Here is a 72,089-nt window from a genome sequence, read left to right as displayed (position 1 = left end):
CAACCAGCGATTGAGTTGTGAGACTCTGCTGTAGAGCTCATCACTCCCCCTAACTGGGAGGGGGCCAGAGACAATTACTCGATGCCGACACATCTTTCTAGCTGATTTACACGCTGAAGCTATGTTGTGCTTGGTGACCTCTGACTGTTTCATCCTAACATCGTTGGTGCCGACGTGGATAACAATATCTCTATACTCTCTACACTCGCCAGTTTTAGCTTTAGCCAGCACCATCTTCAGATTAGCCTTAACGTCTGTAGCCCTGCCCCCTGGTAAACAGTGTATGATCGCTGGGTGATTCGTTTTAAGTCTAATACTGCGGGTAATGGAGTCGCCAATGACTAGGGTTTTCAGACTCCGACTCGCTGCTTAATGGGGAAAACCGGTTGAACGTTTCTGTCGGCTGAATGAGCGACACCGGTTGAGCATTCCTACAGCATTTCCCTCCAGAAGCCATGAGAAAGTTGTCCGGCTGCGGGGACTGTGCGAGGGGATTTATACTACTATCTGTACTTACTGGTGGCACAGACGCTGTTTCATCTTCTCCTACACTGAAATTACCCTTGCCTAATGATTGCGTCTGAAGCTGGGCTTGCAGCACAGCTATCCTCGCCGTAAGGCGATCGTTCTCCTGTATATTATGAGTACAGCGACTGCAATTAGAAGGCATCATGTTAATGTTACTACTTAGCTTCGGCTGTTGAAGGTGCTGACGAACCATGTCCAGATAAAGCGTCCGGAGTGAAAAAGTTGAATGGAAAAAAAAGTTGAGGGAAAAACAAAAAAATATAAACGGTAATTAAAAAGTAAAAACCGTAAAGTTGTCAGGTAGCAAAGTAAGGTTGGCAACAAAACGCACAGCAACACGTCTGCAAGTTCAAGAGGAAGTGACGACAAGTATCCAATGACTCCTTGCTGTCCCCAGTCCACCTGGCCGTGCTGCTGCTCCAGTTTCAACTGTTCTGCCTGCGGCTATGGAACCCTGACCTGTTCACCAGACGTGCTACCTGTCCCAGACCTGCTGTTTTCAACTCTCTAGAGACAGCAGGAGCGGTAGAGATGCTCTTAATGATCGGCTATGAAAAGCCAACTGACATTTACTCCTGAGGTGCTGACTTGTTGCACCCTCGACAACTACTGTGATTATTATTATTTGACCATGCTGGTCATTTATGAACATTTGAACATCTTGTCCATGTTCTGTTATAATCTCCACCCGGCACAGCCAGAAGAGGACTGGCCACCCCTCATAGCCTGGTTCCTCTCTAGGTTTCTTCCTAGGTTTTGGCCTTTCATGGGAGTTTTTCCTAGCCACCGTGCTTCTACACCTGCATTGCTTGCTGTTTGGGGTTTTAGGCTGGGTTTCTGTACAGCACTTTGAGATATCAGCTGATGTAAGAAGGGCTATATAAATACATTTGATTTGATTTGCTAGCTACTGTAGCTACAGAGGTTAGCTGGGTAGTTAGCTCCAGTAGTTAGCTACTGCCATCAGGTGTTGTTGTGTTATTATCTATTTAGCCTATTCCACCGTTTGTAGAATGCATACTGGCATTTGAATACAGTGCGGGAAAACGGAATCCGGACACATTGTGGATACTGTAGACACATTTATATGTAGGTAAAGATGTGGGCTCCCGAGTGGCGCAATGGTCTAAGGCACTGCATCTCAGTGCTAGAGGTGTCACTACAAACTCTGGTTCGAAAACCGGCTGTGATTGGGAGTCCCATAGGGTGGTGTACAATTGGCCCAGTGTTGTTAGGGTTTGGCTGGGGTAGGCTGTCATTGTACATAAGAATTTGTTCTTAACTGACTTGCCTGGTTAAATAAATAAAAAGATGCATGATGCATTTGTAATTCCATGAGCAGAATACTAAAGCTGCATGAGTTGTCTAGACATGGCCTGAGTGTGTGTTGCAAGCTTCAAGTCCAATAATCATGCCAATATCTAAATATCCCACATGATATTTGTATCATATGCCCTAATATTACAATTCCTTCCCTAGTTAAACTGTACCATCAAAACCCTCTAAGAAGGTATGTTTCTCTATAATAACCAAATTCCTTTTTGCGAGTTAGACTTGCTTACCCACCCCCATACAGTAGGAGTAGGTGAAATGGTCTAGCCCACTTCACATGACTACAGCCTCACTCAACCCCTTGCTGATGAAATGTCTTGGTTGCTCGACCACAGGTGGCCAGAGCTCTGTCAAACCTTTGCTTTGTTCACCAGGCCACCCTCTTTCATGTGGAGACCAAACAGTGTGGACAGAGAGCAAGCAGGTAGAGAGGTAGGCAGGACGCATAAATAATGCCTTTTCAGTTGGATGAATAGAATGAATCCCTTCGACCCGGCCATAAGACAGTGTGGTCACTTTTGAAAGGGTTCCTTTCTTGTTTTATTGATGACCCGGTTTCTCTACACTATTCGGTTATCTATCGTTCTATCTATGTGTTTTTTTCATTTCTTCAACGATATCAACAGTAGTATATAGCACGTGTACGCATTACCCTACTCTCTGCCTTGACTGGTCATAACTGTTGAGTCATCATACAGATAGTCATTTTAATTGGGTAGAAAGAGGTCACATTTCTGACTCACCATACTAACTGTGTCCTCTTCGCTCCCTGTAAAGCATAGGGCTGCTATAAGGTCATGCCATGCAAGACGGACGTTGAAGTGAGAACATTCAGTGACTGACCATTAACAGCCCTCTCGCAAGCAAAGTGAACAAATCAAATTAAACTATATTCAAAGAGCATTTATATAACTTAAGCTTTGAACATACACTTTACAGTAAAATAGACAACAAAATACATTAAAAAGCAAGAATGAACAGAATTCAGAAAGTGACTGAGGTAACTGAGGAAAAGCCCATAGCAGCTATTCAGTGAGAGAGGACTATGAAAGTTGAGCTCTGAACTCAGTGAGTTTACAGTAACGTGTAAACGGAGACTGTGGGAACAGATTGACAGTGAGCCATGCACAGCACAGGCAGACACGCTGCATTCATTATCATCCGGAGACAGGAGCTCTTTGAAGCCAGCCCAGGAATCATCTAGCAGACAGGAGTGGCCGGCAGGCAGGCAGCGCTAACAGCTTCTACAGCACGCAATGAAAAGGCCCTCATAAAAAAAACTAGACCAGTGATAGAGAAAACACCACCAGACAGCTTTTAAAAAGAGGATGGTGTAATGACATAATGGGTCACTTGGGATTATGTGTGTATAATGTTATTTGTGTGGCGGTGACAAAAATATGTTTAGGGAGTTTTATTAACGGTTGCACGGCCACTGTCAAAGTTTGATATGTTTGTTTGAACACAGATTGAAATACAGATTGTACATCTGAAATACTTGGCAGATTTTAGCTGCCTCTGTGTGCCTACTGAAGAAAAGTTTAGTATATTACGTTTGGTTCTACAACAGAGGGAGTAAATGGAAGTGCAGTTTGTTGACACTGTTGTCTATACAGTGATAACAATCGTCTCTACACGATAATGATCCCATTCATATTATGACCCCCTGCAATTATATCATTATGTCAAATGGAGCTACTATGTAACATAGATTAATGTTGTACTACTGTCTGTGTTACATAATGGTTTAATGTTATTGTAAGCATAGAAATATAATTCTATGATTGGAAGACTGCAGATTGGAGTTGATGATGATTGATTACCAATGCCTGACGAGTGTCATTTGATGATATGCCGGTTATCTGAGCACTGGTTTGTGATCCCAGTTCTCGATATTCTAGTGTCGTTTTTGTGGGTTTGTTGTTCTGAGAAATTCTGTTTGATTTGGCTTTTACAACCTTTGACAGTAAATCATTAAGGCGAACAAAACAGGGGTGCTTTGAAAGTCCTCTCCTCTCACTTTCTCTTCTGTTCAGCGGATATGTAGGATATTCAGGATTTCACCACCTGTTTGCCCCCCACACATACAAGTCCACACACACACACACACACACCATCTTTAATAGATTGCAGTTTAAAAAGGCAGAGTTCTAAGAAACACCCCTCAGTTCTTCCCATAATAAGCATTTTTCTCTTGTTCACCCCCCATCCCCTTCTTTACCTTTTCCTTTTCCCAGGGGGAGGAAATGTCCTCGTGGGCAGTTATACACGGCCTGCATCTAATACAGAAGAACTAAACTGACAGTTTCGGCACTTAAGCCATCCATCAAGATCCATCAACGCCACACAGACATGGCCACTCTGTTCCTGGGTTCCGACCGGGGGCCCCGGAAAGTGCTGGGCCAGTGTTACGTAATGGGTGAACGATGCATGACTTATGTCCCAAAGCCCCTGGGCACCACACTCACTACTATACAGACTTCAGCACTCAGCCTGGAGCAGGAGGTCTTACGCCAACATTGCTGAGCAATACATTCATTGCACATTATAAGGGCCTCCATAATGCAGTCTTAACTAGCACTAAACTACTACATTATGTCACCTGTTATAATAATTTGGGATGTGTTATTGTGGTAAGTGAGTTTGGTGGGCAATGTTATTATATATGTTTAACATACAGTGCCTTCAGAAAGTATTCATGCCCCTTGACTTATTCTACGTTTTGTTGTGTTACAGCCTTAATTCAACATTTATTAAATCAATGTTTTTCTCACCCATCTACACACAATACCCCATAATGACAAAGTGAAAACACGTTTTTATAAACTGTTGCTAATTTATTGAAAATTCAATACAGAAATATCTTGTTAACGTAAGTATTCACACCCCTGAGTCAATACATGTTAGAACCATATTTAGCAGCAATTAGAGCTGTGAGTCTTTCTGGGTAACTCTCTAAGAGCTTTGCACACCTGGATTGTACAATATGTGCACATTATTATTTTTTTTTATTCTTCAAGCTCTGTCAAGTTCATTGTTGATCATTGCTAGACAGCCATTTTCAAGTATGGCCATAGATTTTCAAGCCAATTTAAGTCAAAACTGTAACTAAGTCACTCAGGAACATTCAGTGTTGTCTTGGTAAGCATCTCAAGTGTATATTTGTCCTTGTGTATATTTGGCCTTGTGTTTTAGGTTATTGTCCTGCTGAAAGGTGAATTTGTCGCGCAATGTCTGTTGGAAAGGAGACTGAACCAGGTTTTCCTCTAGGATTTTGCCTGTGCTTAGCTCTATTCCGTTTCTTTTTATCCCCCCAAAAACTGCCTAGTCCATGCCGATGACAAAAACATAACTCGTTGTATTCAGGACATAAAGTTAACCTTTGTGCCCCATCTTTTTCAGTTTTACTTTAGTGCCTTATTGCAAACAGAATGCATGTTTCGGAATAGTTTTATTCTGTACAGGTCTCCTACTTTTCACTCTGTCATTTAGGTTAGTCTTGTGGAGTAACTACAATGTTGTTGATCCATCCTCAGTTTTCTCCTATCACAGCCTTTAAACTCTGTAGCTGTTTTAAAGTCACCATTGGCCTCATGGTGAAATCCCTGAGCTGTTTCCTTCCTCTCTGACAACTGAGTTAGGAAGGATGCCTGTATCTTTGTAGTGACTGGGTGTATTGATTAACCCTCAAAAGTGTAATTAATAACTTCACCATGCTCTTGAGGGATATTCAGTGTCTGCTTTTTTTTACCCATCTACCAATAGGCGGCATTGGAAAACCTCCCTGGTCTTTGTAGTTGAATCTGTGTTTGAAATTCACTGCTCGACTGAGATGAGGTAGTCATAAAACAATCATGCTGAACACTATTATTGAGTCCATGCAACTGATTATGTGACTTGTTAAGCAAATGTTTACTCCTGAACTTATTTAACTAATTGACTAAAGGCGTTTCAGCTTTTCATTTTTTACTCATTTGTAAAAATTGATATAAACGTAATTCCACTTTGACATTATGGGGTATTGTGTGTAGGCCAGTGACATAAAATCTCAATGTAATCAATTTTAAATTCAGGCTGTAACACAACAAAATGTGGAAAAAGGCAAGGGGTGTGAATACTTTCTGAAGGCACTATAACTGTTGCTTGAGAGGCAAGAAAAACTAAACCTGTGACATGCTTTTTGGGAGGGCTTCATTATCTATTCAAAGCGATTTCATAAAAATGTGCTTTGTAAGTGATTGAGTAGTTGCAATTGGGCAACTTTCTCTTTTTTATACAAGCGCTTTGCCAATATATTGGGTCCCGATTTCACACAAGGCAGTCATCAGAAGAATGATTCCGCCACAGTCTCGGATGTCATTACTTTTTCAACAGGCCCATGCAGTATTAACTAACCAGTGTTACATAAGTCTAATCAGGGACGTAAGTGAAGGCTTCTAGAAACCTCCGCCGCACCACCAGCCGATTTCTCGTTCATCTTTAATTAAGCATAAGGTGCAGCGTTGATTCATCTGTACTCGACGAGATCTATTTTCAGCCGTCGTTGCCCACTCTCCGACACTCTCTGGGGAAGGAAGATGGGAGTCTTTAAAAGAACGAAGGGCTATAAAAAATATCCTGGTAAAATGTGATTGTATTGAACTAGCTCTACTTCCATAAAGAATGGACCTGTTTAGTTTTTTGACATGTCGGGCAGGTATTAAAACCAGTCTGTTCCTATCTACTCAGCTATACTACCGTTCAAAAGTTTGGGGTCACTTTGAAATGTCCTTGTTTTTGAAAGAAAAGCTAATTTATTTGTCCATTAAAATAACATCAAATTGATCAGAAATACAGTGTAGACATTGTTAATGTTGTAAATGACTATTGTAGCTGGAAATGGCTGATTCTTTATAGAATATCTACATAGGCGTACAGAGGCCCATTATAACCATCACTCCTGTGTTCCAATGGCACGTTGTGTTAGCTAATCCAAGTTTACCATTTTAAAAGGCTAATTGATCATTAGAAAACCCTTTTGCAATTATGTTAGCACAGCTGAAAACTGTTGTGCTGATTAAGGAAGCAATAAAACTGTTCTTCTTTAGACTAGTTGAGTATCTGAAGCATCAGCATTTGTGGGTTAGATTACAGGCTCAAAATGTCCAGAAACATGTTCAGGAGTCTTACTACCCTCTGTAGTGCTTTGCCGTCAGAGGCCGAGCAGTTGCCATATCAGGCAGTGATGCAACTGTTCAGGATGCTCTCGATGGTGCAGCTGTAGAACCTTTTGAGGATCTGAGGACCCATGCCAATTCTTTTCAGTCTCCTTTGTCGTGCCTGCTTCACGACTGTCTTGGTGTGCTTGGACCATGTTAGTTTGTTGGTTATGTGGACACCAAGGAACTTGAAGCTCTCAACCTGCTCCACTACAGCCCCGTTGATGAGAATGAGGGCATGCTCAGTCCTCCTTTTCCTGTAGTCCAAAATCATTGTTGTCCTGGCACCAGGTTGTTGTCCTGGCACCACACGGCCAGGTCTCTGACCTCTCTATAGGCTGTTTCGTCGTTGTCGGTGATCAGGCCTACCACTGTTGTCATCGGCAAACTTAATGATGGTGTTGGAGTCTTAATCACATCGGCTGCAGAGAGCGTGATCACACAGTCGTCCGGAACAGCTGGTGTTCCATGTTTCAGTGTTATTTGCCTTGAAGCGAGCATAGAAGTAGTTTAGCTCGTCTGGTAGACTCGTGCCACTGGGCAGCTCTCGGCTGTGCTTCCCTTTGTAGTCTGTAATGGTTTTCAAGCCCTGCCACATCCGACAAGTGTCGGAGCCGGGGTAATACGATTCGATCTTACCTGCTTAATAAACAAACAGCACGGCTTACAGTAGTGGCTCTCTGTTTTGACATTACTATTTGCCCACCCCTGGTCCACATGTTGCTGTTTGACTTTTCCATATTCGCTGCCAGACACAGCATTCCTGACCAGCTTAAACACTGGCTTGTGTCAGTGTATTTGGAGAGGCCTCCTTGATGAAAGGCAAATACACATTTTGTGTTCAAATACAGTGTATTATGATGATTATTTGTGTGCCTGGCTCACTGAACAACAGGTAGGCAGCACTTTCACAAGGAATCTGGGTGTGACACTGTTACAATGTTATTTAGACGTTATCAAACAGCGATATTTGGGGGCGATTGTGTAAAAAGAGCTGTCTACGTCTCAGTTTGTTACCCACAGCTGTGATTCGGATGCCATGGAAACGACGCCCCCAGTCTGGCATCTATGGTAACCCCATTCCCCTTCCTGCATCAAAGCTGTGTATGGCAATATAACACCCACTTTGACAGCTAGGGAACCACATTTTGCTAGCCCAGATATCATTAAGGTATTGTCATGAATGGCTATGTCAGTTGTCATGTGGAGTGACACAATGTCATACAGTGTGACACAATATGTGTATACTGTGTGACAGGGTGTGTATATACTATGACATGAAGTGCATACTGTTTTATGTAAGGGGTGTTTGTTAGTGTTTTCTCTGTGGTCAGCTCACTGTATTGTACAGTACAAGTGATTCTTCCTATACTGTTGCCTCTGGCCTGGTAGGATTTGCCTGTGATATGATCTGGGACAAAATGTCAAGGGCCCAATGAGATAAGAGACAGAAAAACAGTAGCCTACGGCGCCCAGAATGAGGTCATCGTGCCGTCAGTGTTGTGACAGGGAGAGTCCTCAGGTTTGCAGTAACGCTTCGAAACACACCGACAGCGTCATTGCATTTTGGTACACCAGAATTACATTTATTTCCAATGAAACGCTGCGTTTGCCTTGCAGCATTGCGTTGCAGAGGCAGTTGCAGTACTTTCTGTGTGGTGCATATATTGGATTTATCGAACGTATGCGTCAAACTGTATGCGTAGACGTCTTGACAGAAATGGTAGCAGAAGGTGAATGTTGAACTTTTGTTGCACACATATCCAGATGATGCTGCGTACTATTTTGCACAACGACGCTGTCGGTGTGTTCGAAGCGTTAGTGGGAGTGTTTGTACAATGTTTCTATGAGGGTGAACATGCTGTTCCCATCTTTCCCCAGGTCATCCATTTACAGCCTTTTGGCGGGCAGGCAGGCAGCCAGGCGGGCAGAGAGATGGACAGACAGGCAGACACAGACAGACCAAACAGTTAGGTAGTGGAGTGGCAGAGACAGCCTGAGTTTCTTTGGCACTTTTCCTCTTAGTCACCTCTTTCCATTAAAGCCGTTCCATTAAAAGCCCGGCCAAGGGAATATGTGATGGTCTACCTACTGCTGGAAGGGAACTCCAAGAGGAAGAAAATTAACCAAGCAATATTTTTCACATCTTATAGAGCAGCACCGTCTTCAAAAGCTTTTCTCAACAATAGACAATCATTTTCAAATTTTGTCTCTTCAAGACACGTCCATCCATAGTCTAAACATAAAGCAATTGAATAGGATGAGAGAGACAACATTTTCCTGGAATAGACGATAAGCAGTTGCCCATATTTTTTGAGGGAATATTTCCATGCTGAATGTTTTTTTCATGTAGCAAAGGTTTTCATTTCTGAGTTGAGTTCTCTTTTTTAACACAAAGTGAAAGTGACAATTAATTATGGAGTTACATTTGCTTCGATATTTTGCCAAAAATCTATTTGGACAGTTTGGACAAATTAGAACTTCAAAAGAAATATCCCTCATGCCTCATATCCCTCCTAATAGAGCTGTAAACATGTGCAGTGAAGCTAAATGGACGACAGAGAGGGTGCGTCCCAATCGGCACCCTATTCAGTATAAAGTGCATTCCTTTTGAGTAGAGCCCTATGGGCCCTGGTCAAAAGTAGAGCACTATAAAGGGAAAATGGTGCCATTTGGGATACAACCAGTGTCAAAACACAAAACAAGTGTGATCCGGGTTAGTGTTGTGCAAATGGTGGGACTTTCAAATCAAATCAAATCAAACTTTATTTGTCACATGCGCCAAATACAACAGGTGTAGACTTTACCATGAAATGCTTACTTACAAGCCCTTAATCAACAATCAGTTCAAGAAAGAGTTAAGAAAATATTTACCAAATAAACTAAAGTCAAAAAGAATAAAAAAGTAACACAATAAAATAACAATAACAAGGCTATATACAGGGGGTACCGGTACCGAGTCAATGTGCAGGGGTACAGGTTAGTTGAGGTAATTTGTACATGTAGGTAGGGGTAAAGTGACTATGCATAGATAATAAACAGCCCGCGGAAGCAATGTGAAAACAAATGAAGGGGGGGGGGTCAATGTTCAGCAGTCTTATGGCTTGGGGGTAGAAGCTGTTAAGGAGCCTTTTGGTCCTAGACTTGGTGCTTCTGTACCACTTGACATGTGGTAGCAGAGAGAACAGTCTATGACTTGGGTGACTGAAGTCTTTGACAATTATTTGGGCTTTCCTTTGACACCGCTTGGTATATAGGTCCTGGATGGCAGGAAGCTTGGCCCCAGTGATGCACTGGGCCATATGCGCTACCCATACAGCCACGTCAATGTTAATGGGGGCCTGTTCGGCCCGCCTTTTCCTGTAGTCCACGATCAGCTCCTTTGTCTTGCTCACATTGAGGGAGAGGTTGTTGTCCTGGCACCACACTGCCAGGTCTCTGACCTCCTCCCTATAGGCTGTCTCATCATTGTTGGTAATCAGGGCTACCACTGTTGTGTCATCAGAAAAGTTATTGATGGTGTTGGAGTCGTGTTTGGCCACACAGTCGTGGGTGAATAGGGAGTACAGGAGGGGACTAAACACGCACCCCTGAGGGGCCCCAGTGTTGAGGATCAGCGTGGGAGACGTGTTGTTGCCTACCCTTACCACCTGGGGGCGGGTTAGTGTTGTGCAACTGGTGGGATTTTCTCTTTATTTTGTGGTTGTCTGGATCACAATAATTGTTTGTTTAATTTAGCCTGGGAGAAGAAAGTTGGAAATTATGATGTGTGTGGTTGGGGAACTTTTTCCCTTTAGGGCTAATTGTGTTTTTCAGTCCAGCTCTAACGTTTCCTCATAATGCAACATTCATGCATCTGGGTATTCCCTAGATATCCCTACTTCCTCCTCCTTGATATCCGAGCAGTGTTCCTGGTGCTGGTGTTTCATTTGAGCAAACCATCTTGAGGTAGCCTGGGTTCCAGATCTGTTTGTGCTCTTACCAACTCTATTGCTCATTGTCAAGCCAAACATGTTTGTCATGACAATTAGTGAAAATGAATTGGCCTGATAGAACAAACAAACCAGGCTAATCTTGAGGTGTAATTATTCACCAACATTAACACATGGAGAAGAAGTGTGTCTGTACCATACTGTACCAATGACATGATGCAGTCACACTTGACACTTTCAATTCTATACATGGTATATTCTAAACATAGCATAGACACTGGAGCCTGAGGCAGAACTTTGTGATAACAAGAATTAACATAACATGGATTTGAATGGAGGAGTGTCACTCAGCATGACACCCTCTCTCTTTCTCTCTCTCTGTAGAGGTGGTAATCCCTCGGTTTCCAGTGGCAGATCGTCAGGTATCCGAGCAGATGAAAGGGCATGGGGGTCGTGGACAGCTCACACAACATCATCGCGTGGGAACAGGAGTGATAGAGGTGGGGACAGGGGAAAGGTGCACCAGAGATGACAGCTTTCATCCCTCTTATCGCTGTGTGTCAGAGATGTGTGGAGGAAAATAGGGGCAAATTAGAAAGTGGCAAGTAGTCCTTTGTGAGTCATAGGTTATAGTGAGTCTGAAATCCTAGAGCACCAAGAAAGCCCCCTATTATTACCTTTCCCAGTAATAGGGATTGTTGACCGAGTAGTGCCTGATTGAAAATAGCAACCACAATGTCATCAAAGTTGTCATGAGAGTGGTTCATGTTCAAAATATTTTTTTTTTCTTTTGTGCCTGGTCTTTTTCATACTCTGTTAGACTGTTATATACATTGTCCAATCCTTGCTTGATTTTCCTGGTCTGGTGAGTTCCCAGGAATGTTTCCCGGAGTGGATTTTGTTTACATTGCTGACCAGAGTGACATCGGTTTTAAACACAGACTCCAAGATGGATGGGGGCTACACAGACTTCTCCCCGGAGTCGGAGTGTGTCTCATATTGAGTAACCTGTACGCTGAGCCACTGGATCTGGGACACAAGTGACTGTTTTGGTTAATTGTTCTTGATTGGCTCGTGAAAAGAAACCACAAGGGCTATCTTGTTGCACACTATCTTGTGTTAAACCCTTAGAGTCTGAAGGAGAGTGTCTGGTGGTTTTGTCTGACCATGAAGAAAAGAGAAAAATCCCATTCAAATGAGATCAGTAAGTTGTCGTCCAGCTGTCTATGGTAATAAAATGGCATTGTAGGCTCAGTGACCATTTACACATAATGCTGATGACTTTGCCTGTTTAGCTCGTTAGGGAATAATTATACATTTACTGGGAAATTAAAGAAACAGGCTTTGATATTACTGCACAATTACTAATTATCCCTTCAGGTTGTACATAGTCTGAGTCAAATTAATAAAAAACATTTGCATATATTTAACATATTGTAGGGCCATGTTCAAATTCTTTTTGTTTTTTGGAAAGGGGCCTAGTAGACTCTGCATACCCTTCACGAAGACCCACAAGAGGCTGTGTTGTTCTCTGAACCTCCTACTCTATCTCTCGTGCATCTGTGCCACACAAAATGGATGTCCGTGTTTATTTCACTCTAATTCCTAATTAACTAATGACTCATTTACATTTTGTATTTTTATCTTGTTGCTTTGGATCTGACCCTGGATCTCCATTGTGGAGCTAACCTATAAGCCAATTGAATTACTCATGTCACATTCGATATTTACTAGGTTTTGCTGCTGTAACATAAGATGTGGCTACTCTCGTTAGGGAGTGGTGGAAGAATGAATTCTATCATTATTTTCTTGAGAAAAAATCTGGAAATTGGAATCAGATAAGTGTTATGGAGGGAATTGATCGTTTTATAGTGATGACAGGCCAACTAAAGTCCTGTCAAGCAACAGTAGACTAAATATTTCATTGATCTTTTAACGATTGGATTTGTCTTTTCTAGAACTTTTTGAGGAAGGTTTATCTGTATGAGTGACAACACACACACACAATGAAATCTGCGACTCACGAGCCAAACCCCAGTCATAAAAAAATTCCCCACAACAACACAGCCGTAAATCTTGGGGTCTTTCTGGTGTGTGATGTTTACCGCTCAGTGAACCCGCTCGGTGCCAATGACCTCAGTCTGACCACATGGGTTCGCTGTGCGTTCCACCCGCCTGTCCGGCCCAGCCAGGGAGTGAGCTCAGACCTTCTCCAGCTGGAGAGACTTAAGACTTCCTCCTCCACACACAGCACGCCCGCACGCACGCACAAATTATATACAGGGAACAGATACTGTACAAATGTGTATGTCTACGAGAAGACAATTATGTGGGGATGAACAGTGAATCAGTGTATGGAGTTGGGTGAACTTTGAACTTGTCGCTGCATTGAGGAAAAGTTGTGTCTTAAATACCACATGATTTACTATGAACCCTTTTAAAAGACACTGCAGACAAGACCCTTTTCTTCCCTTTTGAGAGAACTTCGTAAACTGAACCCAAAGTTGAACTTTGTTTCTTGCTTGCTACCCACCAAATAAAAGTAATCAAACCCTACAACAGATGTTGACGCGGTTTGACAGTTTATGCCTCTGAACAAGAGACATTTTTGTGTGTCCACAACAGGGCTGGAAATGTTGCATTCAGCCCCATGGCAACACAATGAACAGTGTTTTCAGGATGGTAAAACTAACAATCACCCAAATAAAAACTAGAAAGTCAGGGAACATCTAAAATGTAAAAAATGTCATGCCATGAGGCCCCTATTGATTTTTTTAGAATGTTTGAGTGACTCAAATACAGTAGCATAAGAACACGGCAAAAGCCATTGCAAAATGTGTAGAATTGCAGGAAATGTGCTTTAAAACGGCACATTTTCTCTCAGCCCATGACAAAATGTGTAAACTTGCAGGTAACTAGCTTTAAAACTATTAAATTTTCTCTCCACCCCTTGGCAACGTGTGTAGAATTGCAGGAAATTAGCTTTAAAACAGCAACATTTTGTCTGCAGCCAAGAGGATGGTCTCTAAAATGTTTGGCCGGAGAATGCGCCGTTGGCCACGCCCACTACCACATCCCCCCCACACTACCTTTGCCACCCCTGCCGGAAAAAATCCTGACGAATATCACATAAGAGAAACAAGGTGAAAGTTGTTTGCTCTCTTTCTGCCAGAGAAAATAACCACTTTTCCCTGACCTACATTTAGACCTCGGTACTCATTGTTTTTTCTCTTTCTCTCTACCTCTTTTTCTAATGCTATCATTCTCTCTAATTCTCTCTTCTCAGATGGAGAGAGTCTCTGGACTTCCTCAAAGCTGCGTGGCAAGACGTCACACACACACACACGTGGGCTCTGGCCGAATACAGAGCGTTAATTCTTTGCTGTTGTTGTGGTTGGCGATGGGGGTCAATGGGTCACAGAGAGAGCAAGAAGGGGGTGTATTTTTTTATTTGACCTTTATTTAACTAGGCAAGTCAGTTAAGAACAAATTCTTATTTTCAATGATGGCCTAGGAATAGTGGGTTAACTGCCTTGTTCAGGGGAAGAACGACAGACTTTGACCTTGTCAGCTCGGGGATTCGAGCTTGCAACCTTTCGGTTACTAGTCCAACGCTCTAAACACTAGGCTACTTGCTGCCCCATGCGTGTGTCACTTCCTGGATAATTTCACGCTCATTGCCAGGTGAAATGTGGGGCAGCGGGTCGATTGGCTGTTTGGATCTTAGTAGACGTGGAAACGCAGGCAGGGCTCTTAAAGGATTGATTTCTCCCAGGTGCAGGGAGGAAATGAGGAAGGGAGGGATGGATGGAGAAAGAGACACTATGGCTTAGTAGCTTGCTCAGGTCATTAAAGCACACTCGTCGGTGTAGAACTGTAAACAGTCATCGGTCTTGAGTGCTATAAGCTTTCACACATCCACCCCCAGGTCCAATACAATGTCCGTCATGTCTATTGGATTTAGGCCACGAAGCGTAATTCAGCATAACTCCCTCCCTCTGGCTTTCCAGGAAGTTAATTCTCATGAGAGCTCCTTCACCTACAGGGAGAATGTCAGAGTCAAAGCTTTAACTGTCGATAGAGTTTCTCCATCTTCCTATGCTTAGCTAGAGTGCATCTTTATCAAAATACACAGCCATTGGCCTTCAGTATTGTTCGCGTCGGTCCACGCGGCTCCAGAAAAACTGACCTTAGATCAGGCCCATTAGGGACAACCCATCCTATTCTTAAACTGAATCGTATATCTTCATTACTATTCAGACACAGCCAGAGGCCTCAGGCGGTTCGGGGAACAGTCAGCCTGCTAACATAGAACAAACCTCAGAATGTTATGGATTCATCACCTTCAGACCAGGAAGAGTAAATAGGACAAAGCTCAGTTCTGTATGCTATCGATACTATGGCAGGGAAAATAACACAGGGTGGGTTCACAGATATACTAACGTGTCCTCCCATAGGACGGTGTTGGAAAGTCAAGTAGATGCAAAGCCTCTTCACGCTCGTTGTCAGCTTGCAGCGCTGATGCATAATCTCTCACACCCAAAAACAACTTGTCATGGCAAACTGTTTTTTAAGCAAATAATACCTGAGGAATTGTGCTTCATTGTGATGCAGCCATAGGTACGAGGAGGTAGCCAAACCAAGGATAGCTAAAGTTAAAAAAGAGACTGGCCCTCTGGCTGACATACAAATAAACTAATGTGTTGTATGTTTTAGGACATAACAGACATACAGGTAGATGTCTATGGAGAGAGTGCACTGACAGCCCCCCCCGAGACCCCTCTGCAGTAGACCCAGCTCCTGACCCTATGGTGGTCTCTCGGCGGCCCTCTACTGCCTCTATGTGACCTTTGAGCCACGGGGTCACGATCCCAGGTGATAAAGGAACACAGGAGGGAAAACAGGGACACAGAGGGCAACACACGGGACACCCCATGAACACTATGCAACAAATAATTCATGGCCCTGACATTTACAGTTTTAAGCCAATATGTCCTTCCGTTTTGGACCTTAAAGCACCTCTGTGTATGTAGTTGAGTAATGAAGGTGTGGTAGTAAGAACAATATGACAGTATTTTTTATATTTGAGATGTTATATTTGAGATCTGCAAAGCAAATAGCAGAGTAGCTCCACTACTAAAAACTAAAATGTACTTATCTAACCAGATTTAGGTCTCAAAATTCCGATATGTGGAATTAATTACAAGCGCAAGTATGTATCTACAGTGGGGTCTGAAATTATTGACACCTGCTGATAAAGATGAGCAATAATGACTGTGGAAAATAAATAATTAAAATACTGAGCTGTATTTTATCCTAAAAAAATGGGAAATTATATTATTTTATACTAATACAATTGCTCAGAGAAAAAAGGTAGGGGTCAAAATTGAAACCCCCAAAAGATTCTTATCAATAAAGTAGTCAAATGTTTAGTTTTTGGTCCCATATTTGATTCTTATTTACAATAAAAGTGACTCCAAAATGACACAATACATTATTTAACATTCATTTCTATTGGCCACAAAATAATCTGAAACACAACCAAAACTAACTGTAAACGCATTCCAACACGTTTGTAGAGTCACAAGCTTGATGTAGTCATTGCGTGCTAGGATTATGGGACCAAATACTAAACTTTTGCCTACTTTATTTATAAGAATCTTTAGAGATGTCAATCATTTCAACCCCTACCTTTTGAGAAAATAAAGTATTACTGTTAAACAAAATCTCTTTCCTCATTTTTTTCACTTACAATATAGCTGGGTATTTTAATTATCCTTATTAAGGGTGTCAATAATTTTGGACCGCACTGTATGTATGTATGTATGTATGTATGTATGTATGTATGTATGTATGTATGTATGTATGTATGTATGTATGACTGATAGTCACAGCTATTCTTGTAGCATCATATCACAGCATCAACTCCACATCTAAAAATAAAAATACAAAAAAAACTAGTACAATTGAAATAAAACATTGCAATAATGGTCCAAACTGAATTGAGCGTTCAGTTGGAGTACTTCATTTTCTTGAGTGGTCTGGTGGAAGGTCGGAGATCGTCTGGGCCATGGGCGAAGGCACACTCCTCGGCCTGCAGTGGGCATCCGTGAGGGTGGTGGACGTGGAACCAGCAGGCCCGGGTCTTCAGGGCACCAGAGATTAGGTGCTTCCGCTTAGAAACATCCCTGGTACCCTGCAGCCCTCTAGGCCTCTGGGCCTGTACCCGCCAGTCCCGGATATGGACCATACCACCTTCCACTGAGGGAGAGAAGAGTGGAGAGGGGGGAATTTAGTAAAAAACGTTTTTCTTGCACTGACTAGGTATTTTCCAGGCCTGTAATCAGGTTAAAGAAGCAAGCCTTAAGAGAGATTGCAAAATGCAAATTCCTTCATGCTGAGTGCAAATTCCTTCAAGCTGAGAATGGGAATGATTCCATCGACTTTTCCAAGCATTTCATATCTGTATGTGGCATTCCAATAAGCCCTGGATTGCTTCAGTATGATTAATGTATGCAGACCCAGAGCCAATGATATACAGTTCAGCAAACTTAATAGCCATCATGTTAGCACCAAAAGTTCCAAAATAATCAACCTTATAGTGAGCATGCAAATAAGAACGCTATTTTCATGTGATGTTTGGTGCCGAAATAGACACAGCAGATCTCCACATAGTATCTACTGTATATACATCTATGGCAGCATCCCAAACATCCCTACCCTTACCCTTTGGGCCCTGGTCCAAAAGTAGAGCACTATATAGGGAATAGGTGCCATCGCTCTGGTTAGACACATTTGGGGCTCAATCTTCTTTGAGAGGAGTGTGTGGATGCGGAGTTTGTACTGCACGTACCTCTGAAGACCTGGTGGTTGTTCTTGAGCAGGGTCTGCAGACCGCCACATTCTTTCTTCAGGACCTGCAGAGTCTCCTGCTCCAACAACTCAGCCACCTCTCTCACGGACAGCCTTCCTGGAGAGGAGAGAGCCAAGAGTGCAATTTGGAATGAAAAAGGAGAAGAGGAGGGTGGTTAAGGGTTCAATAATGGAGGACTAGGACAAAAGGGATGAGAAAGCCATAGGAGGTGATAGTGTTGTGATGAACATGACATTGGCGTTGTAGGAAAAGGACTTGGGTGGGTAGGAGTGACTTTTGGGATGAAACCGAGGCTGAGTTCCAAATGGCACCCTATTCTGTTAATAGTGCACTGCTAAAAAGCAGTGCACTACAAAAGGAATAGGGTCCCATTTGGAAAGCAGACAGAGACAAGGGAGTTGTGATAAATTAGAACCTCAGAAAATAACTTATTCTCTCAGACAGTTCGTCTAAGGTGTCAGACCGTCAGAGCTGTGAAGTCAATTAAAATCATAATAACAGAGGACATTTTTGCCAGCACAGTTCCCAGCGGCCATTTTAAAATAAATCCTGAGACAGTGTTGTCTGTTATTTCCCACCACCACCATTTCCCCACTGAGGGAGATATTAAAATGAACCCATTCCCCATGGGTCTTAGATAATGCATATACATGGCCAAAAAGTCTAGGTGTTTCCACAATATTTGTAATCCGAGATATAAATTCACATTTTAGCTTGCAGCAGAGCAGCTAGCCAATCTTTAAGTTCCATTTCATGGAAATTAAGGTATTTCTGTCTTTGCTTTCCCCTTCTCCATGGATAATTCAATCTGTGTTGACCTTTGGTTGATATAAATGACAATCTTCTCTCTTTGGCATACGGGAGTACACTTCTACCTTTGGTTCCCTTCCCTCATGCTCCTTGTTATTTTATTTTTGTTACATCATATTATATCAGAACGAGTTGTCGTGGCACCCATTGTAATTTTTCTGCTGTGGCAAAGCCTTACTAACAAATTACAGCGCAATACTTGCCAATCAATCAAGACCCCTCCACTCTTGATTATCAACTTCAAAACAGTTCTGTTGGTTTTGTATACAAAGACATTATACATAAACTACTTAGATTACATAGAGATCATTGTTTTAGTACTGTACCACATTACGTAACAATTCAAGACACTCGGGTTTTGTTTGCAGCTAGGAATAGTATTCCAACGTATGTGTGAACAGAGGGCAGCAAAGAGCAGTCAGAGCAGAGACGCCAGGGGGCCCAGGGCCTTAATATAAGATTAATACTACGTTTACAGCTGCCCTTAAGAGACTAGAGCCTACAATGCTAATAGAGATTAATGGGATAAGTGGGGCTATTGACAATGTGGATTCAGTTTGGACATGGACTGGCCTCCCAAACCGTTATTAATGGATTGTCCATAGATAGTGTGTTTGTGTAATGCTGTGGGCTTAAAAGGTACAGTCAGCAAGGTGACATCGTATTACTGAGTGTATTAAATGGCTCCTAGCTAGATGCTCAGCTAACATAACATTGATTGCAGGTTAGCAAGTATTTATTTAGTGATATTGTATAAGTGGAAAGAGAAATGCTGCATTTAATCCTGTATGCTACAATAGTGAATACTTAAAGTGGAACTCACAGCGTTTTAGCAACATGAAATCTTTGCAAAATCTTTTCAAATACACCCACTGGAGGAATTAAACCTTTAAAAAAAAAAATGTTCTGACAAGCGAGCAGTTAGATATGGTCATTTTCACGTTTTAATAAATTCATAGAATATTAGGGCATTTGTGAAAATTCTATAGCAATATAGAGTGGGAAAGCGGCCGTGCGTTTGTCCAATTAATAGGCACTGTAGTAAATATAACCTTAAAAAAACATCTTACTTGTCCAGACCGGAGTCTACGCAGCCTGGTGCACCATAGTCAATCAGAGCTACACACTGGCCTGCCATCATTCACTTTGAACTGAACTGTGTGTTTACAGGCAGTAGCAACAGCGTGACTTTAGATCATTTAAACACATTCGCCAAAGGCCATAAAATACACCTGAATGGATTTCTACAAATATTTAAATACCAAGCGAGTCCTCTTACATTTGGGAACTTCACAATCCTATTGATCAAACAGCCTACCCTTTTCATGGTTCTCTCTCCCTCAGTTGCTTATGCACATTAACAAGACCAACAACTAATGCTAGCCAGTGCGAGATGAGCTACAAATCTAACGAGGGAACATTAGATAAACCCTCTAACTTTTTCAGTTAGTTGGTGGCCGTCAAAATTGAACTGATAAACGATAGGGAATAGTAACCTGCTCGTCCTTCTGCAGCTTGCCCCAACCCACATTTTGACAACTGAATAGGAACTTGCCTGCCAGCCCGCACAATTTGATCGATGCTAAATACATTTGATTGACAACGAAGGTATATACCAACTGTAGATACGTCGTTCAAGTTCAGCGTAGTTAGCTAACAAAGCAATTCACATGTCTTACTAGCTATCCAAATGACACCTGAATCTTTAGCTGTAGCCACCTAAAAACATTATGAGGGGGAAAAGTTGGTCACTCAGCCACTCCTCCCAGCAGCTAGCTAGCTAACATTAGGCTCCGTGTTTTTAGCTGCTAAATAAATAGCTAGCTACATAAAAAGAAACGATAGCACAGGGGTGTCAAACTCAATCAGCTCACGGGCCATATTGTAAAAAAATACAAAATCAGCAGCCGATTATTTTATTTGAAAAAACATGGGCCTTTATAATGTCCACTTGTGTACATAGGATGATATATTTAAGCAATAAGGTTCGAGTGGGTGTGATATACGGCCAATATAACACGTCTAAGGGCTGTTCTTATTCATGGCGCAACGCGGAGTGCCTGGCTACAGCCCTCAGCTGTGGTATATTGGCAATATACCACAAACACCCAAGGTGCCTTATTGCTATTATAAACTGGTTAGCAAAATAATTAGAGCAGTAAAAATAAATGTTTTGTCATACATGTGGTATATGGTCTGTTATAAACTGGGTGGTTCGAGCCCTGAATGCTGATTGGCTGAAAGCCGTGGTATATCAGACCGTATACCATGGGTATGACAAAATACTTATTTTCACTGCGCTAATTACGTTGGTAAGCAGTTTATAATAGCAGTAAGGCACCTCGGGGGTTTGTGATATATGGCCAATATACCACAACTAAGGGTTGTATCCAGGCACTCCCCGTTGAGCTGTGCATAAGAACAGCCCTTAGACGTGTATAAGAACAGCCCTTAGACGTGTTATGTTGGCCATATACCACACCCCCTCGGCCAAAAGAGATAAATAACATTTGTCCAGCCTTTGCTTGCATATGTGCATAATATGTTGAAGTTGAATTCACCGATGCGAGCACATCAGGCTATAATTAGTAGATGACTCAACTGTTGACTCATTTATATTCGCTTCTGTGTCCTATTCGGCCCGCAGGCCTTATGTTTGACGCATGTGCGCTAACCTATTAGCCACGTTACGACTGACTTGTGATCATTGCCCTTTCTAGTTGGATTGTTTTGACATTTCCAGCCCAGTCTTCCATTTTTGTTCAAAATATTGAGTCATGGAAACTGAAACAGCGCATCCCAAATGGGTGGAGGCAGCAAACAACGTACCAGGCCAGCTGTGATTTACAACCTGATACCAATATATTTTGGACTACCAAGAAATGTATTGGTGAATTATATTAATCACGCATTGAACTGCATACATCGATTATGTCAACAATGTCTTATTGTCTGTCATGGAATTTTGAGTCAAATGGTTTTGAAGCATAAACTGGGAATATGATATTTGTTACTGATATTATGATTGTCTGTTTGTTTAATATTTGCAAAGTAGTTAAAACGCTGTCAGTTCCACTTTAATAGTAGCACTTTGCTTTGCCATCTAAAATGGCACATTGAAACTCGGGAGCTAGCCACTGTCCATGCAAGCTTCCCCGGCTTAACCCCCGCTAACCCTCCCTCTTTTCAGAGCAGCGCCATAAAGTAACTGGTAGAAATACCTCAACACAAATACAGACTCATGCATAAAAGATGGGCCAGAGTGCATTATTCATTCAGTCATCTCCATCCTGGATTACAGGCTCTGTCTCTTCCCCTCTTTTTCTCTCCCTCCCTTTTTCATTCCCTCCCTTTTTCTCTCTGACTAGACTTCATCTTCTTATCTCATCCATCGTACAGGGGGAGGGGGGAGTGCAGGGGAGTGTGTGTGTGTGTGTGTGTGTGTGTGTGTGTGTGTGTGTGTGTGTGTGTGTGTGTGTGTGTGTGTGTGTGTGTGTGTGTGTGTGTGTGTGTGTGTGTGTGTGTGTGTGTGAAGGATGAGGGGAAAGTCCGGAAAAGGTTGATAAAAGAGAGATGGGGGCAGTGTGTGAATGTGGTGCCGAATGGCGGAGGATGAAACGCTGACAGGGTTCAAAGCAGGGTTGTGCTGCGCCACCAGGGGCTTTCCTATTGGTGCTGAGAGGGAGCGATAGACAGGAAGAGGTAGAGATACAGAAAGAGGTGGGGTGGGTTAAGGGCATGATGGCCCACCAACATTGAGTTCCTGCACACACCCGATCATCCCGAATTTCACTGAATCAACAATACACCATGTAGTACACAGTACACAAATCCAATACACTCCATAATAGTAATAAATCCAAGATCAGATATGTACTTCATGTTCTGTTTTCCTAAACCTGTTATGACCTCAATTACAGCTCATGTAAATGCAGACTGAGTGAGACTTTATTGTATTTTGAGGGAGAGATTACCTTGTGATTTGATTGGCAGTTTAGCTATTAAAGGCCCATTCTCTTACCTCCCGTGTTCCAGCTGCCGGGGACATCCCCACCTTCGTCCTTGGTCAACCCCAGCAGAGAGGTGGCCACACGTAGGACTATACCATCTACAAAGTCCCGGGGAAGGGCGGCACAGTTCCGCACTGTCTCGATCCTCTCTCGGGGCTGGAATCCAGCTCCCCAGTTGGTGCCGTGGATCCTGTCAGTCTCTGAGTGGTCGTGGTGGTGCTCGGCTTCACCCTCGGCGTTTGACTCTCGAACTGTGACCCCGGAGCAGGTCTGACGACCCTGTATATACTTGTCTCTACACTCCTCTGCCTGCGGCTCATCCGACAGCTGGTAGCTCCTCGACTTTCCTACCAGACACACCTGTAAAGCAAGGGGTTAGATTAAAACAACATGAGTGGTTTGCATTAACATGTTAGCGTGTACAAGTGTCATTGTTAGCATTAGCATACCCGCTTTGTGGAGGGGATTCTCAGGCAGTCCTCCTCTGTGTTGAACCCACAGGCTGTGCTGACCTCAGAGATGAAGTCAATGTATTCCTTATACTGGGACTTCTTACAGTGTCTCCGCTGGTACTTCCCATAGAAGTCAAAGAAGCAGCACGGCAGGACAAAATACCGGCAGGAGAAAGATGACCTAAAGTGGGAGGAAAGTGACCGAAATTACACATCAAAACCATGTGGTTTGGTCACAGTTATCAATGTACTTTATAATTGTCTATTCATCCTTAATTCATCCAGGTGAGTTTAAATGCGATATGATGGAACCTCTTTTTTAAGGGAGCCCTAACCACAGATAGCAGGCAGCATAGAGGTGAGAAAATACCACAAGTACAACGGATGTAAGTACAACTGACTCAATGTGAGGTGAGAAAAATATGAGATTAAGGCAGGAGATGAGGACAATTTCAAATCTATGGAGGTTGTTGGAGCATTCAAACCAGAACAGGAGAGTCAATGCAAAGTTAGAGCCAAGCTCAACATTGCCACCAGGTGGCTGCCGCATCAGACACGACACTTCACACACCTCCATTCCCCCTTTCCAACTCATGAAAAAAACATGATTTCAAATTCAAGAGATCAGTTGCCACTTGAGGCGGCTAAGCCAAATTGTTTCTGCTGATGACTTGCCTGGCCGCTATAACGGGGATCCACGGTGTGAGCTCGTCCGAGTGGTTTCCAATCAGCCAGTCTGTGCCCGGGAATAAGAAGCCATCACTGGGAGTGATTGCCGTTTCCTGGAATAGAAAAAAAGGCCCCCGACCAAAAGCACAACAGGCTTCTTTAGATCAGAGAGAAGCACCGCCGACAGTAATTAGATTTTTTTTCATTAATCATTTTTGAATTACAAATGGCTTATGACACCCCCAGCCGCTTTCTGTCGCGAAATAACAACTCTGTTACCAACTTTTAATATTGAAGGAGGATAATGTTTAATGTGATTGTTATCTCAGCTCATTTAGTGTCTGAGTGGGTATGAAGAAGGGTGGTCTGAAATACAAAGTCGAATGAGGTTACAAATTCAGAAAAATACTTTTCAAAGCAACATTTTGTGCCTCTTCCCATGTATGGACTAGAGAAATAACTGGTTTTATACTTTTTTTTTTAAAACAACAATAAAAGTAAATAAGTGATTTCAGGCAAAAACTAAGGAACATCTAAGGAAACTAGTTGAAAGGAAAACACAAAAAATGACAACAAGGAAAACCCCTTTCGGTGTTGGAGGCCACTTCCATGTTCTATACACCCATCATATCACATCACCGACAATAAGGATACCAGAAAGAACCCCGAGCCGTTAGCTAAAAGTACATTGTGTCCCTATGGGAACAACTACCTCGCCTAGCTACTTCCTGCCTGGTCTACACACAGTGAATAATAGATGCAAGGGAACATTCAGCAGCTTGTCTTCTGATGAAACATTGAAGCCGTGCGGCAACGGGAAAGTACAGCACAGCAGAGCGTGTCTAACAACGTGTGGGGTTCCCCGCAACCCCATGTGCAAATCAATGTGTATCTATTGTGGTTTAGACTATATGTGATTGTCATTTTACTTCATTTGAAAAGGTGAACGAAATAGTTCATATAATACCTACATATCTTGTGAATTAATCTGGTATTCATAAATATTTCAAATACTGCGGTAGTTTTGTTTGCTTTCAAAAAATGGGAACACAAAATATCCACAAAGCCCTCAAAATTAAGTTGATATGAGTTGCTATGAACCCTTTCCACTAAGAGTCCCTGTAAACGGGTTGAAAATGGTAGATTGTCATTGATTGGAATGCAGTGGATGTACATTAAGTGCAGTAAGTATTCAGACCCTTTACTCAGTACTTTGTTGAAGCACCTTTGGCAGCGATTACAGCATAGAGTCTTCTTGGGTATGACGCTACAAGCTTGGCACACCTGTATTTGGGGAGTTTCTCCCGTTCATCTCTGTAGATCCTCTCAAGCTCTGTCAAGTTGGATGGGGAGCGTCTCTGCACAGCTATTTGCAGGTCTCTCCAGATATGTTCGATCGGGTTCAAGTCCGGGCTCTGGCTGGGCCACTCAAGGAAATTCAGAGACTTGTCCCGAAGCCACTCCTGCATTGTCTTGGCCGTGTGCTTAGGGTCGTTGTCCTGTTGGAAGGTGAACCTTCGCCCCAGTCTGAGGTCCTGAGCGCTCTGGAGCAGGTTTTCATCAAGGATCTCTCTGTACTTTACTCTGTTCATCTTTGCCTCGATCACAGTCCCTGCCGCTGAAAAACATCCCTACAGCATGATGCCGCCACCACCATGAGAGATGGTTGTCCTTCTGGAAGGTTCTCCCATCTCCACAGATGAACTCTAGAGCTCTGTCAGAGTGACCTTTGGGTTCTTTGTCACCTCCCTGACCAAGGCCCTTCTCCCCCGATTGTTCAGTCTGGCTGGGCGGCCTGCTCTATGATGAGTCTTGGTGGTTCTAAACTTCTTCCATTTAAGAATGATGGAGGCCATTGTGTTCTTGGGGACCTTCAACGCTGTAGATATTTTTTAGTACCCTTCCCCAGATCTGTGCCTCGACACAATCCTGTCTCGGAGCTCTACGGACAATTCCTTTGACCTCATGGCTTGGTTTTTGCTCTGACATGCACTGTCAACTGTGGGACCTCATATAGACAGGTGTGTGCCTTTCCAAAAGCCAAGGGGCTTGAGTACTTTCTGAAGGCACTGTATCTACCTCTATCACTCCAGTATCCCTGCACATTGTAAATATGGTATTGGAACTGACCCTGTATACAGCTTCTTACTTTCTTGTGTTCTTCTTGTTTCTATTTCTCCTGTGTTTTTGTTCTAACTTATATAATTTTTGTACTACATTGACATTGATTACTGCATTGTTGGGTTTGGAGCTTGCAAGAAAGGCATTTCACTGTACTTGTGCATGTGACATTAAAACAAGGATGACATGTGTTATTCCCTGGGTTGTCCTGAACAGAATGAGCCTGTTTGTCATATTATGAAGAAAATTTGCCGCAGAGCACGGACTTGAATGGACTCATGACTCACCAAAATAACAATATGTTTGTCTCAAGTACCTTTTGAAACCCAAACATTGTACGTTTGTATTTTATAACTTAGCTAGCCATGTTGGCAAAAGAATAAGCGTTCAAATAATGCCCATCTGACCCACATTGCGATTTATAATGGAACGTTTTTTGGATTACGTAAAACAACAACAGTAATTGTGTGATGGTGGGGACGTGTTCCAAACAAAAAACGACATGTGTGCTTGCCTCAGTTCCATAATGGCAAAGCAAGGAGAGCAAAAAAAACGACCTTATAGTTGAAAGCTCTTTCCTCGAGTCACAAAAGGTAATTGAAATTCATTAGGAACTGTGCACAGTTTGGAGGTGTGTGGTCACTTAGAGACACCTGTTAGACCTCTCACTCAAACCCTTGTAATCGTTTTTTCTTGCACCTAAAATGTATAGGAATATTCTTATTATGTTACTGAATGTATCCAGAGTATTGTCCAGTGTAATGTTTGGATTCAGTCTTGTGTCAGGTGAACTGTTGTTCTTGTGCAGTATATACACCCCTAAATCAAGTAGTTGAACTAGGCTGAAAAAAAAACACTATCCTAAAACAGAGTTCCACATAGCCCATCCTCACCTCTAGATGTGTTTGGGGGCCGTACATATCCCAGATCTTCCTTTTCCTCACGTCAATGCCCTTTCCAGGGTGCTGAAACACAAGTAGGCATGACGGTAAGTCCTTAATCACTTCATCAAATGAACGGTGGGTATAGTAACACACTTTCCACCTACCCCGTGTGTAATTTCAATTACGGATATCCAGCGTTTTGATTGGACGTTAAATCACATCACTGATTAAATGGAACATTGGCCTGGAATTGGCACAGATTAAGTCTGCGTCCCAAATGGGACCCTATTCCATATATGGTGTACTATGGGCCCTGTTCAAAAGTAGTGCACTATATAGGGAATAAAGTGCTACTTACAACTCGACGGCTACCCTGTCATTGATTAAGCATCCAGTGGACATTTGTAAATTAAAGGAGATCTGCTAGAGAGGTCAGTTTTCCACATGGAGTATTTCAGCCCGTAATCCTGGTGTTACTATTCAGTACCAGGGCATATCAGGTTATATTATGTAACTGTGTTCTGGTGAACCTAGTGTAGTGTTTATCACACATACCCCTTCATTGCTTAGAATGTGAACCAGGAGACCATTTCCACAACCAAGATCCACAAAGGACTGTTTGACGGTCAGACCCTTCACTGCTCGCTCCTCGCCCCATAGGACCTGTGCATTAATAGACAATGGTGTTATTGTCATTAGAGTTGGCATTTTACTCATATTACCATTCCGTCAAATACATTGTTGTAGTTACTGTCCATGTATAGAGGAGACCTACCAAAAGATAGGTAGCGATGGCAACATCTTCAAAGACAAACTTCTCTGGATCCGTCACTTCAGGCCATACCTACGCAAAGACAAATATATTAATGCGTCCAGGAACTGTTGTGACAAATCTATACCGTAAAAGACAAGACCTTGACCATGAACTATTAACCATACAATGGCCATGCATTGACCATACCATGACCATATTAATCATACATTGACCATACCTTGACCATCTCCTTGTACTTGTCTTTCAGCTGTTGGTACATGATGCTGTACTTCTCTACAGGCAGGAGAGACAGCGTGCTCTTGAACTCACTGGTCTTACTCTCCGTGGCCCAACGCACCAGTTTGGGCAGGAGCTCCCCACCAAGCCAGGGCAGTTTGGGGTAGGCCACCCCGTCACTGAACCAGTCATCAGGCCGCATGAGATGTAACTCTAGTGTCCTGGAGATTAGATTTACAGAGCAAACCAATGCAGACACTATCCAATGCGTCCATGCTTTACTGGATCAACGGAAGGATGGGTGAAGAAGCAGACACTGAGGTTAAACATGGAAACACTCACCATTCATCACTCTTCTCAGCCAGGAGATGTATCTGATAGATGTTGTTCTTCCGTAAAGAGGCAGTCCCTTCCTCACTCTCTTCAACTGGTAAGAAGCTTACTCTTTGAGTGTTAAAGTCTGAAAATGTTGAGTAAAAAATAACACACAGGACACTTTCACACATCAGACTGTATTCAAATACCTGTGTTGCGTACATGTTGTAAAGTCAGCCAGAACTCAATGATAAGCAGCTTAAACATCAGCTGAATGTCATTAACGCTTACCTTTGAGTATAATATCTTTATGTACAGTTGTGCCATAACAGTTTACTTTAGGAATGAATGTCCTCACACAAAAAGACCACAGTCTCTCCTTGTCATGTTCGAGTTCAACGCCACTATTCAAGAAAGTAAGAACATCCTTGGACTCTGAAGTATCACTTCCATGAGTTAGCAGAATGTTTCCAAGTTCTTCAAAGCCAACATTCTTACTCTGTGTCTCTTTGACTCCACAAAGACGTTTGTTCACAACGTGTGGTTTCTTTATCCAAACATCAATGGCAGACCAAAATCCTCCCGTATTAGATTTGTCTGTAAATGTTATCGCAAAGAGTTTCGGCATAATTTAGAAAATAGTAACTTGCATGCCACAACAGCATAACAAAATGCAAACGTGTGTTTACCAAAATTACTTCCGGGAACTTTTACGTTCAATGGATTTTGTCGCTCGTTGATGACGCCATGATGGAGCGCATGATAGAAAAGATGGTTGTTCGAAAAAGAGGCAGCAGAGGGTGGTGTTGTATATTTAATCTCAACATATTGAACGACACTGTACTGGTTCTTATTATTATATATTTTTTTACTCAAATCATGGTTCTGCTGTCCAGCACCATTCAATTGGACATACACCACATGGCCAAAAGTATGTGGACACCCCTTAAAAGTGTGTATTCGGCTATTTCAGTCACACCCGTTGCTGACAGGTGTATAAAATCGAGCACACAGCCATGCAATCTCCATAGACAAACACTGTCAGTAGAATGGCCCATAGCGAATAGCTCAGTGACTTTCAACGTGGCACCGTCATAGAATGCCACCTTTCCAACAAGTAATTTTGTCAAATATCTGCCCAGCAGAACTGCCCCGGTCAACTCTAAGTGCTGTTATTGTGAAGTGGAAACGTCTAGGAGCAACAATGGCTCAGCTGCAAAGTGGTAGGCCACACAGGCTCACAGAACGGGACCGGTGAGTGCCAAAGCGCGTAGCGCGTAAAAATCGTCTGTCCTCCGTTGCAACACTCACTACCGAGTTCCAAACGGCCTCTGGAAGCAACGTCAGCACAAGAACTGTTCGTTGGGAGCTTCATGAAATGGGTTTCCATGGCCAAGCAGCCACACACAAGCCTAAGATCACCACGCGCAATGTCAAGCGTTGGCTGGAGTGGTGTAAAGCTCTGGAGCAGTGGACACGGGTTGTCTTTAGTGATTAATCACGCTTCACCATCTGGCAGTCCGACAGATGAATCTGGGTTTGGCGGATGCCAGAAGAATGCTGCAATGCATAGTGCCAACTGCAAAGTTAGGTGGAGGAGGAATAATATTCTGGGGCTGTTTTTCATGGTTTGGGAAGGGCCCCTTAGTTCCAGTGAAGAGAAATCTTAACGCTACAGCATAGAATGACATTCTAGACGTTTCTGTGCTTCCAACTTTGTGGCAACAGTTTGGGGAAGGCCTTTTCCTGTTTCAGCATGACAATGCCCCGTGCACAAGGCGAGGTCCATACAGAAATGGTTTGTCGAGATTGGTGTGGAAGAACTTGACTGGCCTGCACAGAGCCTTGACCTCAACCCCATCGAACATCTTTGGGATGAATTGGATCGCCAGCTGCAAGCCAGGCCTAATCGCCCAACATCAGTGCCCAACCTCACTAATGCTCTTGTCGCTGAATGGAAGCAAGTCCCTGCAGCAATAATCCAACAGCTAGTGGAAAGCCTTCCCAGAAGAGTGGAGGCTGTTATAGCAGCAAAGGGAGAACCATATTAATGCCCTTGATTTTGCAATGAGATGTTTGACGAGCAGGTTTCCACATACTTTTGGCCATGTAGTGTGCTTTGGAAAAGATGTGAAATCAGAATGCAAAAAAACAACACAAGTGTGCTCTCACACCAATGACTAATCTGGGTTATAACCTTTTTCTATTTTGCCTAGGCCTATGCTTAATTATGGGCAAAAGGTTCAGCACACGTCATTGCTTTCTGTATCAGAATGTAGGCTGGCACTCTTTGAAGTCTTGTAGATCATAGTTTTTTGTTTATAAAGCCCTCTTGCATAAACTTCCACAGATGTACCAGCTACCGGAAGCTGGTCTAAGAGCATTAGGGATGGCTAACTCTGGAGATCCCATCGATCTCCACTGATTTAGGTAAATGCCTCCTATGGCAATTCAGAAGGCTGATAGAGGACCCTTTTAGTGAAAAATGTTTTTGTTTTATATGATTGTGTTTTACATTTTGTGTATTGATATGTATTGATGTGTATGTTTGATACAGGACTCATTTGTGAAAGAGACCATGGTCTCAGCAGGACTACCTGTCAAAATAAAGGTTGGTTTTATGCGTTGACTGAACAGAGCCTGATAATTACACGTTTTTTTAAACTCTTGGCTGGACTGTCTCGGTCTCACTTCCACATACTCATCCTCTAGATTCATAAACAAAATATCCCATCGCAACTTGGTACACTATTATTGGGTCATTATCTTTCTCAATCCACTTGGTGAATTAATAGTAAATTAGTAATGCATTACTCCTACAAAAGCAATTACTCAAAATCTGATATTGCAATTATTTATTTTCACCATAACAATTCATTTTAAATTACAAAATATCCTAAGCTTACAAGAAATCCTGCTATGCCCTGCGACGAACCATCAAACAGGCAAAGCGTCAATACAGGGCTAAGATTGAATCGTACTACACCGGCTCCGACGCTCGTCTTATGTGGCAGGGCTTGCAAACTATTACAGACTACAAAAGGAAGCACAGCCGCGAGCTGCCCAGTGACACGAGCCTACCAGACGAGCTAAACCACTTCTATGCTCGCTTTGAGGCAAGCAACACTGAGGCATGTATGAGAGCATCAGCTGTTCTGGACGCTCCCCGTAGCCGACGTGAGTAAGACCTTTAAACAGGTCAACATACACAAGGCTGCGGGGCCAGACGGATTACCAGGCCGTGTGCTCCGGGCATGTGCTGACCAACTGGCAGGTGTCTTCACTGATATTTTCAACGTCCCTGATTGAGTATGTAATACCAACATACCCGAGAACACAACGGAAACCTGCCTAAATGACTACAGGCCCGTAGCACTCACGTCCGTAGCCATGAAGTGCTTTGAAAGGTTGGTAATGGCTCACATCAACACCATTATCCCAGAAACCCTAGACCCACTCCAATTTGCATACCACCCAAACAGATCCACAGATGATGCAATCTCTATTGCACTCCACACTGCCCTTTCCCACCTGGACAAAAGGAACACTTATGTGAGAATGCTATTCATTGACTACAGCTCAGCGTTCAACACCATAGTACCCTCAAAGCTCATCACTAAGATAAGGATCCTGGGACTAAACACCTCCCTCTGAAACTGGATCCTGGACTTCCTGACGGGCCGCCCCCAGGTGGTGAGGGTAGGTAGCAACACATCTGCCACGGTGATCCTCAACACTGGAGCTCCCCAAGGGTGCGTGCTCAGTCCCCTCCTGTACTCCCTGTTCACCCACGATTGCATGGCCAGGCACGACTCCAACACCATCATTAAGTTTGCAGACGACACAACAGTGGTAGGCCTGATCACTGACAACAATGAGACAGCCTATAGGGAGGAGAAGACCTGGCTGGGTGGTGCCAGAATAACAACCTATCCCTCAACATAACCAAGACTAAGGAGATGATTGTGGACTACAGGAAAAGGAGGATCGAGCACGCTCCCATTCTCATCGACGGGGCTGTAGTGGAGCAGGTTGAGAGCTTCAAGTTCCTTGGTGTCCACATCAACAACAAACTAGAATGGTCCAAACACACCAAGACAGTCATGAAGAGGGCACGACAAAGCCTATTCCCCCCTCAGGAAACGAAAAAGATTTGTCATGGGTCCTTTGATCCTCAAAAGGTTCTACAGCTGCAACATCGAGAGCATCCTGACTGGTTGCATCACTGCCTGTTACGGCAATTGCTCGTCCTCTGACCGCAAGAGGGTAGTGCATACGGCCCAGTACATCACTGGGGCTAAGCTGCCTGCCATTCAGGACCTCTACACACTATTTGCATTGTGTGCCCCCCCCAACCCCTATTTTTTACGCTGCTGCTACTCTCTGTTTATCAGATATGCATAGTCACTTAAACTATACATTCATGTACATACTACCTCAATTGGGTCGACCAACCAGTGCTCCCGCACATTGGCTAACCGGGCTATCTGAATTGTGTCCCGCCACCCACCACCCGCCAACCCCTCTTTTACGCTACTGCTACTCTCTGTTCATCATATGTGCATGGTCACTTTAACCATATCTACATGTACATACTACCTCAATCAGCCTGACTAACCGGTGTCTGTATGTAGCCTCGCTACTTTATAGCCTCGCCACTGTATATAGCCTGTCTTTTTACTGTTGTTTTTTTCTTTACTTACCTATTGTTCACCTAATACCTTTTTTGGTTAGAGCCCGTAAGTAAGCATTTCATTGTAAGGTCTACACCTGTTGTATTCGGCGCACGTGACAAATAAACTTTGATTTGATTTGAATATAATCATACAATATCATCTTGGCCTATATCCATATGTTATTGGCATGAAATAAAACCAGTTAACACTGTTTTTGAAATGGAAACGGCTTCTTTGATTAGCACTCCTATTTGAAAGGTCTTTTGAATGGATCTCCATGCCCTTTCTAGTGTGTTGTGTATAGCGAGAGGGAGGGAGGTGACTGGGAGGTACTGTACCACCAGTGCCAGGAAGTACAAGGTGCAAGGAGGGGGCACTCCACTGTGTTGCTGTCTGGGTTTACATTCAAATCAGAGGTCATGTGAGAGGCAAAAATCTAGTCAGACTGGTTATGATGGAGCAAACAGGTATGGTTAAGAGAGAGAAAGAGAGTCGTTTCTCTATAGTACTAGACTCATTGCTACTGGTGCATTTCGCCATCATCCAAACAAGACATATAATAATGTGAACACAGACATAAAAAGGAAGTTGAATCAGATTCAAGTTTTGGTCAAATGAGTAGAAAATATTATACCACATACATGATATGACAATGTATGATTATTAATGCCTATATAATTTTAATTATTGTGCGATTGCACCACATTATGTGTAATATATTATTGTGAAATGACAATTATTTTATGTGTAGGCAGGTGGCTAAGCAATTGTTGCACAGGTGGACATTGAAAAGGGGTGGAGTGAAAATACTAGGAAGAGGCGGAGAGAGCACTGTGGACAGGTAGCCAAAAAAACACTGAATGCTGTTGCTAAAGTTTTTTGAGACACCAGTTGAAGAGAGGATATTTTGCTATGAGATTAAACAACCGACAAATTTTAAAAAACTAAAGTATGATCATTTATTTACGAAATTAAGAAAAACAGTATGGCACGTGATGTGGATTATCCGTAGGCCTAGGTCTAACGATCCTATTGGGAATACATTGATTTGTTGTAGCATATCCGAAAGCTGGGTTCATAAATAAGCAAGATCGTGGCCCTGGTGGACCGTGGGTCATTTTATTGACGGTTAGTATTTAGCTCTTATCTACGTTGACTGAACTTCGGTATCAACTTGCCCCACCATACAGCAGCCTTGCCCTATACAATAAGTCCACAGTCTTTATTCTAAAAGTCTACAGTAGACTATATTGTATTAAATAACACATAGGCCAACACCTGTAGGTCTACTTTCATTGATTCATTCATTATTGGGGACTGTTCTGCCCTTTTACTGATTTAATATAAAATCCTGTGTAACAAATGAAAGAGTTACTTTTATGGATAGCTAACTCATATGAAAAAAGAAGGCAATGAGATTTCGATGGGCAAGAATTAATCAAATACAAAAATATTGGAGAAAGGCTTCATTGTTCTTGAACGTGCTTCAGTAAGCTCCAAGGCGTACTTTTGAGTGCATGAACCAGATAATTCAGAGCCTTTTGTTCTAAGTTGAGAAATGGATAATCATTCTAATGCTGACCTAATAGATTACAGTTGTGCAATACTTTAATTTTATATAGGCCTACAGGTGGCAATTCCACAATAACAGAATGACTCCTATTTTTCTCTTTTAAAAGTATGCCAAACAAAATACTTTTATTACAAAGTTAAAGAAACCAAAGAACTATGCACAGGGACTAATTTTAACAATTTCCACTGAACATTTTACAAAAACACATTTACTTGAAAAACAGTGCAGATGTAAAGTTTGGTAACAGAAGGGATAAAATCTCCCTCGGTTTTATTATTTTACACAGTGGCTGTTATTCTAATGAGGTCCGACTTAGTAAAATTATGAAGTGTTTTAATCACTTAATAAATCCTAAACCAAATTTGTATCAGTTAAAACACTATAACTATTTGGTGGGTCTACCGTTCCTTGTTAGTTCTGTGAACTTTCATTATCCTCCCTCATGTGGGAGAAAAATGTGAAAATTCTGTGTCTTAAAGATATGTGAGTTTTTGGTAATAGAATGACAATACCCTAGGCAATATTTCTTAAACTTACAAAAGGCAAATCATTTCTGCAAAACTAAATATAAATGTTGATATTAGTTGGCAGGGGTCTTTACGTCAACATTACTGTGTTTTGATGTATTTATGAAACCTTTTAACCTCTTCTCTACTAGATGTTTTCTAAGACTCCTCTTCCACCTGTTTGACCAGAAATTAAATCAAAGCCTTTGCTTATTCAACATTTTTAGGATGGAAAATGGTTGAAACAATTGATATATGCTTTAACGTGTCATGAATATATACTCTTGGCTTTCATTTGACACCAAATTTGATGTGCTCCCATAAACTTCGTGTTTGTGCTCATGGGGCCTTTTGCATGGAAATTCCCAGGGTTTGATGCCTTTTTCATAAGGGAAAATCAAGTCTGAAATGTCTGTGTTTGGTTGCTCGTGTGTCTTTACTGCTACTGCAGAATTACAAACTTCAGAAGTCTTTTTAAACCTCAAATACACCACAAGTTTTACATTTCCTGCATTTCACGAAAGTTCTCCTGCAACAGCGTGATCAAATTAAGATCCTACATCTGTACCAGCGAGCTCAGGATAAACTCCTCTTGACAAAGAATTAGTGTATAGCTTTTGAGTGTTTTGCTTCTCAATTTAGGCATGAATTTGGATTTATGAACAGATACTTATTTAACTAAGGGGAAAAGTTATGTCATAGCTGAGAGAGTTTGGTGTTACAGTGCATGTTCAGGACATCATGTATACCTGAAATAATTATTCAACTTCCAGGAAACTTTTTTGTTGACTGATTGGTGACAGTACTGGTTGGGTCAGTCAGTCAGTCCATGCGTTCTCTGTTACAAGAGCCTTTCTCTGTAAGGAGACGTTATACAAGTTTATTGTGTCATTATGATTCTTTGTCAAACTGTTTTTGTTAGAAACCCTGCTTGTCAAGGATAATGTGTCCAGTGGGTTTTTAGACGTCTCCAGTTACCCCATTAGAGGATCTCCATTTGATCTTGAGTAGCTTTGAATATACACAAAGCCTCCAAAATGCTTAATGGACAGAGCAAATAGGCCCAAACCTTCTAAATACTGACTGCATGCAAGCTTAATAGATGGCTGCTAAGTAACAACAACAAACTAAAACTCGCCAGCTTCCTCTCTCTCCTCTCCACACACTCATTAGTTGCCACCTACCCTCTGCCGAGTCTGTAACAACCGGATGTTCAGGTTTTCAGGGGAAATGGAAAGAGAGCTTTTGATGCGACTTCCACATTTACTGGATTGGTTGAACAGTGCAAAAATGAACCTCCACCAAAACATTTATATTTTTCTTGTCAAAACCAGTATGTAGTGGATCTAGGCATTTATTTTATGCCTGCTACATTAGGTTAGTTACCACCCAAAATTATTCAGTAGCTGAGTGGGTTAAAGATTTATACACGTGTACATAAAGCAAAATGACCTTAAAGGTGCAGCAGTTTAAAAAAAATCTCATATCAAATCATTTCTGTGTATCATTTCTGGATAACAATTTCTGGGTACCTTACTATGATTGTTTTCAGTTAAAATGGTCAAAAAGAGACAAAAAAGGCTTCTTAGCAAAGATATATTTCTCAAGCAAGAATTTTGTTAGGACTCTCTGGGAGTGGTCTGAGTGGGGAGGGGGAAACTGAAAACTAGCTGTTATTGGCAGAGAGGTTTGGAACTCTCTTTCTTATTGGTCTATTAACTAATTTACCGCCTTGTGACAGGTTGAAATTTCAGGCGGTCTTTTCAAACAGCTCTTACACTAAAAGGGCATTATCATATAATTTTTTTTACAATTTCACAGTATTATTCAAACCTCATAGTGTGGTAATATACTGTATATTAAACACAGCAACATCTAGTTTTTGAATGTACTGGGCATTTAAAACAATGGGACGTGTGTGAGAAATAACGTCAGTTTTTGGTTGCACACGTGTCTTTACTGCAGAATTGCTCCACGGAGTTTCTCAGATGTGATATTTGGGTGTGGGTTTGGGAGTTGTCTTTGGGAATCTATTATGACATGAGAAAGTGCTTGTCCGGGCTAGCCCCTAGCACCTCAGGCTGCATCAATGTGTCTGTCTCAAATAGAATCAAATCACATTGTATTGGTCACATACACATGGTTAGCAGATGTTATTGCGTGTGTATGATTTTAATGCTTGTGCTTCTAGTTCTGACATTGCAGCAATATCTAACAAGTAATAACTAACAATTCCACAACAAATACCTAATACACACAAATCTAAGTAAAGGAATGGAATAAGAATATATAAATATATGGATGAGCAATGACAGAGCGTCATAGGCTAAGATGCAATAGATAGTATAAAATACAGTATATACTGTACATATGAGATGAGTAATGCAAGATATGTAAACATGATTAAAGTGGCATTATTAATTATAGTGACTAGTGTTCCATTTATTAAAGTGGCCAATGATTTCACGTCTGTATGTAGGCAGCAGCCTCTCTGTGCTAATGATGGCTGTTTAACAGTCTGATGGCCTTGAGTTAGAAGCTGATAGAAGCTGTTTTTCAGTCTCTCGGTCCCAGCTTTGATGCACCTGTACTGACCTCGCCTTCTGGATGGTAGCGGGTGAACGGGCAGTAGCTCCGGTGTTTGTTGTCCTTGATGATCTTTTTGGCCTTTCTGTGACATCAGGTGCTGTAGGTGTCCTGGAAGGCAAGTAGTTTGCCCCCGGTGATGCATTGTGCAGCCCGCACCACCCTCTGGAGAGCCCTGCGGTTGTCAGTTGCCGTACCAGGCGGTGATACAGCCTGACAGGATGCTCTCAATTGTGCATCTGTAAAAGTTTGTGATGGTTTTAGGTGACAAGCCACATTTCTTCAGCCTCTTGAGGTTGAAGAGGTGCTGTTGTGCCTTCTTCACCACACTGTCTGTGTGGGTGGATCATTTCAGTTTGTCCGTGATGTGTACACTGAGGAACTTGAAGCTTTCCATCTTCTCCACTGCGGTACCATCGATGTGGATAGAGGGGTGCTCCCTCTGCTGTTTCCTTAAGTCCACAACCATCTCCGTTGTTTTGTTGACGTTGAGGGAGAGGTTATTTTCCTGACACCACACTCCAAGAGCCCTCACCTCCTTCCTGTAGGCTGTCTCGTCGTTGTTGGTAATCAAGCCTACTACTACTGTGTCGTCTGCAAACTTGATGATTGAGTTGGAGGCGTGCATGGCCACGCAGTCGTGGGAGTACAGGAGGGGGCTGAGAACGCACCCTTGTGGGGCCCCAGTGTTGAAGATCAGCGAAGTGGAGATGTTGTTTCCTACCACCACCTGGGGGCGGCCCATCAGCAAGTCCAGGACCCAGTTGCACAGGGTGGGGTTGCGACCCAGGGCCTCAAGCTTAATGATGAGCTTGGAGGGTAAAATGGTGTTGAATGCTGAGCTATAGTCAGTGAACAGCATTCTGTTCGGCCAAACCCTCCCTAACCCGGACGACGCTAGGCCAATTGTGCGTTGCCCCACGGCCTCCCGGTCACGGCCGGCTGCGACAGAGCCTGGGTGCGAACCCAGAGACTCTGGTGGCGCAGCTAGCGCTGCGATGCAGTGCCCTAGACCACTGCGCCACCCGGGAGGCCCGTGAACAGCATTCTTACATAGGTATTCCTCGTGTCCAGATGGGATAGGGCAGTGCGCAGTGTGATGGCAATTGCAACGTCTGTGGACCTAGTGGGGTGGTAAGTAAATTGAAGTGGGTCAAGGGTGCCAGATAAGGTGGAGGTGATATAATCCTTGACTAGTCTCTCAAAGCACTTCATGACGACAGAAGTGAGTGCTACGGGGCGATAGTAATTTAGTTCAGTTACCTTTTCATTCTTGGGTACAGGAACAATGGTGGCCATCTTGAAGCATGTGGGGACAGCAGACTGGGATAGGGAGAGATTGAATATGTCTGCCAGCTGGTCTGCGCATGCTCTGAGGACGCGGCTAGGGATGCCGTCTGGGCCGGCAGCCTTGCGAGGGTTAACACGTTTAAATGCCTTACTCACGTCGGTCACGGAGAAGGAGAGCCCACAGTCCTTGGTAGTGGGCTGCGTCGGTGGCACTGTATTATCCTCAAAGCAGGCAAAGAAAGTTTTTAGTTTGTCTGGAAGCAAGACGCCGGTGTCCGTGACATGGCTGGTTTTCCTTTTTTAGTTTGGGAGTGTCTGTAGACCCTGCCACATACGTCTCGTGTCTGAGCCGTTGAATTGCGACTCCACTTTGTTCTATACTGACATTCTGCTTGTTTGATTGCCTTGCGGAGGGAATAACTACACTGTTTGTATTCAGCCATATTCCCAGTCACCTTTCCATGGTAAAATGTGGTGGTTCGCATTGTCTGTCTGTGTCTGTGGACATACTCAATGTACAGTGCCTTTGGAAAGTATTCAGACCCCTTGACTTTTCCCACATTTTGTTCCATTACAGCCTTATTCTGAAATGGATTAAATTAAAAAATACTTTATTTGCATAAGTATTCAGACCCTTTGCTATGAGACTCGAAATTGAGCTCAGGTGCATCCTGTTTCCATTGATCATCCTTGAGATGTTTCTACAACTTGATTGGAGTACACCTGTGTTAAATTCAATTGATTGGACATGATTTGGAAAGGCACACACCTGTCTATATAAGGTTCCACAGTTGACAGTGCGTGTCGAATGAATTGGGATTAAACGTCAGGAATTGTGAAAAACTGAGTTTAAATGTATTTGGCTAAGGTGTATGTAAACTTCCGACTTCAACTGTATATGTGAGAACTGGTTAGAGTTTGCCAGAGTACTTGACACAGGAATGTAGGCCTCTGACTCACCCTTCTCTCTGATAACTCTGGTTGTTTTATGGCTGCAATTCCCTGAAGCGGAAGTCCACAGACAGACAATGATATGAGATGACAAGAGGCCTGTGTGTGAACTGTGAACATAGCTAGTTACTGTAAAACAGGCTGCCTCGTTATTAAATTGCAACTCAGAAAAGGTACTGCCTCCTTTGGTTACAGCTCTTCGACTTTCTCTAATGTCCCTCCACTGAACAACATGAGTGAATTCTCAATTAAATTATGCATATTCAATTGGTGCATCTGCTGGTGAAAAAGCATCAAGGCAATGCTTATGGCGCTGTTTCTTGTAATTGGCTTGAAATGCATCCTCCCTTGAGGTTATCACTGGTAATGACTGGACTGGTGAAAGTGCCAGAGCCGCTGGCTGCTGGTAAGCTTTCTTGACTTGGACATACAGTTGAAGTCGGAAGTTTACATACACCTTAGCCAAATACATTTAAACTCAGTTTTTCACAATTCCTAACATTTAATCCAAGTTAACATTCCCTGTCTTAGGTAAGTTATGATCACCACTTTATTTTGAGAATGTGAAATGTCAGAATAATAGTAGAGAGAATTATTTATTTCAGCTTTTATTTCTTTCATCACATTCCCAGTGGGTCAGAAGTTTACATACACTCAATTAGTATTTGGTAGCATTGCCTTTAAATTGTTTAACTTGGGTCAAACGTTTCCAGTAGCCTTCCACAAGCTTCCCACAATAAGTTGGGTGAATTTTGGCCCATTCCTGAAGACAGAACTGGTGTAACTGAATCAGGGTGTAGGCCTCCTTGCTTGCACACGCTTTTTCAGTTTTGCCCAGAAATGTTCTATATGATTGAGGTCAGGGCTTTGTGATGGCCACTCCAATACCTTGACTTTGTTGTCCTTAAGCCATTTTGCCACAACTTTAGAAGTAGGCTTGGGGTCATTGTTCATTTGGAAGATCCGTTTGCGACCAAGCTTTAACTTCCTGACTGATGTCTTGAGAGGTTGTTTCCATATATCCACATACTTTTGCTTCCTCATGATGCCATCTATTTTGTGAAGTGCACCAGTCCCTCCTGCAGCAAAGCACCCCCACAACATGATGCTGCCACCCCCGTGCTTCATGGTTGGGATGGTGTTCTTCGGCTTGCAAGCCTCCCCCTTTTTCCTCCAAACATAACAATGGTCTTTATGGCCAAACAGTTCTATTTTTGTTTCATCAGACCAGAGGACATTTCTCCAAAAAGTACGATCTTTGTCCCCATGTGCTGTTGCAAACCGTAGTCTAGATTTTTTATGGTGGTTTTGGAGCAATGGCTTCTTCCTTGCTGAGTGGCCTTTCAGGTTATGTTGATATAGGACTCGTTTTCCTGTGGATATAGATACTTTTGTACCTGTTTCCTCCAGCATCTTCACAAGGTCATTTGCTGTTGTTCTGGGATTGATTTGCACTTTTCACACCAAAATACGTTCATCTCTAGGAGACAGAACGCGTCTCTTTCCTGAGCGGTATGACGGCTGCATGGTCCTATGGTGTTTATACTTGCGTACTATTGTTTGTACAGATGAATGTGGTACCTTCAGGTGTTTGGAAATTGCTCCCAAGGATGAACCAGACTTGTGGAGGTCTACACTTTTTTTTCTAAGGTCTTGGCTGATTTCTTTGGATTTTCCCATGATGTCAAGCAAAGAGGCACTGAGTTTGAAGGTAGGCCTTGAAATACATCCACAGGTACACCTCCAATTGATTCAAATGATGTAAATTAGCCTATCAGAAGCTTCTAAAGCCATGACATCATTTTCTGGAATTTTCCAAGCTGTTTAAAGGCACAGTCAACTTAGTGTATGTAAACTTCTGGCCCACTGGAATTGTGATACAGTGAATTATAAGTGAAATAATCTGTCTGTAAACAGTTGTTGGAAAAATGACTTGTGTCATGCACAAAGTAGATGTCCTAACTGACTTGCCAAAACTATGGTTTGTTAAAAATACATTTGTGGAGTGGTTGAAAAACGAGTTTTAATGACTCCAAACTAAGTGTATGTAAACTTCCGACTTCAACTGTAAATGTTAGCCAACACATTGCTAACCTTTGTTAATTAAATCAGCTAAACTGCTGCTTTATGCAAAAATGTGTTTTGAGTTATAACTTTCTAGCTAATCAGCCCTTAGAGTTTACACTTCCTCTTCCAAATGCAATGTGGGGAGGTCAGAATAATGAAAAACTATGTACCCAATCTATTCATTTTCAAATTATGATTACTTCTCCTTGGTGACTCCTTGCTGTCCCCAGTCCGCCTGGCCTTGCTGCTATTCCAGTTTCAACTGTTCTGCCTGCGGTTATGGAACCGCCACCTGTCCCAGACCTGTTGTTTTTCAACTCTTAATGATCGGCTATGAAAAGCCAACTGAAAATTATTCATGATTATTATTTGACCATGCTTGTCACTTATGAACATTTTTGAACATCTTGGCATAGTTCTGTTATAATCTCCACCCGGCACAGCCAGAAGAGGACTGGCCACCCCTCATAGCCTGGTTCCTCTCTAGGTTTCTTCCTAGGTTTTGGTCTTTCTAGGGAGTTTTTCCTAGCCACCGTGCTTCTACACCTGCATTACTAGCTGTTTGGGGTTTTAGGCTGGGTTTCTGTACAGCACTTCGAGATATTAGCTGATGTACGAAGGGCTATATAAAATAAACTTGATTGATTGATTGATTGTCATTATCATTCACCTCATAAGACAATAAGTGAAAATAATTGTTTTTGCTAACATACAATGGGGGTCCCTGGTTCGCCAGTTTGCCTAGTGCTGTGGTGACCCGCAGGGTCATGCTGATGGAACAGGACACTCAGTGGCTGTACCACCTCCTGGCCGAGGTCCAGTTGGAGAGGTTTTACCCGCGTGTCCGGGACAGCCTCAACATCACCCGCGTAGAGCATTTCACCTACGTCAAGGAGTCTGACCTCGAACAGATTGGCATCAGCAAACCAGGTCAGTACACTGTGGTTATTGTTGTCCTTTTAAAAAATGATTCTATAGCTATTTTTGGTAACACTTCATATGAAAAGCCCCTATGTTGTGCATTATAATGCACTATGAATAGTTCACATGGGATTATAAATGCCCTTATGAAGAGGGTATTCATGTGAAGTGTAACCCTTGTTTGTATGTTGTATGGCCATATCTTTTATATTGAATATTTGTCTACGTGTAGGACAGAGAAGATTATGGGAGGCTTTAAAAAACTACAAGATCAGCGTGAGGCCCAAATCGTGGATGGCCAAGGTAAGACCTTTACATGGGGCTCCCGAGTGGCGCAGTGGTCTCAGGCACTGCATCTCAGTGCTTGAGACATCACTACAGACACCCGGGTTCGAATCCAGGCTGTATCACAACCGGCTGTAATTGGGAGTCCTATAGGGCAACAATTGGCCCAGTGTCGTCTGGGTTTGGCTGGTGTAGGCCGTCATTGTAAATAAGAATTTGATCTTAACTGACTTGCCTAGTTAAAGAAAGGTTAAACATCTCTCAAGTCCCTCCAGAATGCAATTTACTATTGTATACCATTTGTTTCAAGGTAGTGGTGAGTTCTTTGAAATAAGTACCAGACATTATTGATTGACACAACATAATATTTGGAATGCTCACCTGTCACTCATGTTGATCTGTTGGTCCCCCAGGCGTTCAGTGGGTGTGGTCCGGAGGGAGGTGACCAATGGGGCAGTGTGGGGTCGGGCCAGGAGAAAGGGGGGCGGGCCCTCACCTGTCTGATCCAGGACGATGAGCTGACTCTGGGGGAGAAGCTGGGAACGGGCTCCTTCGGCGTGGTGAAGAGAGGAGAGTGGCAGACCCCCACTGGGAGAGTGGTGAGTGGATTTTTAAATGTATAAATGTTCAAATGTATGTTGCTTCTGGTGGGACTGTATTTAACTTTTATTTTACTCACCAACAGTAAAAGGCAGAGCTAGGTTGACAGTTTAGAAAGCCACAGGGCAAGATACTGTACCTTCAAAAGGATCAATAGAAATTGCATAACAGAAATCAAAAATAATTTGCATTGAAGTACAGTGCATTCGTGAAGTATTCAGACCCCTCCCCCTTTTCCACATTTTGTTACGTTACAGCCTTATTCTAAAATGGATTAAACACTTATTTCCCCTCATCAATCTACACACAATACCCCATAATGACAAAGTGAAAACAGGTTTTTAGAATTGTTTGTACATTTATTAAAAATAAATGTAAAAATACCTTTTTTACATAAGTATTCAGACTCTTTGCTATGAGACTCGAAATTGAGCTCAGGTGCATCTTGTTTCCAGTGGAGTCCACTTGTGGTAAATTCAGTTGATTGGACATGATTTGGAAAGGCACACACCTGTCTATATAAGGTTCCACAGTTGACAGTGCATGTCAGAGCAACAACCAAGCCATGAGGTCGACGGAATTGTCCGTAGAGCTCCAAGACAGGATTGTGTCGAGGCACAGATCTGGGGAAGGGTATCAAAAATTGTCTGCAGCATTGAAGGTCCCCAAGAGCACAGTGGCCTCCATCATTCTTAATTGGAAGATGTTTGGAACCACCAACACTCTTTCTAGAGCTGTCCGCTCAGCCAAACTGAGCAATCTGGGGAGAAGGGCCTTGGTCAGGGAGGTGACCAAGAACCCGCTCCAGAGTTCCTCTGTGGAGATGGGAGAACCTTCCAGAAGGACAACCATCTCTGCAGCACTCCACCAATCAGGCCTTTATGGAGAGTGGCCAGACGGAAGCCAGTAAAAGGAACATGACAGCCCACTTGGAGTTTGCCAAAAGGCACCTAAAGGACTCTCAGTCCATGAGAAACAAGATTCTCTGGTCTGATGAAACCAAGGTTGAGCTCTTTGGCCTGAATGCAAAGAGTCACGTTTGTAGGAAACGTGGCACCATCACTACGGTGAAGCATGGTGGTGGCAGCATCATGCTGAGGGGATATTTTTCAGCGGGAGGGAGTTGGAGACTAGTCAGAATCAATGGAAAGATGAACGGAGCATAGTACAGAGAGATCCTTGATGAAAACCTGCTCCAGAGTGCTCAGGACTTCAGACTGGGGCGAAGGTTTACCTTCCAACAGGACAATGACCCTAAGCACAGAACCAAGACAACGCAGGAGTGGCTTCGTGACAAGTCTCTAAATGTCCTTGAGTGGCCCAGCCAGAGCCCGGACTTGAACCCGATCGAACATCTCTGGAGAGACCTTATGATAGCTGAGCAGCGACTTTCCCCATCCAACCTGACAGAGCTTGAGAGGATCTGCAGAGAAGAATGGGATAAACTCCCCAGTACAGGTGTGCCAAGCTTGTAGCGTCATACCCAAGAAGACTTTAGGCTGTAATCGCTGTCAAAGGTGTTTCAACAAAGTACTGAGTAAAGGGTCTGAAAACGAATGTAAATGTGATATTTCAGTTTATTTATCTTTTATAAATTAGCAAACATTTCTAAAAACCTGTTCTTACTTTGGCGTTATGGGGTATTGTGTGTACAAAACATTTTTTAAATCCATTTTACAATAAGGCTGTAACAAAACATAATATGGAAAAAGTCAAGGGGTCTGAATACTTTCTGAATGCTCTGTATATTCCCAATCAATTTAAATTACATTATAATCTTTACCAAATGGTATTAATCAGTACACCTAACTCCTCCATCCTTCCCCCTCTTCTTTCTGTTGCCATGACAGCTGCCGGTGGCAGTGAAGTCTCTGAAAAGTAGTCTTTCCAGACAGACAGACACCATGACAGACTTTCTCCAGGAGGTGACCACCATGCAGTCTCTAGACCACCCCAACATCATCCGCCTCTACGGAGTGGTGCTCACACAGCCCCTCAAGATGGTGAGAATGCCATTCTCTCTATCCTCTTAAAGGTGGACTACAAAACATATTTAGTATTATTCCTATTTCTGCGTTGTAATCCTTTCATGCATGGGCCTTTGCATATGCTAATATTCTAATTGGTAGAATTGCTATTGAAATACAGGCATGCAAATTTAAATAAACATTGAACGGTCATTCAGATGTTATGTCTGTCTCAGAATTCACTCAGGGAATTGGAGGGAACATGTAGTGTAAAGAAGTCACTTTAAAACCATATTCTCCTCCTCCCAGGTGACAGAGTTGGCCTGTCTGGGGTCCCTGTATGACATGCTGCGCTCTCGCCAGCACGAGTACCCCCTGGCACGTCTCTGGCTCTTCGCCACCCAGATAGCAGCCGGTATGGAGTACCTGGAGGGTCGCAGGTGAGGCACGAAACAGTCCCACTCTACAGACAGACTACAACCAAATATGCAATTTTAACCACTAACTTCACTGTAACCCTAAACGTCAACAATTCCTCTGACCAACTTCATGCATATATTTTTCCACAATGGACTGGAATTTCCGTAATGCCAATGAAATTTCAGCAGAGGCGGAAGGAAGACACTTCTAGCCAATGAAAATGCTGAACCATTCCTGGTTGTAGCCGGTATAGTGGGCCTGTGTTATATCTCCCCCAGGTTCATCCATAGGGACCTGGCTGCCCGGAACATTCTGTTGGCCTCCAGGGAGATGGTGAAGATTGGGGACTTTGGTCTGATGAGGGGCCTGAGCCAGGAGACAGACCAGTACGTGATGACGGCCCACAGACGCATCCCCTTCGCCTGGTGAGCTGAAGGGGAACATCAGGGTGTTTGTGGGGGGATATATCAATGATGAGTCATTGATTCTTTAACAGTGTGACCGAATGGAAGCCGGTGTGGAGAAGGGAGATATCACTACCATGGAATTTTCTTTGGTAAATGATTGGCAGTTTGTAGTAATTCCATCTCTCTCTCTCTCTCTTTTTTCTCCATATCTCTCCTCCCACGCTCCCTCCAGGTGTGCCCCAGAGAGTCTGCGTGTGGGCTCTTTCACCCACTCCTCTGATGTGTGGATGTTTGGGGTCATTCTCTGGGAGATGTTCACCTACTGTGAGGAGCCTTGGCGGGGGCTATCTGGCAGACAGGTATGTGTAGACACACTGTACACATTGTTATGATGCCAGAGTCAGACAGAACTTGCTTAGGCAGGAAAGAAGAGGAATTTGTACACAGCCACCGCTGGGGTTTTCCAAAATCTAGGAGCATTTACTGTTTTCCAAATTTAGAAGCAGAGTCAGAGATAGAGCTTAAAAAGTAGCTTGATTTAGATTTCTTAATCGAGAGAGTACATCTGATTCTCAATTGGCTGACAGATTGCTAGTCCACTACAGTCAGTTTTCCTTGCTTTGGCCCAGGCCTGATTTCTCATCTGAATGAGCTCAGATAACTCAGAAGAAAACCAAGGGGTAGATCTACACTACATGACCAAAGTATGTGGATACCTGTTCATCGAACATCTCATTCCAAAATCATGGGCATTAATATGGAGTTGGTCCCCCCTTTGCTGCTATAATAGCCTCCACTCTTCTGGGAAGACTTTCCACTAGATGTTGGAACATTGCTGCGGGGTCTTGCTTCCTTTCAGCCTCAAGAGCATTAGTGAGGTCAGGCACTGATGTTTTGCGATTAGGCCTGGCTCGCAGTCGGCGTTCCAATTCATCCCAAAGGTGTTCGAGGGGGTTGAGGTCAGGGCTCTGTGCAGGCCAGTAAATGTTCTTCCACACCGATCCTGACAAACCATTTCTGTATGGACCTCGCTTTGTGCACGAGGGCATTGTCATGCTGAAACAGAAAGGCCCTTCCCCCAAACTGTTGCCACAGAATCGTCAAGAAAGTCATTGTATGCTGTAGCGTTATGATTTCCCTTCACTTGAACTAAGGGGCCTAGCCTGAACCATGAAAAACAACCCCAGACCATTATTTCTCCTCCAGCAAACTTTACAGTTGGCACTATGCATTCAGGCAGGTAGGGTTCTCCTGGCATCACGCCAGATGGTGAAGCGTGATTCATCACTCCAGAGAACGCGTTTCCAATGCTCCAGAGTCCAATGGTGGTGAGCTTTACACCACTCCAGCCGACGCTTGGCATTGTGCATGGTGATCTTAGGCTTGTGTGCAGCTGCTCGGCCATGGAAACTCATTTCATGAAGCTCCCGATGAACAGCTCTTGTGCTGATGTTGCTTCCAGAGGTAGTTTGGAACTCGGTACGTATGTATATAATTATATATATATATAGTGTATCTTTGACTCTGAATTGTTTAAAAGGGGCATGTTTATTTGCCAGAGGAATAAATATAGAGGATACATTTTCTAGAGCCAACTCAGTGTCAGGAATACAGGAGATAGTGGCTAACTCAGAGTACAACATGTCGTGTAAAAACCCTTGAAGAGAAATCGTTTTAAAATCTTTCTTCTTAATTAAACGAGGATTAGTATTTTTTTGTTTCATATCTGTAATACATGCTATGGGACAATGATCACTGAGATCATATGCAAACACTCCACTAGACAAATATTTCTGGGGGTTACTAGTAAGAATTAAATAAACCAATGAGGAGTTAACTGTGTGCCAAGCATTGGGAACATCCGTGTAGAACAGAAGGTGTACTTTTATTTCCTTGATTCACTTTCAGGATGAAGTCTGCCCTCGGAGTCTCTGGGGATTTGAATTTCTTTTTTTCTGACTCACTTGGAACATTTTCAGGGTACGTGATGGCAAGGCGTCTGAAACAATGCTTAGACAAGGCATCCATCTTCTTCTCCGTGGTGACCTCTAAACAATTCACTATGCTCTAGAATGATGTGACGTGTCTCTTGATGAAAGCACTTGTTTAAATAATGCACCTATAGATAAATGCACTTTTTAAACAATGCACTTTTATGAATAATACAAATAAAGATATGAACTGTGTTTTTCAATGACACAACACATTACACAGAAATGAAGACACGCTCTCAATGTTCAGAATGTTTCCACCTCCTTTCCGAGTGTTCTTTTGCTTGTTCGTTTGTTCGTCTGAATGCTTGCTTCCCTCAAGGCCTGAACTATCCTCCAGAAGTCCCTCAGAAATCCTTCCTCTTTCTCCCTCTGTTGGTTTTGTGTTTGTTTTGTCGATGTCCTAATTCTTCTTGTTGTCCCTGTTGGGTTTATGGTCCCCCTATCCCATTCCTTCCTTGTGTTGCCTGTTGATTCAGCAGATGAGTCCTGCAAGAACCAAGTCGATCAATCTCTCAAAACCTCTCCAAACTATTTCCACAAAAGTATCTTCCAATTCCTCTAGATGGGCAGAACACAGCAATGCACTAAAATAACTCAACTGTTAACATATAATACACATTATTACAAAAATTACAATTTAAGGACGAGCTCTTGTTAAGTGCTGCTGCTCATGGAATTGGTTTCTAGGAGATGATACTGGCAAAAGAGGAAAATAACAATATATACATTTAGGATAAATTAAATACTAAATACAGTATATGGGGAACATGAACGCGCCAAACAATTTATAAGGGGAATTAAATAATGAGCGTTCGTAACGAGAGCTAATGAGTCAGATTTGTCACGTACACCTTGTAGGTAGAGCACTTTAAGTTGAACCATGACTCAAGAGGACACAAGGCTCCAAGCATTTGTACGACCTCTGAAATATTTGAGCCTTTTGTACCAAATCAAATATTCAATATTGTGTATGTGTGTGTGTGTTTGTGTCCACAAACATCTTCAATATCACAACAATGCAATGTCTTTGTCATTAAACGTTCCCCACTCTTTTTTTTCTCTCAGATCCTCTGGCGTGTGGAGCTGGAGGGACAGCGTATGGAGAGACCCCCTGACTGTCCTCAGGAACTCTACTCTGTGATGAGAAAGTGTTGGGCCTGCACCCCCTCCAACCGACCCACCTTCTCCCAGCTCACCACCCTGGTCGCAGAGGTAACACTGTAAATATATGTACAGTACCAGTCAACAGTTTGGACACACCTACTCATTCAAGGGTTTTTCTTTATTTTTACTATTTTCTACATTGTAGAATAATAGTGAAGACATCAAAACTATGAAATAACACATATGCAATCATGTAACCACGTAACCAAAAAAGTGTTAAACAAATCTAAATATATTTTAGATCCTTCAAAGTAACCACCCTTTGTCTTGATGACAGCTTTGCACACGCTTGGCATTCTCTCATGAGGTAGTCACCTGGAACACATTTCAATTAACAGGTGTGCCGTAAAAGTTCATTTGTGGAATTTCTTTCCTTCTTAATGGGTTTGAGCCAATCAGTTGTGTGTGACAAGGTAGGGGTGGTATACTATTTGGTAAAAGACCAAGTCCATACTATGGCAAGAACAACTCAAATAAGCAAAGAGAAACGACAGTCCATTATTACTTTAAGACAAGAAGGTCAGTCAATACGGGAAGTTTCAAGAACTTTGAAAGTTTCTTCAAGTGCAGTCGCAAAAACCATGAAGCGCTATGATGAAACTGGCTCTCATGAGGATCGCCACAGGAAAGGAAGAACCAGAGTTACCTCTGCTGCAGAGGATAAGTTCATTAGAGTTACCAGCACCTCAGAAATTGCAGCCCAATTAAATGCTTCACATAGTTTAAGTAACAGACATCTCAACATAAACTGTTCAGAGGAGACTGAGTGAATCAGGCCTTCATGGTCGAATTGCTGGAAAGAAACCACGACTAAAGGACACCAATAATAAGAAGAGACTTGCTTGGACCAAGAAACACAAGCAATGGACATTAGACCAGTGGAAATCTGTCCTTTGGTCTGATGAGTCCGAATTTGAGATTTTGGTTCCAACCGCCATGTCTTTGTGAGACGAGTAGGTGAACGGATGAGCTCTGCATGTGTGGTTCGCACTGTGAAGCATGGAGGAAGAGGTGTGATGGTGTGGGCGTGTTTAGCTGGTGACACTATCAGTGATTTATTTAGAATTCAAGGCACACTTAACCAGCATGACAACCACAGCCTTCTGCAGCGATACACCATCCCATCTGGTTTGCGCTTAATGGGACTATCATTTGTTTTTCAACAGGACAATGACCCAACCCACATCCAGTCTGTGTAAGGGCTATTTGACCAAGAAGGAGAATGATGGAGTGTTGCATCAGCCACCCTTTGCCTTGATGACAGCTTTGCACAGTCTTGGCATTCTCTCAACCAGCTTCACCTGGAATGCTTTCCCAACGGTCTTGAAAGAGTTCCCACATATGCTGAGCACGCATTCTAAATAAATCACAGACCGTGTCACCATCAAAGTACCCCCACACCATAACAACTCCTCCTCCATGCTTTACGGTGGGAAATACACACACGGAGATCATCCGTTCACCCACACCGCATCTCACAAAGACATGGCGATTGGAACCAAAAATCTCCAATTTGGACTCCAGACCAAAGGACAAATTTCCACCGGTCTAATGTCCATTGCTCATGTTTCTTCACCCAAGCAAGTCTCTACTTCTTATTGATGTCCTTTTGTAGTGTTTTTTTGCAGCAATTCGACCATGACGACCTGATTCACACAGTCTCCTCTGAACAGTTGATTTTGAGATGTGTCAGTTACTTGAACTCTGTGAAGAATTTATTTTGGCTGCAATTTCTGAGGCTGGTAACTAATTAACTCTTTCAAAGTTCTTGAAATGTTCCGTATTGACTGACATTCATGTCTTAAAATAATGAGTGTACTGTCATTTCTCTTTGCTCATTTGAGCTGTTATTGCCATAATATGGACTTGGTCTTTTACCAAATAGGGTTATCTTCTGTATACCACCCCTACCTTGTCACAACACAACTGATTGGCTCAAACCAAACGCATGAAGAAGAAAATAAATTCCACAAATGAACTTTTAACAAGGCACACCTGTTAATTGAAATTCATTCCAGGTGACTACCTCATGAAGCTGGTTGAAAGAATGCCAAGAGTGTGCAAAGCTGTCATCAAGGCAAAAGGTGGCTATTTGAAGAATCTTATATATAAAATATATTTTGATTTGTTTAACACTTTTTTGGTTACTACATGATTCCATATGTGTTATTTCATTTTCTACAATGTAGAAAATAGTAAAAATAAAGAAAAACCCTTGAATGAGTAGGTGTGTCCAAACTTTTGTACATTTATTATATGTGTATAAATGTATGCTCACATTTGCATTATACTCACTTAATGCACTCTAATCAAGTGGCTCCTAAGCATGTTTTCATTAGCATTTAAGAGTCAATATGGCCAGTGACCAAAATAAAGGCAGTTGGACTACGAGACAGTGGCATAAAATGGTTTCCTCTCCCCTCTTCCCTCTCTATCCAGGCTCAGCCTTTGGAGGTGTGTGCTGTAAGGGACTTTGTGGAACCTAGAAAACTCACCCTCCTGTCCAACGACCTATTGACCATCATAGACCATAGGTAAGAGAGAAGAAGGATGGGAAGATGGAAAAAATAGATAGGAAGAAACAGAGGTTAATTGTTAAATTTAGACATATTGCTTCAAAGAGCTAAACTTTTAAACCTGAATTCCGTTGCATTGACTGTTAACCCTAATCCTCACATTCTTGCCACCTTGTAGTAATTCTTGAGAGGGGTGGTCTAAGGCCTTCAAGTCAGATGCCAAGAATAAAAGATTTGAAGATCTGACTCAAGTTTGCTAAAGTTTTCAGAGAGTCCTATGTAAAAGGGTGTCAAGACAGTTTATAAGAGAGTTTTATAATAGTTTATAGAGAGTACTTTTTTGTGAATATGCAGTTCATAAATCATCAATAAACTGTTATGTCATTTGTTGGACTTGTATGATTGCCTTTTCTTAATGTGACCATTTAAATTGTATCCATGTATTTTTTATTTCGCTTACTGTATACCTACATGTGGCTTATATGTGGCTTATATGATTTGACTGTATGGTTCTCCTCCTGTAGTCTGGAGCTGTGTGAGTGGAAGGGCCAGAACCAAAGGACCTTGATAGTGGGCTGGTTCCCCCCGAGCCTGGCTGCACCCTCCCTCTCCGCCCCCAGCAGCGCCCCTGCTCTTCCCACCACAGCCCCCGTCGCTGCATCAAGCCTCATCTCGCCCCCCCTGAAGGGCAGTCTGCAGCACACGGGGCAGAGTGAGACCCACCCCGACCGTAACTGGGGCACGCCGGAACGCCTCGACGAGTCAGTAAAGTTTACACTTTTTGATGATTCTTTGATATATAGCTGTTGAGCATCATCATGCTATATGCTAGCCTGTGTTCCTGACTATGTTTGCTGTCATTAATGCCACATTGTTGCCTTGTCTTGTTTAGCATTACAGATATCCGTTGTCATATATTGATAGAAATCAAGTGACAATTGCATTTGTTTGCGTCTTTGTTGGTGGCCCACTATTGGTGGTATACAAATCTTACAGAGTAAGTAAGATGAATGCCTTGAACCTTTGTTATTGTCAGTGTACAACCATGACCCATGTTTGTTTGAATACTGTGTTTTTAGCTGACCTCTGACCTTTTCAGGAGAGTAAACTGGAGAAGAAGCCCAGCAAATAGAGAGAGAGAGGGCGGCTCCAATTTACAGAAAATGTCAGGTACCAACTTCAATAAGTTATTTACTCTTTATTTGATTATTATATGACTGATACTAATATGTTCTCCAAATAATATTAGCTAATATTCAATCCATAGATATAATTGTTTTGTGGGTAGCAATCTATAGCTAATTGGGCACATTACAACTCTTCTAATTGTTTAGACCTTTGGTACCCTTCGTAGTGTACTAGCCTCAAGAGCAGAGGGTCACAAGTTTGATATCACTTAGGGAAAACCACCCTCAACATGCTGTACACTGTAGTTATTTTGTACAAAATACATATACTGAATACAGTACCAGTCAAAACGGTACCAGTCAAAACCTATTTAATGGTTTTAATTTTTTACTATTTCTACATTGTAGAATAATAGTGAAGACATTAAAACTAGGAAATAACACATATATTTGATATTCTTTAAATTAGCCACCCTTTGTCTTGATGACAACTTTGCACACTCTTGGCATTCTCTCTACCAGCTTCATGAGGTAGTCACCTGGAATACATTTCAATTAACAGGTTAATTTGTGGAATTTCTTTCTTTCTTAATGCGTTTGAGCCAATCAGTTGTGTTGTGACAAGGTAGGGGTGGTATACAGAAGATGGCCCAAATAATGTAACATACACATCTCAACATCGACTGTTCAGAGGAGACTGCGTGAATCAGGCCTTCATGGTCGAATTGCTGCGAAGAAACCACTACTAAAGGACACCAATAATAAGAAGAGACTTGCTTTGGCCAAGAAACATGAGTAGAAATCTCTGCATGTGTGGTTCCCACCGTGAAGCATGGAGGAGGAGGTGTTATTGTGTGGGGGTGCTTTGCTGGTGACACTGTCAGTGATTTATTTGGAATTCAAGGCACACTTAACCACCATGGCAACCACAGCATTCTGCAGCGATACGCCATCCCATCTGGTTAGCGCTTAGTGGGACTATCATTTGTTTTTCAACAGGACAATGACCCAACACACCTCCAGGCTGTGTAAGGGCTTTTTGACCAAGAAGAAGAGTGATGGAGTATCATCTGCATCATCTGATCTGGCCTCTACAATCACCCGACCTCAAACCAATTGAGATGGTTTGGGATGAGTTGGACCGCAGAGTGAAGGAAAAGCAGCCAACAAGTGCTCAGCATATGTAGGAACTCCTTCAAGACTGTTGGAAAAGCTTTCCAGGTGAAGCTGGTTGAGAGAATGCCAAGCGTGTGCAAAGCTGTGATCAATGCAAAGGTTAGCTACTTTGAAGAATCTCAAATCTAAAATATATTTAGATTTGTTTGACACTTTTTTGGTTACTACATGATTGCATATGTGTTATTTCATTGTATTGATGTCTTCACTATTATTTCACAATGTATAAAATAGTAAAATAAAGAAAAACCCTTGAATGAGTAGGTGTGTCCAAACTTTTGACTGGTACTGTATGTTTAATAGAACTATCCATCTGTCCCCAGGTATGACCAGGAGTCTGGAGTCTGTCCTGAGTGGTCCCCAGAGCAGGACCTTAGGAGGGGTCAAAGTGGACCCCCGTCGTGGACCCCTCGCCAACGCCATGGTTGCCTGCAGCGTTGTGGTGCAGCAGGATCCCCATCGGTTCAGCGAGGCCAGCATCAACCCCCCACCTCGACCGCTCCCGCCCAACCTCAAACGCATCAAGATTCCCCAGGTGGCCTTGATCCGAGATCGGAGGCCTGTAAATCCATCCCCAGGTTCCTTGTGGCCTCCACAACCTCAAAAGCATCCACAGCAGCAGATGCTACAGCCACCCCAGCCCCAGCTGCAGCAGACCATGGGGGGCAGTGACCTGTGCAAGATGGCCCACATGGCATGGTCCAAACCAGCACTGGATGACTATGGGAACAAGGAGAGGGATGGTGAAAAGGAGTGGGTGGTGAGGGAACGAGAGAGGGAGAGGTACCCGCCTCAAGTACAACACACCAGGGAAGGCTTCATAGCACAGGTATTGAATGGATGTATGATCTTTAGTTCTTGAGTTGTTAGACATATTACAGAATTCAGGCTTTGTGATTGGCCTGACGTTCTAAGGTCCTCTAGTCTGATTGGTCAGGTCATGGAAGCAGTGCATGGAGTGACCAATGAGGAGGTTCGGAACGCACTTCACTGCAATGAATGGAACCCTATAAGGGCCCAGCAACAACTCAAGGTTAGACAGAATTACTCTAATTCATACTTAATACATATTATTTCCATGTACTTCAAAATGTATTCTCCATCGGCCAACATAGTTTACTAAGAATGCAAAAATGATGTAATAATAAATGTGATGCACCAACCTTGTGCTCTCTCCTCTCTCTCTCTCATTCCCTCCTTCCTTCTCAGATGGAGCAGCTGCACTCTCTGAGCCTGTGTTCTCGTGACGACTGCCTAAGGATCCTGTCCCGCTATCAGTGGGATCTACAGCTGGCCAGCCGCTACCTGTTCAGAATGGTACGGGAGGAGAGGACTGGAGGAGGAGGAGAAAGGGAGAGGAGGGACGGAGAGAGAGAGGCACCCCCTGCTGCCATGGAGAGACGGGGAGTATGAGAGGTGCGGGGATGGAGCGATACTGGAAACAGAGGACAATAAAGATTTACGAAATTGAAGAGGGACTGAGGAGCTATTTGAGGAATTTAAGAGATGGGATGGTTGATTCAAAAGGAATGGAATATATATGAAGTGAACCATAAAGACATTACAGTCCTCCAAAATACGATTTTTATCCCTTTTCACAGTTCTGTTTAGTCTTTTTTAATGACATGACAAACAGCCACGTCCTCTCTGTTCTCAAAAGTAGTTGTGTATCATGATGAATTTGTAAATACAGTGCCTTACAAAAGTATTCAGACCCCTTGGATTTCTTCACATTTTATTGTGTTACAAAGTGGGATTCAAATTGATTGAATTGTCCTTTTTTGTCAAAAATGTACACAAAATACTCTGTCAAAGGGGAACAAAAATTTAAACATTTTAAAAACTAAAATATAGTAATTGCATTAAGTATCCAGCTCCCTGACTCAATACATGTTAGAAACACATTTTGGCATCGCTTACATCTGTGAGTCTTCTTGGATAAGTCTATAAGAGCTTCGTATACCCGGATTGTGCAATATTTGCCCATTATTATTTTAAAAATTCTTCAAGCTCTGTCAAGATGTTGGTGATCATGGCAAGACAGCAATATTGAAGTATTGACATCGATTTAAGCAGATTTAAGTCAAAACTGTAACTTGGCCACTCATGTACATTCACTGTCTTCTTGGTAAGCAGCTCCAGTGTAGATTTGGCCTTGTGTTTTAGGTTATTATCCTGCTGAAAAGTGAATTCCTCTCATAGTCTCTGGTGTAAAGCAGACTGAAGCAACTTTTCCTCTAGGATTTTGCCTGTGCTTAGCTCCATCCTGTTTATTATTCCTGAAGAAATCCCCAATATTTGCTAAAGGGAAGCTTACCCACACCATGATGCAGCCACCACCATGCTTGTAAATAAGGAGGCAGTTGTGATGTTGGATTTGCCCCAAACATAAGACTTTGCATTTCAGCCAAAAAGTGTATTCCTTTCCTATGTTTTTTTTGCAGTGTTACTTCAGTGCCTTATTGCATTCAAGCTGCGTGTTTTGGGAATATTTTAATTTTGTATAATTGTATTATTTTAACTACAATAGTGTTGCTACCATCACAGCCATTGAACTCTGTAGCCAATGGCTTCATGGTAACACAGCAGTTTCATTCCTGTCCTGCAGCTCAGTCCAGGATGACAATTTATGTGTCTGGGTGGTTTAATACATAATTCACAGCATAATAATTAACTTGACCATGATTAAAGAGCTATTCAATGTCTGATTTGTTATTGTTACCCCCTTTCACTATCCTTCTTTGATTCTTTCGAAAAGCTTTGTAGTTGAATCTGTACTTGAAATTCAATACTTGACTTTACAGATGTGTGTATGGGGGACAGAGAAAGAGTTAGTAATAAAACAAATCCATGTAACTTATGTGATTTGTTAAGCCAAATTTACTCCTGAACTAATTTAGGCTTTCCTAAACAAAGAGGCTGAATACAGATGCAACAACTGTATTTTAGTTATGAATATTTTGATTTATCTTTAAAAATATATATATAATTTTACTTCCTCATTTAAGAGCATTTTGTGTAGATTGTTGACAAAGAAATGACAACTAAATCCATTTGAATCCAACTTTACCCCAATAAAATGAAGAAACTCAAGGGGTCTGAACACTTTTGCAAGGCACTGTGTTGTATTAGCATTGATTATATTTGTTGAATAAATTGTTGATACAAATTGTGCATGAGCTAGTGACGTGTACATGTGACTCATGCCCCTCAATTTAAACCCAGTCAAGAGAGCTGGGATGTTGTAAGAATCAAAAGATGATCTACAGAGTGATGTAATTTCCTTTCAGAGGAAGTGTTTGTAATTTCTGTGCTTTGACTTCCTTTACCGCATTAGTTGAGTAAGGTGAATTGTGAGCTTCTCGTTACGCTGTCTATAACTACAGCTTTACAGGAGCTGGTCACGTAGGGCTGGAGAATCCACATTACTAGGGAGGGACATGAGCTTATTTTAACCTGCACCTCAGCATGCTTCCAGCAGGGGGGGGGGGGGGGGGTAATGAGAGCACCTCTCCCTTAGTGGGCCAGGCCTTTTTCTTTCTACTACAGGGCTTAGTTACATTTCAGGCCCTCCTGGCACATTGCCACTACCATTTTAGGAATGGTTAAGAGTTATGGAATGAGACTAGGGGCCATAATGTAATTGACTTGGAAAAAGGTGGATGGAGACTGGAGAGAGACGAAAAGCCTGTGGTGATCGGATCACAGACCTAAGACTCAATTCAATCCGTAACACTAATGCAGTAACATTGGCTTTAAATGTATTTAGATCTCCAGCGATTCGGATTGAGTCGAGATCCGAGTGTAAAATACAGGTCACGCAGAACGAAATTGATTCAATCTGTACTGCCGAAGATATGCATGGTTGAAATTCAAAAAGTCATTTTCGATTGAGCCGACATAAGCAGAGTTTACTGCAAATGCAGAAACCTTGCATTTAAATTTCAATCAGCTATAACGCTGAACTTCAGCACTACTGATTGAATCCAGACCCTTATAGCCTAATACAAATTTAACAACCCTTTCCCTAAACAGTGCAGAGAGTCATCATACTCACCCCATGAACAAAATGACACTATTTAACACCAAGGAAACATTTTACCATGAAATTGCCGCCAACTCTTCACTGTGTCCCTTAAGTCTGGTAAGCACATTCCTTCATGATGTGGGAGTGCCCTGCAGTGATATATTCTTCTGGGACAAAGTAAAAAAGCAACATTTGAAGTGCATGAATGTAAATATTCAATGCTTCGCATCAATTATGTTACTTGATGATGATAGCTCCTTGTATCTGATGATCACTGCTGCAAAAATAGATGTCACCTCACTCCCAATTCCCCAGTGGATACAGTTACTATTAGAAGTAGTAACATTAAAATGATCGACAGCGTGAATGAATGGTGCTTGTCAAGGAACAATTGAGGCCTGGAAAAATATACACTAAGTGTACAAAACATTAGGTCCACCTTCCTAATATTAAGTTACACCCCCTTTTGCCCTCAGAACAGTCTCAATTTGTCAGAGCATGGACTCTACAAGCATTCCACAGGGATGCTGACTCCAATGCTGCCCACAGTTGTGTCAAGTTAACCTATGGGTGGCGGACCATTCTTGATACACAAGGGAAACTGATGATCGTGAATACGCCAACAGCATTGCAGTTCTTGACACAAACCGGTTTGCCTGGCACCTACTACCATACCCCATTCAAAGGCGCTTAATCTTTTTTCTTGCCCATTCACCCTCTGAATGGCACAAATACACAATGTCTCAAGGCTTAAAAATCTTAACCCTGTCTCCTCCCTTTCCTCTACACTGATTGAAGTGGATTTTACAGGTGACAACAGTAAGTAATCATCATTTTCACCTACTGTAGATTCACCTGGTCAGTCTCATGGAAAGAGCATTCTGTCATAATGTGTACATTTGCTTTATAAAAGACATGTTGATGCAAAATATCATTACACACAAACACAGAAAATACCAAAATAAAGAATCTAGAATGTAATACTTCAACTGAAGCTGTATGGTATGATAAAATGCTTGCCATGGCAGTGACTAAAAAGAAAATATTGAAATAAAGTATTTAAGAACATGTAAAGTTTCCATACTGTTCTGAACCCCAAATGCACATAGATAACCAAGAAATCAATTTGAGTTGAAAGTGCTCAGTCCTTCTCGAAGAACATGAAATCCTGTGAAGCAGAAAAGAGAGAAATGTCCACTAAATTTCCTCCAACAACTGCTCATCTTATCAGCATAGTAATAGGCTTTACACATGTCAAGTTCTGTGATGATTTTTTTTTTTTTAAACAGACGAATTTACTTACGATGAGGAAGCAGGCACCCATGAGCACAGCCTTCATCTTGACGTCCAGATCCATGGGGAACTGGATGCCAAAGTTGTCCGTGTAGGTGAAGACCTCCTTTATCAGGCCACCCCAATGCTTACTGATGCGGCCGATGGGCTTGCCTCCATCTTTCCCCGTCAGCTACGAGGGGGCAGCAAAACACATGGGTCAGATACAAAGATTTGTCCACTGCACCTCATCCCTACTTCTGAAAGGATTGGATGTGTGTGTAGACAAAAGGGTAACTTATCCAATCTTTTCTGGTCTAAAAGAAAAGTCAAAGATTAGGTTTGTTCTAGTTAAATAGGACTGTTATGAACTGATTTCACCGAAAGAAAGCCCAAACTGTATGACCCTTCACCTCAAAATTGACATCCCCGCAGCAGTTGCAGGCAAAGCAGGGTCCTTCCAGCTTCATTACGGTCTCCTTGCTGGCCCCCTTGATGGAGAATTTGGGCACGCAGGGGTTCCAGTCCTGGGACACATAGCCTATGGTGGTGCCAGGCGGGGCTTGGACCTCGAGCTGAGGGACACACAATTTGAAAGGTATTTGACCATGTTTAAAATCAGGCTTCGGTCCGTACACCGTGGCTTTAAATAGCATGTGCTTGGATTACTGCAGAGCTCGCTTCCACAGGTAATATGGCACTAATTTGATGAGTGCATTGGTGTCTGATATTGGCGTAGTAATCACTATAATGACTGAGGTAATATGCTTCAAATGGTAACTGTGGGGCTATGTCTCCATAGACACTGAACTAATGTGTGAAAACGCAGTCATAAGGGACCTTAGGAATGTACTATACTTCACGGCTCCACCTGTACCCGAATACCAGAGACCCTATCCGGGACCCGAGCAGGTCCAGATCCAGAGTTCTAAATAATGTCACAGGTCAGAATGTACTAATATTAGCCTGCCAGAAAATGTGATTCACTAGAGACAGAGCTGAAAGGTGAAGAGATGGCACCAGATCAAGACGGTCTGGGAGAGGGTTTGGACTGCCAAAAGGACCATTCAGCGTCATTCATGGATCTTTACAAAGCAGACACTAAGGATTTGGTAGGACAGTCCAAAATGGCTTTGAGTCCAACAGTTTCTTTTTAGCATTAGCATCATTAACTTGTAATACATACAGTGTTGTATAGCAATGCTAACCTGAGGATAAATAAACCAATTGCATTTTAGGTGACCTGTCCCTTTACTCCTCCTCTAACACATTAAGACTCAATATGATGGTTTTATGTTTTTTTTCCTGATTTGGGTCCCGTTTACATAGTCAAAGCAGTCAAATATTTGTCTCAGGGTTCAGCACCCCATCGTACCTCTTGCAGGCAGCAGGGAAACCAGCAGGAGGCACAGCGGAAGGGTCGTATGAAGCGGATGACCTCGCGGTCCGTGTTGTCCTTGATCTTCATGTCGAAGCTACGCAGGGCGCCGCAGCAGTTGCGTGTGCAGCAGTCGTTTTTCTCCTTGGCCTTGTAGATCTTCTGACCCAGGCTGTTCTTGATCTCGTACTGGTTGTTGGTCTCAAAGCCAGTGAACACTGAGGAGAGGGGAACGGAGGGAGGAGAAGGAAGAGGGAATGGTGGGAGGACAAACGCAGGAACGTAAACAGGAAAACAGTAGTTTGGCGGTGGTCACTTTCTCCTCATGATTTATCGATTTTTACAATGCCTTTGCTTCGGTTCTCTGTACTCAGATAAGACTAGCAAGCTCACCTTCCAGCAACTCCACTTTTTGGTGTATAAGGATCTGGTCAATCTGAAATGTAGAATAGAGTATGAGATAGTGTACAAAACATTAGGAACATCCTTCATGAGAGACTGACCAGGTGAATCTAGGTGAAAGCTATGATCCCTTATTGTCACCTGTTAAATCCACTATAAATCAGTGTAGATGAAGGGGAGGACACAGGTTAAAGGACTTATAAGCCTTGAGACATGGATTGTGTATTTGACCTTTATTTAACCCGGAAGACGCTGGGCCAATTATTCGCCCCCCTAAAAGACTCCCAATCACGGCCAGTTGTGATACATCCCGGGACTGAACCAGGGTCTGCAGTAATGCCTCTGGCACTGAGATGCTGTGCCACTCAGAAGTCCCTGAGTGTATGTGTGCCATGCAGAGGGATGTTTGTGAAATCAGTGTATTTGACAGCCTGTTGTGATACTCTTCCCAAGCAAACCTACCTGTGTTAGGTACTCCAGACCAGGTGGAACTCCAACAGGCACAACTGCTGCAGGGGCTGGGGAGATGGCTGCAGGAGGGCCCGGGTTAGGTGCACCGTATTCAGGCCCAGGCATGGGACCACCATAGCCTGGGCCCATTTGAGGTACCCCATATTCAGGCATGGGCACAGGCTGGTACATCACAGGCTGGCCTGGGTGGGGTTGTTTGTGGTTGTAGCCCATATGGAAGCCAACCAGTGGGGGAGCATGGTTAGGGTCACCATACCCACCATGAGGAACAGGGTAGGGGGTCGTGGAGTAACTTCCAGGACCCTGGTGAGGGGATGGGTAACCTGAGGAAAGTCAGATTCATATTGATAATATATTTAGATTGATAAAAAGCTAAACATGAATATGGAGTTATGGATGCAAAAGTGGGGAGCGTGAACTGGTGTTATTAAAGCTCATGCATTAGAGATTCTGCATTAAGGAAATTATTGTATGGCATTAACAAAAGTGGGCAGTATTGTTGGACACCAATGGACTCCCCACACCGTACCACTCATTTAATGGAAACTGCAAGGAACAAAAGTAATTTTCCACATTATCTAAGCTTACAGCAACGTAGTCAGCCTTTTACACAGCAAGCTTTTTCTTATCTCCAATACATAGGAATAATTACACAAATCCTATGGGGAAAATACCCAGGGGGAGTTTCATTACGGTGCAAAGGGGACATTTGTGATGTTGTCAAGAATCTGCAGTTGTCCTGCTCAGAATCTAATTCCAGTCAAAGCATTTTGACCACTGCTTACTATTCTTATCAGGCAATGACTAAAAACATACAAAATGGGTACTTTAAAGATTAATATTTTGAATAAATGGTGAAAAGACATTTCATTATCTAGACTCCATATTTAAAAACACTATAAAGGAGTATAATTACAAGATGTCTATCATATACACATTTCACAGATCATAGGTCTTACAGGAGGGCATGTATAGGTCTAAAAAGGGACTAAAATTGCCACGTATCATGATTATCAAAAATGGTTTGTGATACAAATATAAAAACTATGTCAATCATCCTTCCTCCCAATGAAGTTTCTATGTGAAACTTGCCAGAACAATCTGAGACTCCAAAAGTATTTCCAGGCTACGCTGGCATGGAATCACCCAGATGTGAGCAAAGCAACCCACTATGAAATGTGGCCCTATCTCCCCACCCCTTTCCTACCTCTAAGGAAGGAAAACAAAAAAGTTGACTAGCTTGCTTTTTACTGAAAAATTGCCCCTGGATTACAGACACCTAGACCAAGAGTGGGGAGATTGAGACCAGCAGATGTTTGCACTTTTCCTTTTTGTAAACCACTGAATGTAAAAATAGTGTTTTGGAAGCAAAGAACATTTTTACATTGTATTTAAATGTAAGAACATGTAAATAAGAATTTTCTGAACTGACTTACCTAGTTAAATAATTGGGTGATGGACATCCACCATTTCGTATATGTTACGAATAACAATTCGTATTATATGTTACGAATTTGTAAAAATGTACGATAATGTAACGAATTCTCAGAACGCCAGCAAAAAACGCCTAAATTGACATGCTGTTTATGAGTCAATTTGACTACCTTTGGATTATAATTGGATTTTAAGGCTCGTACGAGTGTCCTGCTTAAGATAATGTCTAATTGTCGCAAATCAACTGCATCATACTAAAAAACACTAACCAGTACAATGGCTTTTTGGATAGCCTTTGCTACAGCCTGTCAATGTACATTAGCATTCTAGCTAACAACCGCTACATCCGAAAGTTATTTTGCAAAGACCAACCAACTATTTTACGCGTATGAGATCCCAAAACAGTTATTTTGTTTAAGTAATACAAAACGTAATTCTAGACTAGGTTGAATGGGAGCAGATGGCGATGACTTTCTTTCTACAGCCAAAAGTTGAGCTTCTGTGTGTAACGTCAGTCATGTACTGAAAAGGGGCCTATGAACACAGACAGTTATCCTGCAAAGATGCAATTTATGAGAAAAACAAACAGCAACACCAGTATAATATGATAACTAAATTAGATATGTAGAACATATTTACCTGGGGCTGACATGACTTAGTGGACAAGCAGTGGATAGCAGGCGGACTTACTCGTAACGATGTGCGCTGAGAGTCGGGAAACAATTCAGGGAGTGAGTGGGTGATTTAATAAAAACCAAGAACGCAGACATGAAACAGAAACAAAGAAGCCTGGGGAAGGAACCAAATGGAGTGACATAGGGCAGGTAATCAAGGAAGTGATGAGTCCAGGTATCTGACGATGCGCTGGTGCGTGTAACGATGGTGACAGGTGTGCGCCATAACGAGCAGCCTGATGCGCGAGAACCTGTCGCCGGCTGGGATGCGGGAACCTGACAGGCAGGGGAGCCTGACGATCCGGTGAAGGCATGAAAGCCCGGCGAGCCGGCTGAGGCAGGGGAGCCTGTCGATCCGGGCTGAGGAATGAGAGCCTGTAGCAGCTCCCAGAACCAACGTCATTCCCACCTAACCCCAAAAAACACTCCATGATGCTTCCCTTGTGTGAGGCGTCATTCTGTAAGGATGTGCGCTGAGAGTCTGGAAGCAAGTTCAGGGAGTGTGATTTAATAAAATAATCAGACCATAATACAAAACAAGAACGCACAGAAATGAAATAGAAACAATGACATCTGGGGAAGGAACCAAAGGGAGTGACAAATATAGGACAGGTAATCAAGGAAGTGATGGAGTCCAGGTGAGTCTGACGACACGCAGGTGCGCGTAACGACGGTGACAGGTGTGCGCCATAACGAGCAGCCTGGTGACCTAGAGGCCGGAGAGGGGGCACACGTGACACTTGTCCACTCCGGTAGACACTATGGAGGAAAAAGAAAACTATGGCAAGACCAATTTCAGCACTCTGAGTCAAACATCAAAATATATAAACATGTGCCCGTTATGGCGCCACTGATATGAATGTTCTTGCATATGTTGAGTCTTGACAGTGTTTGCAGCATGTGTACCAAATTGTGTTACAATATGAATATTCTTGACTGATTCATATGCATTTATGTTCCAGAACACGCTCACATTAATGTTTATTGGTCAATAGCGGCAATGTTGTACTGGTGTGGAAAATATTGCGTTGATAGACCGTTGTATATCAAGTTTCATGCAGATCGGTCATTCGGTTCTAAAAGAGTAGCATTTTAATTGTTTTTCACAAAATTCTAAATCGAGGAAAATACATCATGGTGGACCTTATGGATCCAAAGGAAAATGTGTTCCTTTTGAGGAGAGGGACCGATGTATCACCTTTCATAACTTTAGGTAAAACAGTGTGAGTTGCGTGAACTTTCAAAGTTTGCATTTTCCGTCTCTTGTTATAGCGCCACTATCTGGCCAATCAGTGTAATTTGTAAATGCCTGATCTCAATGCATCATTCACCCGAGTTTCGTCAAAATCGGGCCAGTGCTGTCTGAGATACAAACGTACGAATGAACGTACGGGGACAGAGACAGATTCACATGCCCCTCCCCGATTTCATGGTGGGGGACAATGATGGGTTGGTGGGTTAGGGATATAAAAACAGAGCAGAGAGAGCAGGGTTGTTGTGAATGAGAGGGATAATGACACTAAAACATGTCCACCAGTCCAGACAAACCATTCACAATAAGACGCTATAAAAACAAACTTTGTCCTTTCATATTCTCCAACATAAGATCTAAAACATGCATCCATAGAGCCCCACAGTGGAGTTGTCATAATACCCAGAAAACCCAGTGGTCAAACAGGGAAATGGTTCCAATCGTTTTTCCACCATTCATTTTTTCTAAAATCCCCTATGGGAGAAATGAATGGTGGAAAAACCGTTGGAACCATTTCCCTGTTTGACCGCTAGGTTCTATGGGTATTATGACTCATTTTGTGGTACTCTATGCATAAGTGCAATTAGCCACTCAATGTTCTAAAAGCATGTGATTATGCAACTTGTTTGATACACAGTACAATACACCCAATAAGCAAATAAGTCTTTTAGTTTCTTCCAATAGGGTCTGGCTCCAGAAGGTACCTTCTCACACCACAGACACTGTGAGATGAGACAAGATGTCAATTGGTGACAGAGAGAGGACGCTGTGTTACTGCCACCAACAGCACAGGTGTTGAAATTACATTTAGAATCAGAAGTTAGGCACTAACAAGTGTTTGCTAGCTAGCATTTTACTAGCTTGCGTGTAGGACGTTCACCCATAAAATGAATTCATTCAAGGATTATACAAATATGTCCATTCAATAGAGAATTGCGTGAAACATTACATAATATATACAGTTGAAGTCGGAAGTTTACATACACTTAGGTTGGAGTCATTAAAACTCGTTTTTCAACCACTCCACAAATTTCTTGTTAACAAACTATAGTTTTGGTAAGTCGGTTAGGACATCTACTTTGTGCATGACACAAGTAATTTTTCCAACAATTGTTTACAGACAGATTATTTCACTTATAATTCACTGTATCACAATTCCAGTGGGTCAGAAGTTTACATACACTAAGTTGACTGTGCCTTTAAACAGCTTGGAAAATTCCAGAAAATTATGTCATGGCTTTAGAAGCTTCTGATAGGCAAATTTACATAATTTGAATCAATTGGAGGTGTACATGTGGATGTATTTCAAGGCCTACCTTCAACCTCAGGGCCTCTTTGCTTGACATCATGGGAAAATCCAAAGAAATCAGCCAAGACCTCCACAAGTCTGGCTGATCCTTGGCAGCAATTTCCAAACACCTGAAGGTACCACGTTCATCTGTACAAACAATAGTACGCAAGTATAAACACCATGGGACCACGCAGCCGTCATACCACTCAGGAAGGAGACGCGTTCTGTCTCCTAGAGATGAATGTACTTTGGTGCGAAAAGTGCAAATCAATCCCAGAACAACAGCAAAGGACCTTGTGAAGATGCTGGAGGAAACAGGTACAAAAGTATCTATATCCACAGTAAAACGAGTCCTATATCGACATAACCTGAAAGGCCACTCAGCAAGGAAGAAGCCATTGCTCCAAAACCACCATAAAAAAGCCAGACAATGGTTTGCAACTGCACATGGGGACAAAGATTGGACTTTTTGGAGAAATGTCCTCTGGTCTGATGAAACGAAAATAGAACTGTTTGGCCATAATGACCATTGTTATGTTTGGAGGAAAAAGGGGGAGGCTTGCAAGCCGAAGAACAGCATCACAACCGTGAAGCACGGGGGTGGCAGCATCATGTTGTGGGGGTGCTTTGCTGCAGGAGGGACTGGTGCACTTCACAAAATAGATGGCATCATGAGGAAACAAAATGATGTGGATATATTGAAGCAACATCTCAAGACATCAGTCAGGAAGTTAAAGCTTGGTCGCAAATGGGTCTTCCAAATGGACAATGACCCCAAGCATACTTCCAAAGTTGTGGCAAAATGTCTTAAGGACAACAAAGTCAAGGTATTGGAGTGGCCGTCACAAAGCCCTGACCTCAATCCTATAGAAATTTTGTGGGCAGAACTGAAAAAGCTTGTACGAGTAAGGAGGCCTACAAACCTGACTCAGTTACACCAGCTCTGTCAGGAGGAACGGGCCAAAATTCACCCAACTTATTGTGGGAAGCTTGTGGAAGGCTACCTGAAACGTTTGACCCAAGTTAAACAATTTAAAGGCAATGCTACCAAATACTAATTGAGTGTATGTAAACTGCTGACCCACTGGGAATGTGATGAAAGAAATAAAAGCTGAAATAAATCATTCTCTCTACTATTATTCTGACATTTCACATTCTTACAATAAAGTGGTGATCCTAACTGACCTGAGACAGGGAATTTTTACTTGGATTAAATGTCAGAAATTGTGAAAAACTTAGTTCAAAAGCATTTGGCTAAGGTGTATGTAAACTTCTGACTTCAACTGTATAACAGAAAATTATTAGTCAAGGACTGAAATATATACATTTATGTACATAGTACAGTGCAAATTACAATTACAAGACATAAAATGTCTGTGTCTCTTCACAGTCCCCTTTGTGCAGGAAGGTGTTATTTTATAATTAAATAAAAAACTGTTATTATTGCTAGCTTGTGTTACCTGGGCTGGCACAGAGTTCCATGTAGTCATAGCTTTATTTAATATTGTTTCCCAGCCTCTGTTCTGGACCTGAGGACTGTGAAGATACCTCTGGTTGCATGTCTTGTGTTGTACCGATGAGTGTCCAAACTATGTACCAACTACTTGAACAGACAGTTCGTTACCTTCAACACATCAATACCTCGCACAATGACCCATAGTGATGCAGTCAATCTCTCCTCAACTTTGAGCCAGGAGAGACTGACATGCATGTTACTGACACTTCCCTCCGTGTACATCTAAGTGCGATACACGCTGCTTTGTTCTGGACCAACTGCAATTTACCTATGTCATTCTTTGCCGCACATGACCACATAGCTGGGCAGTAGTTCAGGTGCGACAAAACTAAGACCTGTCTGGTCGACTGAAATGTCAAGAAGGCAGAGCAACGCGTTATCATGGACAGACCTCTTCCCATTTAAGCAACCATTGTGTCTATATGTTTTAACCATGAAAGCTTGCCATCTAGGGTTACATGCAGCAGTTTAGTCTCATCAATTTGCTCAATAGCCACATTCTTCAATATCTAAACAAGGTTTGGCATTGAGCTAATGATTTGTCCCAAAAATTATGCTTTTAGTTTGAGACATTCTAAAACTAACTGGAGCTCTATGTTAAGTGTCTCCGTTATTTCATTTACACTTGCAGCCGAGGTGTATACTGTTGAGTCACCAGCATACACAGGCTTTATTGAAGGTCAGTGGAACATCATTTTGTAAAAACAATTAATGGCCCTACCCAGCTGCCCTGTGGTACACCACACAACTGAATTTGCATGAGAGAGGCGTCCATTAACAAAAACCCTATGTTTTCTATTAGATAGGGGACTTTCAATCCATAATAAGGCAGCGGATGCAAATCCATAACACCTACGTGTTTTCAGCAGTAGGTTATAATCAATGACATCAAAAGCTGCTCTGGAGTCTAACAAAACAGCTTCCACAATCTTCTTAATATAAAAACATTTCAGTTAATCAGTCATTTGTGTCAGTGCCGAGCATGTTGAGTGCCCTTCCCTATAAGCATGATGAAAGTATGTTAAGTTGTTTTCTGTAAAAAAAAAAAAAACGTTGTATTTGATCAAACAATGTTTTCCAAAACTTTGCTAAGCCCTTGTAACAGGCTGATTGGTCAGCTGTTTGAACCATTAAAGGGTGCTCTGCTATTCTTGGGTAGCGGAATGACCTTTGCCTCCCTACATGTCTGAGGGCACACAGTCTTCTAAGATTAAATTGAGGATGTGGCAAACAGGAGTCACAATGTATTCATCGACCAACCTCAGTAATTTACCATCCAGATTGTCAGCACCAGGTGGTTTGTCCTTATTTATAGATACCAACAACAACAAAAATCACCTCTTCCACACCCACTTTGTGGAACTCAAAACTACAGTGCTTGTCTTTCATTATTTGGTCATTATGGGCATGTTTAAAAAGTGGTCACTGCTCAATAGAACCAAAGATTTTTATAACTAACCCAAGATAGACCACAGCCTGTCGTTTCCAATGGGAGCAAATTAATCATAGTGGTTAATCATAGTGAGCAGAACAAGTCTGGAGGTGGGCACAGCGAAGCACGAGCTAGCGAGATCTATTGGCACGTTCTAGCATGTATTTGCATATTTCCATTAGGGAACACCTACTCTGTGAAGTGTGCGCTTGCAATAAATCAATTTGCCCTTGCACTCCTAAACAACACCATTTTTAAAAACTGAGGTTTACAAAACATAGTCCACTCTGTTCGTAACAGATTATATTTTTGGGAACAGCAAACTGTATTGAGATCAAATGTTTAATTGATGGGAAAAAGTGCAGAATGACAGCCAAAATCGATCTCGCTCCATCTTCTCCCACTATACATCTGGTGAAACAGCTGTCTCATTGCTCTATCTGTGATAGAACTCTGTGGTGCTGTTTCGCGGCAGAACGGCGCTAACTTTGAACGTCAAATGACCAGCTAACTAGTGGCTGCAGGTTTCTGAGTGAAACTATGGGATTTTTCTAAATGAAATCCACGAAATTCAAAACAAAATAGGGACTAATTATACACTGAACAAAAATATAAAAACGCAACATGTAAAGTGTTGGTCCCATGTTTCATGAGCTAAAATAAAATATCCCAGAAATGTTCCATATGCACAAAAACCTTATTTCTCTAAAATGTTGTGCACAATTTTTTTTACATCCCTGTTAGTGAGCATTTCTCCTTTGCAAAAATAATCCATCCACCAGGTGTGGCACATCAAGTAGCTGATTAAACAGCATGATCATTACACAGGTGCACCTTGTGCTGAGGACAATAAAAGACTACTCTAAAATGTGCAGTTTTGTCAACACAATCCCACAGATGTCTCATGTTTTGAGGGAGCGTGCAATTGGCATACTGACTGCAGGAATGTCCACGAGAGCTGTTGCCAAAGAACTGAATGTTAATTTCTCTACCATAAACCAACTCCAATGTCACTTTAGAGAATTTTGCAGTACGTCCAACCGGCCTCACAACCGCAGACCACGTGTATGGCATTCGTGTGGGCGAGCGATTTGCTGATGTCAACGTTGTGAACAGAGTGCCCCATGGTGGCGGTGGGGTTATGGTATTGGCAGGCATAAGCTGCGGACAACGAACACAATTGCATTTTATCGATGGCAATTTGAATGCACAGAGATACCGTGACGAGACCCTGAGATCAATTGTTGTGCCATTCATCTGCCACCATCACCTCATGTTTCAGCATGATAATGTATGGCCCCACGTTGCAAGGAAATGTACACAATTCCTGGAAGCTGAAAATGTCCCAGTTTTTCCATGGCCTGCATATTCACCAGACATGCCACCCATTGAGCATGTTTGGGATGCTCCGGATCAACGTATTCCTGCCAATATCCAGCAACTTCACACAGCCATTGAGGATGAGTGGGACAACATTCCACAGGCCACAATCAACAGCCTGATCAACTATATGTGCAGCATGAGGCAAATGGTGGTCACACCAGATACTGACTGGTTTTCTGATCCACGCCCCACCTTTTTTTTAAGGTATCTGTAACCAACAAATGCATATCTGTATTCCCAGTCATGTGAAATCCATAGGTTATGGCCTAATTCATTTATTTCAATTGACTGATTTCCTTAAATTAACTGTAACTCAGTTAAATCTTTAAAATTGTTGCATGTTGCGTTTATATACAGTGACAAGAAAAAGTATGTGAACCCTTTGAAATTACCTGGATTTCTGTATAAATTGTTCATGCTATTTGATTTGATCTTTGTCTAAGTCACAACAATAGACAAACAGAGTGTGCTTAAACTAATAACACACAAGTTATTGTATTTTTCTTGTCTATATTGAATACATAATTTAAACATTCACAGTGTAGGTTGGAAAAGGTATGTGAACCCCTAGGCTAATGACTTCTCCAAAAGTTAATTGGAGTCAGGAGTCAGCTAACTTGGAGTCCAATCAATGAGACGAGATTGGAGATGGTTAGAGCTGCCCTGCCCTATAAAAAACACTCACAAAATTTGAGTTTGCTATTCACAAGAAGCATTGCCTGATGTGAACCATGCCTTGAACAAAAGAGATCTCAGAAGACCTACGATTAAGAATTGTTGACTTGCATAAAGCTGGAAAGGGTTACAAAGTATCTCTAAAAGCCTTGATGTTCATCAGTTCACGGTAAGACAAATTGTCTATAAATAGAGATCGTTCAGCACTGTTGCTGCTCTCCCTAGGTGTGGCCGTCCTGCAAAGATGACTGCAAGTGCACAGTGCAGAACGCTCAATGAGGTAAAGAATTCTAGTGTCAGCTAAAGACTTACAGATATCTCCGGAACATGCTAAAATCTCTGACGAGTCTACGATACGTAAAACACTAAACAAGAATGGTGTTCATGGGAGGACACCATGGAAGAAGCCACTGCTGTCCAAAAAAAACATTGCTGCACGTCCGAAGTTTGCAAAAGAGCACCTGGATGTTCCACAGCGTTACTGGCAAAATATTCTGTGGACAGATTAAACTAAAGTTGAGTTGTTTGGAAGGAACACAC

At 42.4% G+C, this 72,089-nt stretch overlaps 3 protein-coding genes across 3 annotated transcripts; 1 reads left to right on the top strand and 2 right to left on the bottom strand.

Moving 5' to 3' along the window:
- Positions 1–14,538: 14,538 nt before the first annotated feature.
- trmt44 (tRNA methyltransferase 44 homolog) lies at positions 14,539–28,829 on the bottom strand. The gene is made up of 11 exons (XM_038975946.1): positions 28,408–28,829; positions 28,144–28,261; positions 27,803–28,022; positions 27,586–27,654; positions 27,366–27,473; positions 26,820–26,891; positions 23,812–23,918; positions 23,134–23,317; positions 22,696–23,044; positions 17,844–17,960; positions 14,539–17,251 (listed from the first exon to the last, which is right to left on the bottom strand). The coding sequence occupies exons 1-11, from the start codon at positions 28,742–28,744 to the stop codon at positions 17,001–17,003; spliced, it is 1,932 nt and encodes a 643-aa protein (XP_038831874.1). The 5' UTR covers positions 28,745–28,829; the 3' UTR covers positions 14,539–17,000.
- A 13,709-nt stretch (positions 28,830–42,538) lies between these two features.
- Positions 42,539–55,686, top strand: LOC120030216 (activated CDC42 kinase 1-like; the record flags this gene model as incomplete). Its single annotated transcript, XM_038975564.1, has 14 exons — positions 42,539–42,695; positions 42,919–42,989; positions 43,385–43,570; positions 45,422–45,574; positions 45,848–45,978; positions 46,237–46,383; positions 46,598–46,724; positions 49,425–49,571; positions 51,963–52,057; positions 52,564–52,800; positions 53,139–53,209; positions 54,666–55,171; positions 55,280–55,375; positions 55,552–55,686. Coding segments are annotated over exons 1-14 (2,259 nt in total), but the record flags the coding sequence as incomplete, so codon positions are not given.
- A 3,581-nt stretch (positions 55,687–59,267) lies between these two features.
- On the bottom strand, positions 59,268–64,146 carry LOC120030590 (phospholipid scramblase 2-like). The gene is made up of 7 exons (XM_038976014.1): positions 63,966–64,146; positions 61,884–62,215; positions 61,413–61,455; positions 61,017–61,237; positions 60,055–60,216; positions 59,673–59,834; positions 59,268–59,537 (listed from the first exon to the last, which is right to left on the bottom strand). The coding sequence occupies exons 1-7, from the start codon at positions 63,976–63,978 to the stop codon at positions 59,511–59,513; spliced, it is 960 nt and encodes a 319-aa protein (XP_038831942.1). The 5' UTR covers positions 63,979–64,146; the 3' UTR covers positions 59,268–59,510.
- Positions 64,147–72,089: the final 7,943 nt, after the last annotated feature.

Source organism: Salvelinus namaycush, chromosome 36, assembly GCF_016432855.1.
Source record: "Salvelinus namaycush isolate Seneca chromosome 36, SaNama_1.0, whole genome shotgun sequence".
Taxonomy (NCBI): domain Eukaryota; kingdom Metazoa; phylum Chordata; class Actinopteri; order Salmoniformes; family Salmonidae; genus Salvelinus; species Salvelinus namaycush.
This window is presented reverse-complemented; position numbering and strand designations above follow the sequence as displayed.

Excerpts from the sequence above, each read along its gene's own strand:
- LOC120030590 (XM_038976014.1), bottom strand. Across the intron at positions 61,456-61,883 it reads GTCTGGAGTACCTAACACAG|ATTGACCAGATCCTTATACA; the intron begins GTAGGTTTGCTT and ends TCTACATTTCAG. Across the intron at positions 61,238-61,412 it reads AAAAGTGGAGTTGCTGGAAG|TGTTCACTGGCTTTGAGACC; the intron begins GTGAGCTTGCTA and ends CCCTCTCCTCAG.
- trmt44 (XM_038975946.1), bottom strand. The coding sequence starts at position 28,744 with ATGCCGAAACTCTTTGCGATAACATTTACAGACAAATCTAATACGGGA. Across the intron at positions 28,262-28,407 it reads TAAAGATATTATACTCAAAG|ACTTTAACACTCAAAGAGTA; the intron begins GTAAGCGTTAAT and ends CAACATTTTCAG. Across the intron at positions 28,023-28,143 it reads GCTGAGAAGAGTGATGAATG|GACACTAGAGTTACATCTCA; the intron begins GTGAGTGTTTCC and ends TCTAATCTCCAG.